The sequence below is a fragment of the Lepeophtheirus salmonis genome, chromosome 4 (assembly GCF_016086655.4).
Source record: "Lepeophtheirus salmonis chromosome 4, UVic_Lsal_1.4, whole genome shotgun sequence".
In the NCBI taxonomy this organism is placed as follows: Eukaryota; Metazoa; Arthropoda; class Copepoda; order Siphonostomatoida; family Caligidae; genus Lepeophtheirus; species Lepeophtheirus salmonis.
In genome coordinates, this window is record NC_052134.2 from 41,972,441 (window position 1) to 42,044,529 (window position 72,089).

The 72,089-nt window shown below is 29.8% G+C and overlaps 1 long non-coding RNA gene across 1 annotated transcript; it reads left to right on the forward strand.

Annotated features, from left to right (window-relative positions):
• The first annotated feature begins 53,931 nt into the window (after positions 1–53,931).
• Positions 53,932–59,271, forward strand: LOC121116919 (uncharacterized). Its single transcript, XR_011779847.1, has 3 exons — positions 53,932–55,638; positions 58,531–58,632; positions 58,698–59,271. It is a non-coding gene; the product is annotated as an uncharacterized lncRNA (long non-coding RNA).
• Positions 59,272–72,089: the final 12,818 nt, after the last annotated feature.

Sequence of the window (72,089 nt, forward strand, 5' to 3'; positions counted from 1 at the left end):
CAAGAAGAAAAATTTATAAATAGATTAGGAAATAATATTTACTACAATAATATTCAAAAGTATGATGTTGTATAAAGAATAATATTAATGCTGGAAAAAAATTAATTTACATAATTGGCTATGTAAAACTTTTCATGTATCCAATCATGATGAAGAAATTCATAATTGTTTTTGTTTTGTTTTTTAATAATATGCAATAGCATAATTTCATATTTTATTTGTTCTTAAATTCATTATCGAATTTCCATTAATCATATTTGTAGAGAGTCATTCTATGATAAATCAGCCAATTTTTTTCAAAATTTACACCAAGGTTTTCTTCATATTTTCTTCATTTTTAGATATGTTTTACCTCTTATTGTAAAAACTCCATTGCCAAAATTTGAGTTCAATACGATGAGGCGTTCCCGAGTTATTGATATTTTCGTAAAAGTCAATTTCCCAAATATAGACTGGTTCACATTTGGAAGTCAAAACTTATTATGCTGATATTTGTAGAAGTACTCGTAGAAAAAAATAAAAATTTCCATGTGTGATCATTTTTTGATGTAAAACTTAAAAAAAAAACACGTTTGAACACTTATAAATGAAGGCATTAGCTTCAAAAATTGATATTGCTTCGTCAGTGACCACACCCTGCTCTGCGGTCTATATCTCAAAAAACTCTTTTCTTTTAACCATCTTTTTTCTATATACTCAAAACTAACTATATGGAAAGTTTGGTGTTTGGAAAATGCATATTAAATGCAAAATTAACCATTTTAGATCAGGTTAAAATCTACTAAAAATTTTAAATTTAATTAAAGTAATTTCTGTAAGATTTTTGATAAAAAATTATTAATTTGAAATTATAGGTTTAAGTAATATACTTAAATAAAAGTCGTTTTTCAAAATACTAAAGTCACAAGCATTAAAACTTTGAATAATATAAACTATATTTTTCAATTATTTTGTTATTAACTTTCTTTGAGATGGAGTAGCTACGTGCAGATGCCTTTCTATCTGGAACGTCAATGATTTTCAATATACAGTCACATCAACACGTTGGGGCCAATGAAATTTTTTTGATAGACCTTTAGAGTGTAAGAACTTGACTTCAATGTCTATGTCTTCATTGTTTTTCTTTAAAATCAACCAGAGCCACCAGCACCTGTCGTACATAATTGCAGCAAACGAGCCAACATTTATCTCTTATTCCAAGAAGAATGTAACTTTAAAATCGTAAATACAGGCAAATTCTTCGTCATCACTACACCGCTTTGCCCAAATTTTATCAAGACTTAGTGGAATGAACTGGTGGTAAGATCTAGTTCCAGGAACAGCATTATCAATTCCGTCGTAAAAATTTGCATGCAGAGTTCACCATTCCTTCATTTCAATCTTAGGTACATACTTAAACACAATACTGATTATTTTATTTGGAAAAATTCAAACATTTCTTCTCCATATTGAATTTCGTTGGTGTATGGACTGGTTAAACTAAGTAAGGGTTTTGACAGTACCATCCAACCCATCGCATGAAGATTTCCCATGAGAAGTTACAAAGAAGTTCCACTGAGCTTCGATACCAAACTCCATTTCAAATTGGAAAAGGTTGTAAAGAATCTTCCTATTTTGATATTGGCCTGCAAAACCATCAGTAAACAAATGCAAGAACTGCAAACCAGGTAATCTCACTTTCAAATCTTTCATGATAACATCGATGACTTTAAAAAAGAATGTACATCATGAGTGTTATCATCAGAAGTAATCGTATAAGAGACATGATTAATAACATTGTCTGACTTAAAGTAGAGGACAACTAGATGCAATGAACACATAGAATTGTTTCAGTGAAAACTCTGAACTTCATCTTGCAAAACATAAGAATAGTTCTCTGCAAAATCACCAAGAAAGATGGCATGTGAATCATCGAGATCACTTTTCAGTTGGTTTCGGTAGTTAGATTGCCCTTTTGAAATGTAGGAGTGAGGCTGAGTTCCTGCAGTGACTCAATAAGCTCCTCGATGAAGCAATGTACGTCTGATACCATTTTGGAGAACGTAGATCTATCAGTGTTTGGCCACTTAGTAAAACTTACTTGGTGATCCTCATTATAATTGCCAAAAAAAGTAAACAAAAAAAAAACAGTTACGACCTGTGATTCTGGACAACTCTCACATCTACCTACACTATTTACTCTCTACTGAGCATACCAGTTGTGCAAGTAGATCTCTATTAAAATTTTTTGAGTTCAATACCTTAACAAGAAGTTTTGTGTTCTGGTGGTAGGTATAAACACAACTGAATGTGCTCCACTAGCTCCTGGTAAATACACCATTTTGGCCTAGATGTGCAAAATTTTTAATAGCCAATTTCAATCTTAGGATGTGTCTTTTTAAAAGACTGAAACAATTATTTCATGTTACTTACAACCAATCGTTTTTCTTTCTGAATATTTTTACTGACCCTAACACAGTTTTTCTTTTCTGGTATTACACTCGAAAATTCGTCATTTTCATAAGATAATGTAACAATGTCTACTATGGAAGATGGTAAAACCTTTCCTTTATATGTTGAAGGCATTGCTAAAAAGTCTTTTTCACTCAATAAGTTCTTTGATTTTTATGCCTGGTTTTTAGGGACATTGAAAGTTGACACAACAGTACTTACAGGCATAGATATGGGTGCAAGGGTTAGTAATTGTGTAACTGTCCTTTTATCAGATGTGGCAATATTTTCCTGTACAGCTGTCACAATCTCATCAAAATGTCTAGCTTTTTCCTATGTTGACTTATCAAGCGTGTTTTCTGTGGTGGCATCTGCTAGTGCAGCCTGTTGAAGATTGTCAATTTTTTTCTTGAGTGATCTTAGGTTTTGTTTCGCTTCAGATTTCTTTTGGTTTTTTTTTACTGTGTTTTTGAAATGATATTTTCATAAAAACTAATAAGGAGGAGAAAGGTGAGAAAATGCCAACAAAATAAGGTACATAATGAAGAGCACTTGCACAATGCACCATAACAGCTGAGCAGAAAAAGAGGTGATTACAAAATCAGACTCTAGACACATATTAATTCTCTTATGTACTTTTTATCGTTTTTTTGTGTTTTCCAAATGGATAACAGCATTTTTTCTGATGAATCTCAAATATTTTAATGAATTTGACAGAGTGTTTCTCACAAATATCAGATTCTAAATTGTTAGGGTGAATTGCACATCTCAGCAAAATTAGTTCTTGCTCCTCCTGACTAAGTAAAGAGACAGCTTCAATTTTATCAGCTTCAGAGCATATTTCACCAAATTTTACAACAACTGAACATTTTTTTCCTTCAGTTATTGTTGTGTGTCAGTTAATATATTGAATATCTCTGTAAATATTTAATTTATTTGAATTTTTGTTTTGGGTAAAGACGCTCACGATGATCGAGATTATAACCTATTTTCATATTTTTAAAATATGAAGTGCTTTCAATATAAATATTTGCAGATCATTAGTCTGCCCAAGAATTTGGAACGGGCTCCCGCTCAGCTAATGATTTTGTGAGTACACTTTCTCTCCCACTCGTTGTATTTAAAGCAGTGAGCGCGCTCCCGCTCAATTGCAAATGAGAGACTTCCGTTCTTTCTTAAGAATTTTGAGAAACGTTCAATACTGCCTGAAGGAAACTAATAACTGGAACTTGATTTTATAGTAAATTTATATTAATTATTATCTGATATATGACTAATTCTGAATGTAATATACATACTATATATACAATATAGTGATTCACTTTACCAGTAATTTATTCATACATATTCTTCCCCGAGTAGATGATTTTACTCCGAACCTTAAGCAGAAATTACTTAATTTTGTCTCAGAAAATAATTTTTTTAGTAGATTTCACATTGATCTAAAATTGTTAATTTTGCATTTAATAGACATTTTCAAAACACCAAATTTTCCATATAGTTAGTTTTGAGTTTAGGAAAAAAATTGTCAAAAAAAAAAGAAAGAAAAAAAAAAAAGGGGTGTTTTGAGATATGGACCGCAGAGCAGGGTGCGGTAACTGACACAGAAATAGTAATTTTTGAAGCTAATGCCTTCATTTATGGGTGTTCTAATGTGGTTTTTTTAAAAATTCTAAAGGGTGATTCAAAACGAGCGGTTTTTTCCAGTAGGGATTTTTTGACAGTTCTGTCAAATTCATACGTCATCTTTACTCAGTATTGTTTTACAATTAATCATGGAAAGATATACGCCACAACAACGTGTACTAATTGTTCAATTGTACTATGAAAATCAGCGTTCTGTTAAAGAAGTTTTTCGCAAATTACGCCCAACTTATGGTCCACATAATCGACCTTCCGAATCCACAATTCGCAGAATAATCGAAAAATTTGAAGGGGCAGCAACTTGCTGGGATGTCCCGTCGTCTGGTATACCAAGTACAGCTCGAAGTGTAGAAAATATTGCGGTCATAGCCGAGAGTGTAGCCGAAGATCGTGAAAAATCGATTCGCACCTTTAACAGACTTTTTGGTACCACAAATTGAAGCACATGGTCTCCACGATATTTGATTCCAACAAGACGGTGCTCTTGCCACACAACGCGCGTAACAATGGACTTATTGGGACATCTTTTTGGTGAGCAATTAATTTCACGTTTTGGCTCGGTGAATTGGCCACCAAGATCGTTTGATTTCACACCTTTGGACTTTTTTCTTTGGGGCTATATAAAAGCAAAAGTATATGTGGATAAACCAGCGACGATTGAAGCATTGGATTCAAGTATTGAGCGAGTTATTCGTGAGATTCCAGTCACAATGCTCGAACGTGTCTTCAAAAATTGGTGCGTAAGAATGGACCATTTAAAGGCCAGTTGTGGCCAACATATGAAGGGGATTATTTTCAAGAAATATTTGTAAAGGATTGTTTTTTCGGTTCATAATAAAGTTTTGACCACAATATAATATTCTATGTGTTTTATTTCTACAATCCAAAAACCGCTCGTTTTGCATCACCCTTTACATCAAAAAATGATCAACATTGCAATTAGCATAAAAACTAGATTAGTTTTCAGATCCTAATGTGAACAACTCAATATTTGGGAAATTGACCTTAACGAAAACATGAATAATTCGCAACGCCTCATCGTAATGTCATCAAATATTGGCAGGGGATTTTTTACAATAAGAGGTCAAACATATTTCAAAATGAAGAAAATCTGATACTTGGTATAAGGCCTTGGCTGATTTGACATGGAATTCTCTAGAACTACATCTGTCTATCTGTAAAAGACGTATTCACTATGTAGGTTTCTCTTCAAAGTTCCCGTTTTCATATGATTTTTAGGTGGTTTACACAAGACGGGGGCTGATATATCGGATCGTCATTACAAAAAACTACATAAACATATATACAATATATAAATTGTATTGGTATCATGGAAAATTCTTAAAAAATTCAAGATTTATTCAGGTATTTTAAATTGATGCAATCAGTTAAAAGAAAGGAATATAATTAAAATCGTTTCTAAATTTTTGTAGTTAGAAAATAATTATAATTAGTGTTATAAATGGTTGGCATTTTTAGTTTGCCGTTTTTTGGGAATTCGTAATCGGAAGAATGAATTTTATTTTCCTTAACTGTTGTAATTGTAATTTAACTCCTGAGTAGCGAACTTCCTTTTTTACTAGATTCAATTATATTCAAGACCTGATTGAATATTCGTGTGTGCTCATAAAAGAGAAAGTAACCTTGAGGATTTGTTGCAAAATTCTTGGACTCAGAGTAGAATTGAGGATCGACATCGGAGAAATTCTTACCAATGTCCTTGATTAATTTTTTATCTGCCTTCTAAAAAATTATTGTAGCCCATCTTATGAGACGTTTTGAAAGCTCAGCTGTTCTCCCCTAAAATATTTTTCAAATTCTCAGGGTTTGCCCAAAATACACAAGATTTTCATTACTAATTATAATACAAAGAGTTATCAAACTTAAATGGATGAATGTATTTTTTATGGCTATGGTAATTAATTATGAAAATTATTTAAAGTTTGCCTTCCTGGGTATTACATTAGGTAAAAAAATCCAAGATAAGATTTATTCATCATCAAGACTTGTCAAGTTTGTCTTCCATGAAAATTACTCTCTTTTTAAACGTTCATCTTGCTAGATTTATTAAACCAGGATCAAATAGATTAACCTGTACGTTAGAACTGAAATATTTTTTTATTTAAATAAATGTGTTTCTCACAAGTAACCAAGATATATCTTGTCACAGAAGACCCATTAATAAATATTTAGGTTAGATTTGAAAGAAATATTTTTTACATTGTCCAGTTAATGCCTTCGGAAAAAGTGTTCATGAATAAATATATTCCTGGGAAATCCAGTATTTAATTATTTCATAGTATAAGCTTCATTTAATTATTTCATAATATAAACTTCATTTATTTATGTAATATATAAACTACCCAAAATAAGATTGTGAATCAATTATTATTTAATTATTTTTTAGGAGGGGGGATCAGGTAATAGAATTTTTAAAAAAGGACGTACAAGTTATTAAAAAAAAACTGTGCACTTTTAGTGATAACGATGAAATGAAGAAAATTAGAGTTTATTATGGTAAGACTAAAATAAAAATTTCTTCTTTATTTATCAAAAGAAATACTTACAATTTAAGCCCTACTCTTTATATACCGGGTGATTAAAAAAACAATTCTTTAATCACCTGGTATATGTGTTCAAATTACAAAAAGAACAACTCACTTAAATGTGACTCAGTTTTATTGTTGATAAAATCAACAACAGAATGAATTTTACACATTTTTCATGCAACACTGAAACCAATATAAATCAATAATTATCAAGAAGCAAATGCTTGTGAGCCTTATTTTATTTTGCAAATTCATTGATTAACTCCTCCATCTTATTAGCCTCAATATTTTTTTTATTTTTTCCCCACGTGTTTTTTCTTCTTTCTTCTCTTTTCCTCACCTTTTCCCCTTTTGAAAATGAGACCGATGCTATTTTAAGACTGACACCATGGACTTCAGGTGAGGTCCCTGGCGTCCCTCCCGGCACGTCTATGGTACTATACAGAGTTGGTAACGTATAGTCCATTGAAATCGGAAGAAATACTAATTCAATAATTAATGCAGGTTGAGTTATTGAAATTAATTCAGAATTCCTTATATTAAAGCATACTCAATTAGTTACAAAACAAAGTCAACTTGACCTATCTAGCTTATCTACAAGTTGAGAAAAACTCTTTTGTACGGGGAGGATGACCTGTAAGCTTATAAATTATCTCATATCAAATATTAGCAGCAAGTGTATGTTTTTAAAGAATACAATATTCGGGACCGTGAAAAATACAACAGCTTTCAGGGAGAACTGAGCAAACTAAATGTAAATTAAGTAAAAAATACAGTATTGTTCATAATTATAAAAATGACAACAAGGCTATATCAGACTTAACCGACTTTATTTCAATATTTTTGACCTCAGCCTCAAATTCTCTCTCTACACGGCTCACAAAAGGATGAAAAGACATGACATCCTCACAGTAACTGATAAATTGGTGTCCATGATCTTTGAGACGTCCTGAGGCTTCATTAAAGTCTATTAGCTTAGCAGCCGATTTTAATTTGTTTATCCCTAAAATTCTACCGAGATATTTGGTCATTAGACAATGTTGGCCTAAAATTGAATTTGCTCATTTTCATACATTAACACCTCTCCCAAATCTTAAGTTCTCAACTTACAACAAATGTAGGAAAAAAATTATTCTTCCTTTTTGCATTTTTATATGAATATGTCTCAATTTGCTTAAATTAGCGTAAGAATTAACTTTCCACATAGCTACTTCTTTACTTCAAACACAAACATCTAAATCAATACTTAACTGATTAATTCTATTTAACTCTTTAATTACTCTCAAAGGATCATATTTTCATAAAGTAAAAAAGTTTAAACACTTAAGTTAATACTTGAATTTCCGAAGAAAATTAATGAATATGTAACAATGACTCATTGTAAAATAAAAAAAGAGTCACAGCTCACGATTGGGTGTACTCATCAAATTCAAATGTTCAAGGCTAATGCAGCAATAGATGGTTTTTCTAGAGCAGAACTTCCATAAAATTACTGGAATAGTAAAATGGGTTACCTTATTTACGTGTCAAATAGTCCCATTTCTCTTACATCGCCATCTGCCTCCTCAATTTTTTAAAAGTATACATATGTATAGCCTCTTAATACGTACCTAATATATTGTTCCATTAAAGATTGCATAAAATACAGCATAGAAATACCTTCTCTCATTCCATTTCCTTGCATTTCTTAAGTCATAGTTTCTAGAAAATAAAAATAATATCTATTATTCCAATTGGATGAAATGGTAAATTACGTGTGCTATAATTAACAATAAGATTTATGACTGTTTCTACCAAATATTATCTAATCCAGACATCTATATATCTACCTCTCATATTTATACTAAATAATTAACATATCTACTTACAAACATAGATACATTTATTTCAAGTAGAACGGGGTTTACTGCTTATCGGATGTATTGTATAATTACTCTTTCGACTAATGAGCTTTGTGATTTACTGAGTAAAGCATGACTTAAACGAAAGGAATATGAAATCTTCTCTTACATAAGTTACATAACTACTGATAGAGCTATTAAGACCAATTACTAGTCTTGATCATAGTTGTCTAGGATAAGAATAATACAAAAAAAATATATAAGGTGGTTTTACCACCCCACAACTCCAAATATAAACTGTTTGAGATCTAGATTAACTCGCTTTTATTACTTTTAATTGGTCGATATACCAAGATTCAATAATAATGATTACTATTAAAAAACCTTTGATCTTGATTGATCTCATAGATCAAACTTTATCTTGATATATCCTTAGATATATCAGTGACTGAACCAAGCACTTTCCATATATGGATCAAAAATGACTTACCTATATTTGAATTATTATTCATTTTTTCTATTTCTTTATCACATTTAAAATATTCAGTACTATACAAATTTAAAATAGCAAAAGAATGATTGCTTCTTCAATATTCTGTATTAGTAGTAGCGTTTCGTTTTCATCCATTGCAAAATAACTATGTTTGTTCTATAAGAATACAAATAGAAGTAAACTAACAGAAAGTAGACATTATTGCATAGTTATAAAGCTAGCATTAATTTGTTATGAATCAGTATAACTTGTAAATAAATAGTATCAACAAAAGTAAGGAGTAATGAGTTCGAAATGTAGATATGAAACGAGCCATTTTTGATTCCCTTCTGTAATAAGGTATAATTTAACAAATCCATTTTTTTTAAATTTACCTGAAATAAGTCAAAACTAAAAATAGCATTTCATCTTGTGAGGAATTCCTTGATATTAGTTATATGTATTTTTATGAAAACATTTGAAGAAAATGATATCCTCAGTTCGGTGAGCGGACATTTGGGAAAAAAAGTTTTTGCCGAAGGAAAATTTGCCAAACAAAAATTTTGCACAAGGCACATTTGCGACATTAGGACGAAAAATAATATTTAATTTTTTAATGAGACGATTAAAAATTTTCATTCAATTTACATGGATAGTATTATAAATAGTTATTGCTCATATACTACGAGTATCTATTGCATTTATGTAAATTAATTAACGTTCTTTTGCCGAAAGATATATATTTTTTTAAAACCATATTCATGAATGATCCTTGTATAAACACAAATAAGTAGTATGTAGTTCGAATCTTTACATTTGACATGATGGATTATTCATAATGGAAAATACTCATGCATTAACGAACAAACATAATATGATGCCATAGTAGTGTTTTCCACTTCGTTGTTATCCATAATGTGTCAAAAGAAGAGGTTGTTGGTTGTAGTGAGGCATCCCCCGAGAAGATTCAGGGAGGCCCTCAAAGTTTGAGTCGTAGGAGCGCACGAGGATATGAGATACTTAATCGAAGAAAACTGAAAAGCTCAGTACAGTTGGAGTAATCTGGTATAGGAAAACAATTGTCTTTGTCTCTTCATAAACTTTGTTATTTAGTACAAAAAAATACAAAAAGTTTGTATTACATAGTTAATTGAGGGACTTGAATCCTCAAAGTTGTATATTTAAGGCTGTAAATTCATACCTTTAATGGATCTGAAGCAAAATTATGAATACCTTAAACGTGACTTATAGACTCCTTCATCGAATTTTTAAGTTTATTTTTCTAATATGATAGAATAACATTTGAATATGTACTTCTCTTATTTAGTAATTATAAAAGAATATAAAAATTACAAGTTTATATATTCATTCTATCCAATTTAGAATGAGAATCCGATTTCTAATTCATTAACCTGTAAAACAAATATTAACGTAAATTCCTTTGCCAATGTTTAATTCCATCAATTTATTTATTTATTGAATAAATGTAAATACATATTTAATGACTACAGAAACGGCTCTAAAAAATCGATGAACTCATTTAATAATCTAACTTGGTTAATTGCATTACGTATGGCTGGTGACAGCTCCCAGGGAAAGTAACTGCTCTTGCCTAATTTTATGATTTTTCATCAATCCATGAGTACTATCCAATAGGATGAATCCATCAAGTCGAATGATATCTAATGGATAACAGAGTAGTGATTAGCACTTATTCCATTCGAGTTGTAATGATTATTATTTTATTTATTTAAGGTACAATAACTGTAAAGATTCGGACTAAATTCGAACAACATAGATCTGTGTTGTGTTTATATTATTAACATTAATTTTAATAAAAAAAAAAATATTTTTTGAAAAAGAAAACTATTCAAATTTACCTTATTTGACAAATATAGCGTATGATCATTACCTATTTATTATACTGCCCTTTTAAATAGAATTAAAATAAGATATAGCATATATCGATATGTTACATATCACTTTTGCCCAAATGTTCCATCAGTGAAATGTACGGTCCCCAAATTGTCCTTCGGCGAGATGTCTGTTCTGCAAATTGTCCTTCGGGGAGATGCCTGTTTTGTAAATTCTCCTTCGGCAAAAAATATGTTCGTGCAACTGTTAATTCAAGAGTTAAATCTGATTAATTTGTAGCTCTGAACGTTATTTGCAAGATATGTAAATATATAAAAGCTTATTTTTGTGTGAAAGGATATATTAAACTCACTATTCTTTTTAAATACCAATGACAATATTAATTTTAATAATTATTACTATGATGTTGTATATACATAATCTTTCATAATTCTTTTCTAATTCAAATCATTATTTTTCCAATATAAAAATCTTTATCCTATTTATATTTATATATATTGTGGATTACATTCGAAGCTTTAAAGATATCCAACATGACCCAAATAAGTTGGATCTATGTGTAAAATTGAAGGTCAGAGACATTTGAGATAATTGCTCTAGAAAGAGTAAATAAGAAAAATATTTGAAGGATTCTGGTTCGTCACTCCCATACCCCCATCCAAAAAAAAACCTACACACTAAGCGACAATATCAAGTTTTCAAATGTAGCTTGAAGAAGTTACTTCTTCTGAGCGAAGGAGTGAAACAGTTTTCTTTGCCGACCGCTAAATACAGGTTTGACTTAATTTGCATGAGTTAAAATTGAGTATTTAGAAAGGATTTTTTTCGTCTACCTAAATAAATACCTTATGACTTATTTTATAGGTGCAAAACAGGTGCATCTAATATTTTTTTAAGTATTTTGAAAGTTATAAAATAATATATAGGACGGCAATGTAAATATACTCATGAAGAAAGTTTTATGAATAGTTGTAATATTATGATTTTACTGCAAAAGCAGGAATATTCATTTTATGGTAGTTCCTTTTTTATATAAAGAGTAACTATGATTTTCCTAAAAAGGTCAAAGATTTTTTGAAAGGGTCATTAATAACCTACATGGTTCTTTTTTTTTTTTTCAATAAATATTATCAAACAAACACCCCCTTCCCCAATTGTTTTTTAAATAACATTTGAAAATGCCTTTTTGAAAGATTTCATTCAATTACTTTAAAAAAATATATTGTTTTATTTCCACACGTTATGTAGTTAGGATATATCTCACTTTCCCTTCTCTTTGGGCACTTTTTTTCCTGAAAAGAATGTCATGCAGCTTTTTAGACAAATATGAGGGTCGTTTGAAAAGTCTGTGCAAAGTCCGAGAGATGAGACTACTGGCGCGTATCGAGGTTATGTTTAGTTAGTAGCATCTCTTGGAAGAACACAATACAACTTTACTCCAGATTGCGGAATTTCTTTCTGTTTGGCATTCGTTTGAATCGAGGAATCACCCAGAAAGATTATTGCGACTGTCTTTTGAATTTCCAAGGAATAATCCTCATAGACTATCTGGAAAAGGGTTAAACTATTATAGGTGTATATTATTCATCGTAATTTGATCTTTTGAAAACCGACCACGATTGGTCCATAAAAAGTCATTTTCCGTCATGACAATGTACCACCTCACATCTCGGTAGTTGTGGTAGCAAAATTAATGGATATAGGGATCTGACTCGAGATGTCCACATCACTAGCCATCTCATGCACCTTCTTCAGTCATTCATAATAATTTCATTAATTTATCAAGGATGTCTGGAGTAATAACCTCAACAGAGCATCCAGATCCGTCAGCATCACTGGTGCCCATATGGTTAATCAGAAAATTTTGAAACCACATATAAACTGTTCTACTCGAAGGTGCAGAGTCCCATTATGTTTTTTTACAAAACTTTTTTTTTAGTACCCTAAGGCGTTTTGCATTTCATAAAGTGATTTTTAACACACGAACTTATTTTTTATTTTTCGTCCATTTTTGAAAATAACTCCACTTGCTCGATTGAAATGAATGCAAAAAGAAAAAAGAAATAGACTGAAAGTTGGTGTATGTTCTTCCAAGAGATACTACTAACTAAACATAAGCTCAATACGCGGCAGTAGCGCCATCTCTTGGAATTTGTATTGAATTTTTAAACGACCCTTGTAAAGCGTTATCTAGGGCTAATGAGACTCTAACGAAAGAAACCTATAAAAGGGATAAAAATATCCCTTTGACTTCTGGTAAATTTAAAATTGTCTTTTGTGCTATGTTCATTTTTTGACCAGCGTTATTCTTAGGGATGGATTATTTTTTTAGAAACAACCCGACAATGCTCTACAAAGAGTCAATTTCAAGTCCTTTTTTGTTTAAGGATGGGTGAATATAGAATAAGCATAATTGGAATAGTTTTTTTTTTTGCTTCATTATTATTTAAACTGTCTAGTCTCCTCTTTCCTAAAACAACAACAACGACAATTCTATAAATAGGACAGTTGATGATTATCAGTTGCTTTCTAAAAATATTAGAAAGCATTGCTAATCGTTGTTTGCATAATTATGAGACTGTTAATGTATTTAAGTTTATATATATATATTTATTTATTTTTCTCCATTAACATCAATTTAAATCATTTAAATTGATGTTAGTGTGTAAAGGATATTCATGAAAATAAACAAATACAAAATTCGAAGTATTTATTCTCAATTTTACTTAAAAGAAATATTAAAAATGCTCACAGTAGCTCATAATTAAATTAACTAAGAAAAGTTTAATCAATTGACAATTTGATTTCTAATATTTGTGTTAATATAACAAAGATTTATCCAACCAATAATAGCCTTTAATATTCTATATGCAAAAATTCCAAATAATTTACAATATAATTCAAAAATTAATCGCAAAAATATTTCCAAAAATATTAGGACTGGTATAATACGAGGTTGTAGAGCGATTAGTTCATTACGCCCCTTACATCTTTACTCTCAGTACAGTATCTACGTATATATCCATATACATATAATCACATATGCTATGTTTAGAAAAAATAAAATTTTGGTTATTATTATTTTTTTAATTAATAGATTTAGATATTGAGGTAAGATTTTAATCGATAAGCATCCTTTTATCCAATAAATAAATTATGTATTTGTTTATTCAAAAAAAGAAAATATTGGTCGATCTTTGGCGAAGCAACAAGCAAAGTAGAACAATGTCTCTTTGATCTATAAATCCTATCCTATTACCCGTATAGTTTGTCTTTGAGTCTTTAGGTCAATTTGTACTCGAAAATTCCCCCAAAGAGTCAAATTAGAACCAATAAATCATACTCCACTAATCCACAAAATTTTTTACAGACAATAGGGATGGGTTCATAAGGCAATGAGGCATAGTTTTATTTTCACTGTTGCTCAACTCAAACTCGAATTATTGACTTACAAAATGATAAACTACATCCCAGTTTACGACACCCTAGGGATAAGGTGGAGGGATAGTTTAAATAAATTTTCCAATGTTTTCAAGTTAGCTTTTCGATACCTCGCAACTACAAGTACATTTGTATCAAGCAATATAATTTTTTCGACAACTGGCGATATTATAACTACTTATCTGACTTGTTTATTAACAAAAAATGTAGATAATCTTATGCTATATTTTTTTTTGCTATAAATTCATTAATAATAATATTATATAACCTATGCATATTTTGTATGAACCTTCTTTTTTTTTTTTAAAGTTATGTATATTTGTTAGAATTATTTATTTTTACCGAAAATAAAGATAGAAAAAATTTGAAAGACTACTAGGTATGCGCTTATGAAATGAAAATTTCGGCATATTGGTCCCTAGGTGTCGCCAGTTAGACATTATAGACTGGTCAAAAAATCTAAATACTTATTTCGACATGTGTCAACAATATTTAATTAATTGTTTGTATAGTTTCATTCAACAACGCACTTTTTTCGCTCATAAAATTGTGTAATTTTATGTCACAAACTACGATGTACGGACATCCTTGATTTTCTGTTACCAATTAAAGAACAACGCTTCTCAAGCCTATCAAATGCTTTGGAAGCTTATGGTGGGCATGTTCTAAGCAGAGCACAGTGTTTCAGGTGGTTTAAAAAATTCCAAAGTGGTGATTTTGACGGAAGGCAATGCTGTGTGTGTTCTGGGACCAGTGTGGTGTCATATGATATAACCTTCTACTATCTGATCAAAACATTAATGGTGATCGATACCAACAATAATTAGACGATTTGACCCAGGCTATACCTCAAATACGCCCAAAAGATGAAGCCAGGCAACACAAGGTAATTTTCCTTGATGACAAGGTACCACTGCATCACTCAATAGCCACCTGCCAGCTTGTTGAATCGTACAACTGGGAACCTCTTGCTCATGCAGCTTACTCACCAGACCTGGTGCCCTCCGATTATTGCTTGTTTGCATCGATGGGCTACGCATTCCATGATTTACGCTTCGATTCTCGCCCTGAAGAACATTTTTTTGATAGGCATCCATAAATTGCCTGAAAGATGGGGAAATGATTGGCTAACGAAGGTGCATACTTTGAAAATTAAATTTGTAACTATTTTTCACTAAACGTTCTAAATTTAAAAAAAAGTCTTATTTCATAGGTGCATACCAGGTACATAAATACTATTTTTTTAAATAATAAATATACCGTCCCGAACAGCATACCGTGAAGGGAGACCCGCAGTTTGTACCAAATTGTGGGTTTAAGGTACCGTCCCAGCTCTAAAAAATGGCTCTTGATATTGATGTATTTTTGACTTTACTAAGATTGAAGATATACTAAGATCAGAAGAAAAAAGAAATTAAACTGTTAAATATAGCATACAAATTTTTGCTAAAGGACTTACACTCAAACAGTCCTTTTCAATAGGCTAAACTTTCTTTGTGAATTTACGAGTAGGAACAAAAAGTTTTCAAAAATTGGATTATGGAGTATAAAAACAACTATAAGTTATGTTTATTGTATATTAGTTATGCGATATAAATTATAGTTGTAATTCTGTAGGTTTTTGCATATCCCAAATGGTTGCTTGTGGTACAAAATTAATTTCCGCTTCTTTTCATCATGTATACATATATTACACCATTATAAACATACATAAATATGTATTAATAATGAGAAATGTATTAAATAAGCCATAAATTTGAATTTTCACTAGTTATCCAACTATATTTGAAAAAATAGATATGGTAAAAAAATTGGGTGAGGAGAGAATTAAAATTTTAAAATATGGCTATTTCATTATGGTAAAGCATAACTCTACAACGAATACTTTACCATTTACATATATAGGTAAATGAAATTATTTTTAATACCTATGTAAGGTATGGAGTAGAGTTTTTGTCAGGCTTGGAGAATGAACGGAGTTCACGCTTTCTATTCATTTTTGAACAAATGAACGGGGAAAAAAATCAACGTCGTTCAATTTTAATGTTTCCAATTATTATTTTTCCCACAAATTAATATATTTTTTTTAATTTTGTGAATAATTATTATTATTTTTGTGGGGGCTTAAAATTAAATTGATCTAAATTGAAATTTTTTGGAACTAATTTTGTGTGTAAAATTGTCAATTTCTATGTAAATTTCTCACAACACCTCATTCGCAAATAACTTGACTATGAAAGTGTCGTGTATGAAATAGGTATTCTAGATTAGATTAAAGTTCAATTCTCTACATACCCATTTATTTCTTATTTTTATTTGTTAATACTTTAATACAATTTTATTTAAAATACGATGGTGAATGTAGTGTTAATATCAAATACATTCATTGGAGTACTTGTAAATATAGGGGGGGGGCCCCCCCCCAAGGTAGCAATTTTTCGGTGCCCGAAATGATTGGTATTTGATTATGTATCACGAAGGCAGTGATGTTAGAGCCATGTAGGACGTAATAAATAAGGTCTCAAAATGTTCAAATAATATCATAGATTTTTTATTGTTCCTTTAAATTCGACATTATTTAACTGTCTGATAAAAAACGGATTTTTTTAAACAAGGGAACACGAATCTATAAAAAAGTTGAGGTTACAACAAAGTTTCCTCTTCAGTAATTATAATCCCTTGTATTTACAGAAGTGGTTTATTATCAGGCATTTCGAGAACATATATAAATTCAAACTATCAAGTCTTACTCATTTTGAACAGGACCCTCACCTTCAGAGGCCCCAGAACGCAAATATATATATTTTTTGGGAAAACCTATAACAAGGGATTTATCTTTAATTTAACTACAATCTATATTAAAACTAAGTAAAGTCTGTCAATTTTTCTGACTGTGGAAAACACATTTGGTGAACGTGTATTGCTAAAACTCAGTGCATCATGTTAAAAGAAAAGGGTACACATTTGGTGCGTTAACATCAAAATAATCTTGAACAATAATCGAGAAAAAAAATAACAATTTATTTTTTACATCGTATATACATCCAGCCCAATATTTAATAGACATATATGATTAAATATTAGAAATTATATTTAAATTTGTGGGCTGACTTAAAATACCCAGGAATATGAGCTATAGTTAAAAACCTTTGTTTGATTTAAAAGATTTATATTGGGCCCATATGGTCTTTCAAATAAAATCAATCAGTTTAGACTACTTTTAGTACATTTTGAGGCACACCCAAAGAGTTAATGAGAATAATTTATTGATAAAATGGACGATAATTTGTCGATGAATATAAATGTATTATGTTATTACTCAATTATGAGAAAATTCATTTTAGCTTGCTTTTGTTTTAAATATATAAAATTGAATAAATAATTAATGTGACTTAACCTACATTAATATTGTTTCCACAAAACCTTATTGTTCCATGTTTTTGAATTTTTTAAATGAACGGGGAAAAAGTGAAGGTAGAAACAACGAATGCAAACTTATCAGAAAATGAACAGAAGAACTGAAAAAGGGTAAACGGATCCAGTATTGGTTTTAGTGGTGGCAATATTTGTATGAACTTTTCCGATGGATGAGGCAAGCTGTGAGAGTAGTAATTATACATATCAGCTTGATTCGTGATCAGCACAATCTCGAATCTGAAATACATTTTCTTATATGAAATCGGATTTTGAGTATTTTTGGTGTGAATTTCTAGAATATTTTTACATTTTTGTATAGGTTTGAGCCAACTTTTAATTTAGATAAAATAGTCCGTAATTCAATTAAAAATAAACCAAATCTGTACAAAGTTGAATGTTCATTTCTAATTTTACAAGGGTAATTCAATCTTTAAAAAATTTAACTTGAATGTAAAATAACTACATTTTTTAGAGGTTCTTGTTTTGAAAGAAATGTTGCCTCAATTTTTCATTTCTTTGAAACTTAAATGATTTTGAAAAAAAGAAACAATTAGTTTTCTTTTACAGAAGAAAATTTTGCTTGAACAGCTTTAGTTCAGCAGGAATATTGATTTAATCTTAATTTTAAAGAGACAGAAATATATGGAGCTGACAAAATATTCTCGTTTTCACAATATGGAATGGTTCACAGCTTCATAAAAGCTAATTTGAGCTTTAAATTTTATAAGTTTGCCTGTACATCATACTTTTTGTAGATATTCGGATAATGAGCACATAGGAGGATCATGAAAGTAAATGGAAGGTCTCATTATGTGAAAGGTATTGTAAGTTCATCTCTTATGAAGTATACTGGGGAAGAGGTCTTGGAGCTGATTCGTCGACTGAGCACTACAACTTTTTCTTGTATCCACCATGAACCATCACAGTTTAATAACATGATGAAGGTAATATGTATCATAGAGAAGATGTCATAGAATCCTTTAATTCCTGAAACAGGAATTTTCTATAAACATATATAAATTGACATATTCTGTACAAACTTCTATGATTATCTAATTCTACGTGGAAACTCTTTTCAGCAATTGTTATCGATGGAGCCCAGATCCTTTTTTTCTCATACCCCAATAATACAGGGAGCAGGGATCAAATTGTTGCCTACTTTAAACCTTGATAACTTGAAGACGACATTATCAAATAAAAAACCGGTTACCAAATAGGAAAGCTATTCTCGTTAGCTAACGATACGTAGTTCAGTTAGCATCATGCCGTCATCATATGAGGAGATAAAGAGCTATAAGTGGAACGAGGAGCTTTCGAGGCCCGCAGTAGTCATGGCATTGGTTAAAAATGGAGGTGAAATCTCCAATTCAACGATTGCTTCAACCTTAGGAATGAATTTACGGACTGTTCCGCGTTCTGTAAGAAGCTAGAGGACACCTGGGATGTTGATGCCACCATAAAGAGGGCACCCAAGGAGGAGGGCGCCGACAGGAAGGTCAAAGACACCGACTTTGTCGACAAGGTGAAGAAGATGGTTGAGGATGCCCCTACCAAGTCCATCAAGGCCATGGCGAGGGATCTGGGCTGCCATGAGAAAACAATAAGGGACTGTGTATCTGAGGATTTAAGTTGCAGGAGCTACAAGATGCAGGTGGGCCAGATCTTGACCCAGAAGGCAACGGACAACCGGCTGATGAAGTCGACAAAATTTGCTCAACAAGCTCAAGCACCCAAAGCAGCCCGGAATGCTGTGGTTTTTCCCTGATGAAAATAATTTCTGTCAAGATTAGAAGGTCAACAAACAGAACAACAGGTGGATAGCCACCTGCAACAGCCATGTGAGGAAGGTAATGAAGACCAAGTTCCCTGCAACGGTCATGGTATTCGGGGTGGTCAGCAGTGAAGGTCATGTTATGCCTCCCCACATATTTGAAACGGGTCTAAAGGTCAATACAGAGGTCTACCTGGATATTATGGAGAAGGTGGTTCTGCCCTGGATCCAAGGGGTGGCCGGAGACAGGCCCTGGGCGTGGCAACAGGACTCAGCACCCCGCCATGTGTCCAAAATCTCCATGCAGTGGTTAACCGATAACTGTTATGACGTCGTAACCAAGGATTTGTGGCCTCCTAACTCTCCCGACCTTAATCCTTTCGACTATTTTGTCTGGGGCTATGTCAAGAGACATACCAAAAGACATCCCCATAGCACCAAGGCCAGCCTGATGGACTCAATCAAGGAGGTATTCGGCAACATGGACAATGAGATGGTGAGAAGAGCCTGTGGCCGGTTCAGAGGCCGTATTGAGGCCGTATTTGATGCCAACGGTGATTATATCGAATGAATGGCTACTCTATACCTATATGCTCGTCATAGTCTTGATTTTCAATAAAAAAGTTAAAGTTTTGTGTTGTTTTTTGTAGAAAAATATTTTGCCGACAATTTGATCCCCGCTCCCTGTATATCCTTCGCTTTGCAAAGTTATTTAATTATTATTAAAAGGCTGTGATAATTGAATAGTTACTATCTGCTGTCGCTATCTCCAATTTAGAGATAGAAAGAAAAAGTAGGATGTGTGGTCAAACTCATACAATTTCCTTAATTTGAACCAAACAGTTGGACACATTAGGTCTCCCAAGGGTTGATTTCAATACAACAATATTATTTAAAACCCCTTTTACTTCATCAAAGCAAAAATAACTCCACTACAGAATCGCTACCTCATCAATTTATACAAATAAGTCGAACAACAATGATGAGAGTATGAACTGTATATTCTGTAGCGAGAAAATAGGATCGTCAGTACATATTTTCTATGAGTGTCGAATAGGGTGAGTCCTTTGGTAAGAATTTGTGCAGTAAAATTTTTAAAAAACTACGAGTCTCGACGTCAGAAACTGATAGGGTAGTGGTCACGTATCCGAATCTTCCCCGGGCTTTTAAGGTGCAGGCCATCATCAGTAAAGTGCAGGTTATAATATATTCTTGCAGATGTAACAATAAACCCATACCAACAAATTTGGAAGGTGCTATAGAGAAAAAAACTCGACATTTTAGCTAATTTTTTCGACGGTGTCCAAAACAAATAAGGAGGCAAAGTTTGTTTTTCATCCATTATTTTTCAAACCCCAACTATAAATCTATATAAATTTGGTATCAAATTGATAACAATAGTTTCGTGTGCTATTTTAAGATTTACATAATATGAATAACCGAATATGTATAATGTATACAAAATACATGATTATTACATACTTTCTTCGAAATGAGAAATGTGATTTATATAAATAACATTTCTTATACCTACATATTACCTATGTATATTGTACCTACATTTGCATAAAATATACCTTCATTTGTACAATGTAGGTGTATTAGACTGTCCCGTCTTAGGGAGATATTACGGAACATCAAGGATGCCATAAATTATTTGAAACAAAATATACAATATTTTTGTCTGATAAAACAAATACTAAAAATAATAGGTGTAAAAATGAATCTATTATTTTTAATGTATTTTTTTCATTAATGTTTATCTCCTTTGAAATCAAAACAATGCTTATACATGATAGCCGGACAACACGATTTGCATTATTACATCCACATTTTGCACTATTAGCCTTGCATCTTTGAGATCAAAATTATAAGAACAAAATTGATGAAATCAAAATTGCGCGTGATTGACTGTTACAATATCATTTTTCCTGCCACCAGGTTTGCGGTTTTACCTCAATCGACGAAAGATTGTAAAATATGGCGTATTTTCCCTTTGCTGGTGCCCATCTTTGAGGGATGCTCAAACAATACTGAGTCTAACAATCACAACACTGTCTAGAAGTTTTTTTAGTACAAAATCTTATATTTCTCACAACGTATAGTGTAAACCCATCACATTTATACCACATAAAATGTACATTACTTAAGCCATCTCCTTGAAAAATCATTCATTTTATTTTTACACTGATTATTTAAAGTACATAGTATCATATTTGGAATGATAAAAGAGGCCCATAAATGGCCAATATCAACTATTTAAAAAAATATATTTTTGGATTAAAATTAAAATAGTCTATACAACAAGAAAAAAAAAAATAGGTTGAAAGACCTTTGACAAAGTCAGTTTTTGTTTGTTCGCTGCAGGAAATATTTTTGTGCGTTTGTAAAAAAATATTTAGCACAATAGGGGACAATCTAAATAGTACATGTACCTATAGTATATATTCTCCTTTATACTGCTTGGGATTGAGAATGATTTGACGATTTTTATGTATATTTTCTGGAGACTAAGTTAGAGTAAAGTAATAAATAATTTATCTTTACATTTATATTTTAGGACAAATAATATAGATGAAAAAATGGTAGCCCACATTGAAATTTCCTTGTATTTTCACATATTATGCTTCAAATATGCCTCAATTTTCAAAAAAATTGCCAAAAATGTTCATTATGAGTAAAACTTTGAACTTTCACCTTAATATATAAAATGACCGTAAACTAATTATATCATACATTAAATTTAAAACTACCTTCTACAAAGTAATTACGTCCTCTAAATACCAGGATTGAAGTTTAAAACTTCCAACTGTCATCTCTTAGTAGAGGAACTCCTTTTTGAAGTAGCATCTTGTATCCTATGGTACCACAAGCAATTCGTAGCTAAGTGCTTTTTTTATGGGACAAGGAGACCAAGCGGCGATATTTTTGTATTATTGGACAGATAACGTAGCTGTTCATCATGAAATATATGATGAATTGCCTCATTTATATCTATAATATATACATATGTATGTATAGCCATAACCAAAAAAAAAAAAAGAATTTGAGTCAGTTCTACCTAAAAAATGAACAGTAAGTGTTACACACTCTCCTGAATTAGGCTGGAATTTGTCAGTTTGTGTGGAACACTCTCGTGCATCAAGCTTGTATTCAATAGTTTAAGTAGACGTCATTTTAGAAACTGGTTCAACTATTAAACATAAAATTCAGTTTTATTAATACAAATTAAATTGATGAAAACAATTCATACATTTTATAAGATCATATGATGTCAATACAGTACCTGTTGAATTGGTATAGGAGTTTATAAGGAGTACAGAAAGTCCTAGTTCTATTTTATTTCCAAATGAAGTATCTCCAAGTTCTCTGACTTGAAAAAATTGTACTCTGTCCTTATTTAGGAATGAAGACTAAAATCTTTTCAAATTCAGTCTCGGTTCTGTCCATTTCAGTCCTAAAAACTTAAAAAGTATTTTAACTTTGTATTTACATGAATAAAATCTCATCAAAAAATTAATAATTTCTAGTTTAACTGCTATTGTTTGTAATCATTATAGAAGAAATGTGTATGTAGTTTAATTTTATATCTGGAACACTCACATTTGGCATTTTCCTTAGACATGGGACATTTGCTACGTCTTAAATGAGGGATAGACCTGATAAACTGTTTACCATTGTCGTCTCTCAACCTTTGTTAGCTGTTACCCTCTAATAATAGATGGAGGATAGGACTTTGTCTCTGTTCTCCATAATTGATTAGGATCAATTATACATTATGACAAAGGAATAATAAATATAGCAGATATACATTTGATCAAACTTTCAGGGGTCGCAAGGTTTGGACATTAAATGCACCACTTACCAATTAAATATTGGCCACTACCTTATCCTAAATATAATTATCCCTTCAAAGACATTTGCTACTGCATCCAAGAGATCAAATCCTCCTCCACCCTCCTTATATTTTGAAATACTATCAGGAATTGTCATGTTTACATGATTATTTTCAACTCTACTCTACCATCTTGTTTTAGAAAATGGAATATCTTTGAAATTGTCGCTGATTAATTAATAGGGCATATTATTTTACCATTCAACACTTTCAACAACATTCTTATTACATGGAGGATATATAATAATTAGAATTTCTTCCCTATTGTTTGTTGTACTTTCCATTGGGTCAGAATAACTTTCATGGAATTGCTGTAAAATTTTGTTAAAAATAAGATACTTTTTATGAAATCAATATCTTCTTATTTACAAATGACGTTAATTTTAAGATAAATACAAAAGAAGAATAATTGATGTTGTGATGCAGTGGATTGTAACTTGTTTTCCTTAATTACTTTTTTTCAATATAATTAGATGCAAAACACATTTTTTATCAGGCCAAACATACTTTTTTAAACTATTATAATTTTCTTAATATTTTTTGCAACTTTGTATTGGACAAAAACAAAAAAAAAAATCCAATTATTTCTTTAAAAAATAACGAATTTCAATAATTATAATTATTGATCCATGAATTAATTTTGAATATGTAAACAGGGGTCAATGTTTTTGCTCCAATTCCAAATATTCTCTAATTTTTAAAATTTAGTTAAAGTATCCTGTAATTTTATTTTTTTGTCAATTAATCTAAAAATATATATTTTTTATGTTATTAAGTAAATATAAGCATAAAGGAGGGTTACCACATCTATTGTGCGTGTAAACGTCTTTGTGTATTTATAAATAATATTGGGAGAAGAGTTAAATATAGCATATATATACATTTAGACGTGTACACACACGATAGATGTGCAGATCGATTTTATTAGCAAATCTACTTGGCAAGTCAATTATTTTTGTATTTTACAATACAAAATACTTTAGTGATGGGTAGAATCATCCCATAAAACATATCGACTAAATTTAATAACCTAAAAAGTTGTGAATTCATTTAGTGTAAGAAAAAAATATAATATCTTTTTTTTAACCAGTATCAATTTATTTTGGTGCTCAATTAATAACAATACAAAAACAGTAAAAGTATCTAGGTACATAGAAAAATAAATAGACCATATAAATTTTCCAAGAATATTAAAACGACACAAAAAAATAAGTAAAAACCCTAGTTCATTAAAATTTTGAAATAATTTCTTGCAATGTTTTTAAATACGGCTTGAATTGTACGTAAAAATGTTGAAAAAGAGCTCATTTGATGTATTTACCTCCAACATCAATTAAAGCTTGGATCCGGTCCCAGAAAGAAGAGCAGGTATTGCCTATGTAGTTATTTGGCGTATTGGTCATTTTCTCCTTGATGGAGGCAATCAGAGAGTCCTTGATGGCATACAATGTTCAATTTGTTTTACATTTAACGTAACTCTAAGCAAAATAATCCATCACATGAAGATCTGGACCACTGGGAGCCATATTTCCTTCCTAAGGAAGTCATACCAGTGACCACGTCAGTAACCTGTCTATGACATGACAAGGTGATAAATCTTGTTACCAGATCAAAGGCTGATCTCCAGTGATTAGCTGGATCCAAGACAGCACAATTTCCTTCAAAAAACATCAAAAATAATAGTTAAAGTGTAACGCCGTTAGTTCACGGTAAATTCAATCTTATTTACATCATTTAAATAATGTTTTACTATTATAGTTTATACTTGTGACTTCATAATCTGAAAAAATAATTGAAGAAAAGATTATTAAATTTTGTAAATTGTAGAGAATATAGTATTTTTAAATTAATACATTATTAAACAACAAGACATCCCTCTCATCTTCCTTTTCATAATTCATTATTATACTAAATAAATAATAACAATGCATAAATAACAGTCTTTGAAACTTCGATAATTAGTTACAAAATTTGATGATAACTCACAAACTACAGAGTGCGACAGAGAAATTTTCTTGGTCATTAATGTTTTTTGTTTTTTTTGTACAAATTCAGGATTCAGGTATCATTTAGAGCAATATTCTTATATTTGTGTACGTGTTTTTTTTTTGTTTTTTTGCGCATTTTTTTAATTTGATCAAAATCGGACAAAAAATGAATTAACAGGAATCAAAAGGGCAAAGGGTTTCGGATCATCTCAACGTGGATGTTTATCCAAAAATAGTTTCAGAAATTGTTGGCGTGATATTGAGGACAGTAGGGAAATTAGGGTGGCCAAAGAGATTGGAAAAAGAGTCGAAAGGAAGGTAGGAAGTGGAGGAAATGGTTTGAAGGGAGATGAAACATTTCTCAAGACCCTCCAGGCCAGTATCAAGGAAGATCTAATAGTATTAATGCGCCACTTGGCTGACTAGTTCAACGTGGACGAGATCCCCATCCGGAGGGTAGTTCATGAAGACCTCTGCCTTAAGAGTTTTGTCAAGACTCCAAGACATCTCCTCACCGACAGGATGAAGGCCTTAAGGGTAGAGAAGATTTGGAATCCCGGTTGCTCTTAGAAAAATAAATATACACTTTTTATGTCTGTAAATTGACTTAAAGATATTTACCAGGCCAGATAGAGCAATTGGTTGAAAGAGGAAAGTTTACCTTCCTCTTACAACACAAGGAAAATTCATTCGTAGACAAGTTCATCCTGAATTAAGTTCATATCGAAAAAAGTTCATCCCAAGCAAGTTCATCAGTAATGCAAGTTCATCCCGAGGGGAAAACATATTTTTATTAAATATAATATATTCCTGGGCCTTAACCCCATTGTTTTGGAACAATTTTATCACAATTTCGGCCTTATGTATTGGATCTTTGTCTTGCTAGAGTAACCAATGTGGACCAAGTCTAAGTTTAGTTGCACTCTATTTGTAGATTGTTGGCTATAATTTGTATGTAATTCTCCTTTTTCATGATCACATTTACTCCAAAGAGGTTGCCAGGACCATTAGCAGGAAACTTTGCCATAGCATAATGCTACCACCCCATGCTTTAGAGTGGGCAAAGTGTTCTTTAATTTAATTGCTAGATTATTTTGACCCAAATAAAGGCTACATCATGATGACGAAACGGTCTCATCTGACCAAAGAATCGATTTCCAGAAGTCAATATCCTTGTTTATCTGTTCCTTGGTATACTTCACGTGATTGGATAACGCAATTAAAAAAAGCTGCACCCTCTTCATGTGATGTCAGGTTCTTAAGCAATCAAATTTTATATTAATAAAAAATTTAAGATAAAGGAAAATGAAGAATTACTCCCGTGTGTTTGAGTCTCAAAAATAAGTATGACAAATAAATATAATTAAACCTTTAGTGTCTGTTAAAAATCTACCTTTCTAAAATCTAAAATAATTATCATATATCTGACTCCATTATGCATTAAAAACATGTTATCACATCACTATACATTCTTATTTAGAATTAAATAGTGTTGCCTATAAATTAATTATTATATTTGTATGATTTAGACATTTGTATTATTTCCTAAGAATTGCGCAATACCTATTTTTTGGATTTAATTCAAACATCCCAGTTTTTCCATTGACATCAAGTCAAGTATTCAATCCAAGTGATTATTTTAAAATCTGTTTTAAGCCCCTTTTTTTAATTCACTTTTTTGGATTGAAATTTTTTTAAAGATGTTTTAGAAAATTTGTATCCTTCATATTTAAGGAATATATTAACTATAGACCCCAAATACAGCGTTGCTTTCGGTTTAGGACATTGTATTTTTAACGTCAGTTAAAACCCATTTATGGAAATTGATGTTTTATCTTCAGGTACAGCAAAATGTCTAAATAATTATTAAAAAATGATTTTTATAGTATCCTTCAACTCTTTAATCTAAGGATGAAAAAATAAAGGCTCTAAAGTAGTTGATAGTTAGCCAATGGCGTTATACTCTGTCCAAATATTGAATTATTCTTTATTGCAGAGTAAGGGTTTTTAACTACTCAATACACCAAAATTAGTATGAGATAAGAGTGTTCAACTGCTCACAAAAGAATTCATTGTAATTTTTTAAACGTCAGAATAAATTATATGTTAATAAACATTATATGCAGTATTGAATACCTAAAAATAAAAAATTTGAAATTTGCAGTTAAAGAAAAAATAATTCCGACATGTATGAATAACTAAAAAATTTTGTGTCTTAAGCATGAAATCAAAAATGTTTATATTTTTCGAGAGAATTGACTATAGGTAAAGTAATAGGTAACTAAATAAAGGCTAAGCCTTTATATAGTTACTTACTATTGTTGTCACGATACCAATGTTTTGTATCCGTTCCTGTACGAAAATAGTTATCTGTACTTTTCGATATTCTTTTGAATCAAAATATTTTAAAAAAATGTTCAGGATTTTTGTTGGATGAAAGCTAGCTCATAAATTTGACAGCTTTTTATAAAGAATAAATTTCCTCCTTCTTGATTGATCAGTCACAATTTTGTTTAGAGTGTGGGTTAGGCTTAGAAATTTGAGGAATTATGGTATCGGGGCTCAAATTTTTATGACCAAATAGTGTTGTAAGTACCATATTAAATTCGTCAGTAGCTCCGTACCAAACAGCATTACTACTAACTCAAATAACATTTATTATGAAATGTTAACAAGACCATAAGATGAAGAAACCTTCATAGTATCAATGTCTCAAAATTATTTCCAAGGTCTAGGAAATGCTCAACGCGGCAAGGCACACAAACGGGATTATGGAATCCAAAACTGCTTGTCCACCTTTATTAAAATCATGGACTCCTTCTCAGCTTGAGGCACAAAACTAGCATATTTTTTTATGACACACTACTGAAGTATTTATTTAAAAAAAATAATATATATATATATGCTTTTTTGACTGTTTAAATGTCAATAGTTCATGAAATTGTTATTTTAAAAAGTAAATAATTATATGGCTAATAAGATTAAATAAATACATTTAATCTTATTTTAAAAAGACTGATCGGATTTATGTTCGACGTCATCCTCAACACTATCAATTATCGTCTGAGTCAACAAAACATTTGAGAATCAACGTATTTTATTTTTACGATATGTGACGAATCTATTTGTAAAAAAAAATATGAGGCTTTATGAAATTTTATCGAATATGAAAGATATTTGGAGACAAAATTAAAGAGTCATAATTTGACAAATATTTATAATAGCAGCAATGAGGTAATAAAATGAAGTTAAAAACGATTAAGAAAAAAATAAATGGGCTTTTATTCCTACTTTGATCTGTCTTAATTTAATATGAAATGGATATTCAAATGTCATACTATAGTCATTTGCAAATGTGGATTAGACACGGTTAATATTGTTCCCCTTGCACAAATACCTTTTCTTGTAAGAACAATCAAATATTTAACTATGGTAATGTTAGATATCTTTTAGTTCATTTTAATGTGAGATCGAAATTGACAATTTTTATATTTCTTGGACCATCCCAATTTTTTTAGAGTTAGGTTTATCATTAATAACTAACATTCTCTATGTTATAAAATAAAAAAGAAATCACAAATCATCGAGCACATTTTAGAGCCCTCAAATGATTAAAAACAAGATTTTTAATATTTTAATGTTATACTAAACATTACAAGATGCCAAAGATGACCAATTTTGACCCAATAATTCTATTTTTTCCCACAAACTAAATTGGTCTGTAGCACGCCAAAATGACTTGAGAGGCCCTAAACTTTGGAAAATTTAGTGGGTTCACTGAATAAGTTTGCTTGCACGTCATACTTTCTATCTCAAGCGAGAAGTTGTAAATCAAATATCACAACCTTTTAAAAATAATGAAATAAATAGAAAAAAAAGTCCACATATGAGGTATTAAGGGCGGAGTGGAGAGGAGGAACTCAGAGTCGATCCGTGGACTGAAAGATGCAACCAAGATACAAGAAAAAATTACAGTGTCTTGCATAATGAGATTTGATCTCCTTTGGCCTCATTCCTCCAATTCCCTTTCTCTCTACGAATACTCCATAAGAGACACACTTTCTCCACATAATGCGACCTTCCCTCTACTTCCATGATGCTCTAAAGTGTTAATTGTCAAAAAATATAGAAACAGTCGAAATCACTCTCTTCCTACTATATTAATATATTTTTCTAGGGAAGTTATATTTGCTTATTATTATAAGGTTACAATAATTGAATTTTGACTTTCTACTGTCGTCTTATTCAAAATTGGATATATCTAATTTTGATAAAAATAGTGCGGACAAACTTATACAATCTACACAATTTATCTTGTTGATTTTCACTCACAGAATAGGTTTGTGTGCCTGGAAGAAAATTATTTATGCATAACTAGAAGCATATAATGAGATTGTAAATATTTCAAGTATTTGATAACTCACTAATAAGAATGTATGCATGTATAGCTTTGGTTATTGTACAAACCACTCCTTATCTACTTATTGATACCTCTGCAAAATGAGGAATATGTATTGTACATGTAAAAAACAGTAGTTTATTTCATATTATTTATTTGGGGGAAGGAAAATGCGATTTGAATGTTTGAGTGTAGAGCTATAAAGATATTTATAAATTACCTTTATTATCTTTCAGCAAGGATAATTTCCCGTTATATATAAGTATATGTTTATTTCTATATTATTAATAGTAGTTTGTATGCAAGCCATGGGTTCTCTTCAAAAAATGTAATAATAAATTAACATAACTGTTATCACGAAAAACATCATACATTTAGGCATTGCATTTTTTCCTCTCTCTATATTTTTTTTTGGCTTCATGTCTTGCCAAATTATTAAAATAAAATCAACAAAGATAAGGCTTCATTTAAATAAAAAAATATCGTTGTTAAGGGACGCATATATTAAAATATGGAAGTTTAATGGACATTATAGGGATATAGTTTTAATCACAATTAGAGCATACGTAATTGTGGTAAGTAAGTAATTAACTAATTATCCTATGTAATTTTTCATCATTTATCAGAAAAATATTTTAACCATAAACAATCTATTTTTTTTGTTTTGAGAAATTATTTTGATGATTTTATCATTTCTGGAATATAATAATCAATTAATCATGCAGGGTTGTAAAGTGTAATTAAAAGACAAATGATTAACATATAGTTTGTAATTACATGTTTCTAGAAAATACTTGACTACTTGAGATATTTAAAATGAGATTTTCTCTTCATATTTGCATCGAAAGATTTTTTTATCCTTATTAAAGCTCCTCTGAACTCGTACTTGATGAAAAAATTAATGTGTGTCCTCGACTTTGACATCGCTATCATCAGGACCTCTAGTCTATCTCAGACTTTTCTTCTATCAGCTACTGTAATAGTGAGTGGCATATGGCCTTTATTTGTTCGAGAGCTTTGACAATTGAATAACCTTTCTACTCCTTATGACTAACACATTCTATGATAATTCTCTCTATATCTGTGCATGTCTTATTGTCCTCAAGACGGGAGACAATTAACTTCCAAAATGGCTTTTTGACTCTTGATGGAGTACAAAAGAGCATCTGAGAGGTATGGATTACCTACCAATAGTTTATTAATGAGCGCTACTATCCTTGGAGAGGCTAGTATGTAATCCAGTCTACTCGCTATTTTACTGAGTTTTACTAAGTTCTTTGTTATTGAAAAGTAAAACAATTTTGAATTAGCTGGAAACTGTTTGATTGAATATATCCAAATAAACTATCAAACAATATCCCAGAGGATCTGTGACTCTCTGAGTTTAATTCATGGATTTGTCAAAGGACATAATTACACCCCTGGAAGGTTAATAAGCCAGACGTTGTGCTTTTGTACTTCGTGTCAGGGAGGGAACATACCTCTAATGTTATCTGAATCTTCCACTCTAGTGTCCTACAATGTTATAGTATCAAACTTTTCTAGGACTTAGATATAATTAATGATTATCTTATTTATGCCTAGGTCTACATTCGAATTAATATTGCAAGAGAGGATGGACAGCATACTTAAAATTTCATTATTGAAGTGCTCGAAATATATTTAAATTCATCTATTTTTTGAGCTTGTATAAAAAATATAATCTCATATTTGTTTCTAATATACCCAATATATTTGCGTCGTCTTTCAAAGTTCTATCGCTGCGTTCATCATTCATTACTTTTTAATGCGAATTAATTATTCTCTTCCTCAATTGTTATTTAATGGAGAAATTATTTATTAGTTATTTTCAAGGCTCTATTAAGGAGGTTTTGTGGGTTGTGTCAATCCAGAGGTTAAGTAATCTATGGCCTTCCCTACATTGGTTTGTTTAGTTATATTTATTTTTCTTACTATGTCCGCCTATTAATATATTCAGGAAATATTATTTTTGTTTGATTGCATTTTTCTATTCTTTCAGGCATTTTTAACCTAGATGCATATTCTAGAGGGAAAATTGTGGGGAACTAAAGTAATTTTACTACCAATATTATCAGTTATTGTACATTGTACGTGCATGCCTTCCAAACTATAGAATGAATATTCGTTATTCTCTTGATAAATTTTCAGTGTATTTTTTTAACTCTAAAGATCTTAAACTTGGTATTTCTCTATCAATGGGTGAACAAAAAAAAATTACAAAACATGGACAAAAGATAACTACAATATTGAAAAAAGGGAATGTTGTCATTGATGTAATTGTATTAAAGCAATTCATATTTCAATGGAATAGCAAAAAAAGTTACTCATTTGAAAACATTATTCCTCAATATGTATGTAGAATTTAAATGGTCATATATATTACATAGACTGTAGTTGAAGAACAATCCAATCAACTTAAAACATAAGTTGAGTTTGTGATTTTTTGGTTGAGTGAAGTCCGTCTTCTTCAAAGTTCAAAACACAAAGTAAAAAAAATTGTCCATTGGTTTTAACTATATCTTTTTACTTAACATTTTACGTAATTTAAACCTTTAAAAAAATGGACAATCAAAAGTTTCATACTTTGGTTTTGAATATAATTGTAATAATTGTCGCTAATTTATCTATTTTTACCCATGTATGTTATTATAACTTTATTACATGAACAAAATGACACGATAATTCATTGAATGAAAATTCATTGTTCATTCATGATAGTAATAAAACGATACAAAAAAAATTGTTATTTTTAAAACTTTTAAAAAAAAAATAATGAATCAGAAATGTAATAAAGATATATTTTTTTTGGGGACAAGGGGACGGGACGTAGAAATTTGTTGGTTACGTCATAGATAGGCCAATTTTGTATGGTTTAAAGGGGGAGGGGGTCCTTCATACCTCCTGAAAGTGCGATATTTAATTATCAAAACACTGATTTCCAACTAAAAACAAGGATCAAATATGAAATTTGAGTCCCCAAGATGGTGTTTCATGATACAGCAGAGTAAAATAACTGAAAGCTGTTCCAATACCAATTCATTATTTTACTGTTAATATGCGTCATAACTTTAGTATAATTACTCTACCGGTGTATTCAACAACATTAACAATCCGTATTTTCAAATATCTCAAAGTTAAAAAAAACGTGGTAAAGAAACTCTGAGCGTACCTTAAAAAATGTTATCACCTAATAATGGATTAAAAAATGATATTTTCTAGTTTTTGCAGTTCTTCTATAGATAATCTGTAAAAGAAATGGCAAAATGTAGCAATTATTTCTCCTTTATCTTTTTTGTCACACTAATATATAGGTATTGTATATATTTAGATACAAAAAGCTATGTCCTACAATTTCACAAGAAGTTCTTGTTCATGAGCAAGCAACTTTAATAATGATTTTTTTCTTTGACAAATTGTAGAAATCAAATCTACATTTTTTTTTTAAAGTTTCAATCTCTAAAGTCTGATTTAACAAAACATGAGGCATAGTTAAATCTGTATTAAAATTATAATTTATAAAAATTATTGTTTGGAAATTATGCATAGGTCAATCAAATACTTAAACATTCAAATTTAATGATTAAAGTAGGTATATTTTATTGGTAATATAATAGATTATTAATCAACTGACCTACTTTACGACTATAAAGGGCTGATTCTTACATAAAATATCTTTTTAAAGACAATGATCAGAAATATATGTATGTTATCTGGTCTTTGAAACAAGAAAGGAGGATTCTCTATTTGGAAAATAACTTTTTCAAATGTAAGACTATAAAGTGTTACATATTAGGCGTAGAATAGACGGGTTTTCATTTTTTCAGGCGTTAGATGTTGCATTATAATTCTTGGAACAAAAAAACTTTTTATTTACAGTTGTTTAAAAAAAAATAATACAGTGTGCACTAGTTCGTAGAGTGCAAGAAGAAGTCTGGAGAGAAACTTATGATAATACTGAATTCACACCTTTGTTAACACAAGCTATATGTTATTTGATTTTGAAGTGAGAAAATGTATTACTGCTATACATAGAGAGGAGAATTTCAGTATTTATATTAATAATAGTCCAGGGAAAGTATTGTCAAATTATATTCAAACTAATATATTACTAGCGGTAATACCCAGCATTGCCCGGAGCTCTTAGGTGTAAGCTAAAATACAAACTTTACTTTAATAAAATAAAAGATTATAATTATAATTTAAAAAAATCACCCCTTGTTATCATACGCAGACTCACACCTACCTACTCACTCAATACTTAGACATTATCTCCTTAAGAACAAAAAACTAATACTAAGAAATTGAGAAATAAAAACTAATATGATTTCATCAAAAGTTAAATTATTTTTTTTTTTTTTTAATAAAGTACTTCCCATTTTTTTTTTAATATGAGTTGAACTCAACCCCTGTAAGATTTCATTTAGTGCTTTTTGTATATCATACTCCCTTTTTTTCTTTTAGGCTGTATTGGTATATGAATCAAGGAGCATATATGGCTAGATGGCTCTTAAGTTGAACAATTTTTCTTTTTAAAGACTTTTTCAAGACAGTTAGCAAGATTTTTCGCAGAAAAACAAATGTTCCACTTAATTCAGTCCAATTGTATCAACTCACTGATTACTCAAATTGTATCTCATACTCGCACAATGAAATAGCCTAATTCCTTTATGGAACATTCTTTTAGATTAAAGGATGCAAGATTTGATGTTTTATAAATACCCATGACTAGAACTTCGATTTATTAATAGGGATTATTTTATCATGCATTCTAAGAAAAATGAAACAAAAGTTGGGAGAATTCATAAACATTATTATTGAATGAACAAGAAAAAAAAAAGAACTATATGCACTAATCAATTTTCCTTTCCAAATTTTAAAACTATTATTTTTCTCAACTTTCTCCATCTCTACTAATCAACGATATCCTTGAATAGTTTTACAAAACTTTAAAAGCTCATTCTTAAAAACTTAATTTAATTTGTCTCAATCCTAAAAGCTCAACCTGTAATGTTAAAAAAAATCAAAATAATAAAGCTGAATTATACATTGGATACTCAAAATTTGATTGACCAAAAGATTTATATATCTTACAGTACGACGGAAGTTCCAATAATTGTGTATAAATAAGTACATCTGTAATTGCAAGTATTGCATAATTTGTTATAATCAAATAATAAATATTTTTTGAAATATAGCTTTTAATACGTACCTAAACTTAAATTTGGAAATTAATATTGCTAAATATGTCTGTCTCTAAATCTATTTTTCTGTAGGGACCTCACTTTTGAGTGTGCATTTATTATCTTAAAACTGTAAGACTACTCTTTAAAATATAACAATGTAGCAACGAGTATGTGTAATAAAGTACAGGGCGTCTTTGTAGTAAAAGAAAAGATAAAGGGGAGCACACACTTATATATTCTTTCTATAAATATTTGCATAGATATGAATGATTTATTATTACATGCAAAAGTGTGTGAAAAGATAAAAAATATGTAATTAAATTTAATATATAATTTACAATGAAATTAACATCTAATTGTATGTACCTTTAATTTATTCATTATTCTATTTTTCCAATATGCATAAATAATTCTTTTTAAATTTCATGTTTCCAAATTGATTTTTTTGACAAAGAAAATTGCGTCAAATATATATACATATTTTTTTTCAAATATATTATTTTAAAACAAATAAATAAATGCAAATGTTATATCAGGTTGGGTCTTTATTTCAATCCTTTAACAGAAATATTACAATTATCCCAATTAAGCCATGTATGCCCGATTCTGTTTAATAACTTTTTCCCGACGAGAATCCAACTTCATCATTCCCTTTTTGTAAAAGGCCTTGTCCTTATTGACCAAAAAACTGGGATAACCAACTTTCACAGGCCTCTATTGTAAAAACTAAAAGTTTTTTAAAAGAATAATTATTTGTTCATATTGTTTAGTACATTTATTCTGTTGCTTTTTGGTTTCATATATAATCTTTATCATCACCTTCTTATTAAGGTTATCATTTTATATGTACAAAACACATAAAAAATAAATGTGTCACATAAAAAAAATTAACATAAATAAGAACTTTAGTTTATAATTAATTACCTCTCTTTTAAAAACCGGTGTAATCAATATACCACAAGGTAAAAAAAATACAAAACAACAACATTATAGGTATTTGTATTGATTAACAATTTGAGCATTTTAGCAAATTTGTATTGATTCATTAATAACATAAAATATTAATTAGCTAACTAAATACCTAAGAAATATTTAAATTTTATTTACCTTGAATTTAATCAACCCAAAAAAAATTTATTTCAAGAAATTCTTAATTTATGAAGAGGTTTTGTGTTAAATAACACATTTGCGTATATAATACTTTTTTTCCTACCTTTTTTATTTGATTCCATTATTGTGAGTCAATTACGAATTTAAATGTCCACTATTTTTTTATTACTATTATTCACTCGTCGACACAGCTATAGTTATATAAGATCAAAAATTTTAAAATTACTGTAATTATAAATATACTAATAGGTAGAAACTTTACTTGATGGAATGCATCTTTATGAACTGAGTGAAAAGGTAAGAATAAATATTTTTTGTTCTTTTCAGGGGGGTGAGGATAAAATATCACTAAAAAAAGTAACACGTATAAACATAATTTAAACTATTAGTAACAATCCGTTATCGGATAAAGAACAGGTTAAGAATTCAAATCGACGTGCTCAGTACTAAATGATTATATATATATATATAAACAGGACAACCTTATTATTATTAAATAAAAACAAAAGAAATACTCCACTTAGCATTGGATTTGTATATTATATAAACTCGTAGGATTTCAGATTATGTTTTTATTTTTATTTCTGTCAGTGGTAGTTTTACAATACCAGTGTTTATCAAGGTTTTGTTTGCTACTCCCTGAATCACCATCGTTTGGAATTTAATTATTTTAATGCCTGCAATTTCTTATTTACAAAACCTTGATCAGAAAGAACCCAAAACCATGAGTAATGGAAAATTGTTCCTATAATACCCACAAATGAAGATGAATTAGCTATTTACGTCGAAGGAGAGAGAAAAAACCGTTGATAAGAAGATAATTAACAGGTTTTAAACAAAACTTGGTGTTTTTTTTATAAAAAAAAAGTAACGGTAGATTAAAAAGGAGTAACAGGTAGATTTTAGTTGAAAAAGTAATCTAATGAGAAATTTTATTTTTTCAGTTCATATATATATTTTTAAGTATTCCTTTTTCTTTCTAGTAATTTCCAGTGGATGTAAATAACTGATTGCACGATGTAACGACACTTTTGTGCTCGGGGTTTAAAAGTTATTTTACATAATATGTCAAATAAAATGGATACAAAACTTTTGCGGTATACAGATTATTATTATTTTATTGAGCATACTGAATATTAAAACTCATTATAATGAGAATAAGTATATGAAAGAAAAAAAAACAAGTGAAAACTATAGAACAATGTCTGTAGTTATTAAAAACTATGTATTTTGTTCTTCACTTGAGAAAATCCTGTGCAACTAAGAAAATGGAATGGCGCCAGATTGGTTATTTATATATTTCGAAAAGCAAATCGTTGAATTTCTCTGTCATTTTCTTCCACTTTTGTGAGATTATCTTGATCCATTTTTACACGAATGTGTTATGATAGCAATGGAATAACACTTTGTAGAATTTATTGAAGATCGTTAGAGGTAAGTAGATTAATACAATAACGTATCGTCCCAAAATACAGAGTCCATGGACCTTGCCTGATGTCTGTTGTATCTTCAGACCCTTAGATAGTATTTCTCCCTTTCCACTTGCATTATATATATTTTTTTTTTTTTGTCTGTTGTGATGAATCCATGTTCTATTCATTGTTATATATCTATAAAAAAAATCATTTTTGTCTATTATTTACAAATTTAAACAACACTCTGAATAATTTCTTTTTTTTTTGTTCTGCTCTGAACAAATGCTGCAGTCAGCTGCAATTTTTTTTTTCATACTAACAGTTTTAAACTGCATACAACTTTTGAACGTTTTTAATGCATTTTTCAAAACTGTTCTAAGGGCGAACATAGCAATTTTCATAATTGTTTGGTTGTTTTCAGAATGGCCTTGGTGCTTTGCGTCATTGTTGGTTCTTTTATGGCAGGGGTCACCAATCTATGGCCTGGGAACCAGTGATGGCACGTGGGGGCATATTCACTGGTACACGCAAATTATAACATATTCATGTAGTTTGTGTATTTCTTTTTACCATTATTGTTGATAGTGGCCCACTCATTCATTCAAAATGTTGAAGTTGGCACTCCATGTCTCAAAGGTTGACTATCCCTATTCATTAGGATTAAATATCCAGAAAAAGGGTTGTTTTTTATGTTTTTTTCAGTAAAGTATACATAACATAAAAAAAAAAGTATAATAACAAAGCATGGAGTCAATATTATTTACATTAAAAAAATTTATTAAAAAAGAAATCTGACAAAATTATACAATTTTTTTAACATCTTTTTTTATGAGTGAAATCCTTCACAAATGCAATAATGTAATACATATAAGGATGGTGAAAGCAAAAGGGAGGGGGCACACATACATTAATGTATTTTTCAAAATATCAAGTTGTTTATCTTTTTGTATCTATTATTCGTATGAATATATTCATATTTTTCCTTTAATATAAATACAACATTATATTTGAATATAAATGGATATATAAAAGAGAGAGAAAAAGATGAATTTTTTGGAAGAGAGTATAAACCATCAGTACTTATGATGAAATCCATTTTACTTGTATGTAAATTCATATGTACCAAAAATATGATTATTTGCTTATTTTATAATAATGTCAGTTTGAGAAATTTTCTGTAATATGAGTTGTGAATAGTGATGTAAATTGGGTTTTTTTTTTTTGATTTTTTATCATATCTTTATTTCAATTATTCAATCGTATCTACAAGTTATTTGTTATAATTTCCCCCATCAAATAAATATTAACTATTACAAGGAAATATCAACCTATTAGCGTTGTATGTAAAAAGAGGGAAACCAACAATATTTCTCAATATTAATATCTAAAAAAAATCAAAAACACCAACGGAAGCGATCGTGCATCGTCATTGAGAATCTTTTAATTAATAGATATTATATGGGTGAGTATCGTTCTAAAAACTAAAGTATTATGTAAAAACTATAATATTGTTTTCTTGTTCAATAAAATTAGGTTATGGTGTTTTGTCATTGCATCAAGTTGAAATCAAATCATTGGAAGCAATCTCTTGGAGCTCCTTCGTCACAGCCGTCACAAATCCTTTGTTTTTATTCATACTCTTCACCATCGCTGCAACTACCATCATATAGAATTTTACAATGAATTTCTTAGCTGATGCATACCTCTCATTATCCCTTACTTAATTTCCAGAATAATTGAACAAATTTTCTTCCGGCGTTCCTAAGTTTCCAACATAGAATGATCCTGATGCAATTTTATATCTGTTCAGTATTTGGCTCGAAGTTACAATATCCTTGTCATAGCTTCTCATTTACCGTGATCAGACTTTTTGCTATCCTTTGGCAAAAAAAAAAAAAAAAAATCCCTGAAGAAAAATTTTCCGAATTGACTTATTGGCAAAGGACCATTTGGCCGAAAATTTATATAAAATTTATTAATTTATACGATAGTATATTTTAATTCCATTTAAAATTTCCTTCGATATGTTTATTTTTATATATTTTTTACTTTTCTGTGCCGATATATATAAATAAATAAAGATCTTGCTGTAGAGAAAATAAAAAATTGATAGTATGATAAATAGTTATTTTTCATATACTATATATGTCATATATGTATGTCAATTATTGAGTGTTCTTTTGAAGAAAAATATTTTACATTCATCAATAAACATTATATAAGAACGAATTCTACCTATGACATATAGTTTATCAACCATACCTATTTATCATATTATGACTTTAAATGGAATTAAAATACGTAATCGTATATATCAATAAATTTCATTTCATTTTTTTGACCAAATGTCCCAAATAGTACTTTGGTAAAATGTAGATTCGGCAAATTGTCCATCGGCAAAAATGTTTTCATCGAATTGTCCTAGAACCAGAATTTACCTATTTAGCTCATCGGTATCAATGAAGTTGATCTATTTTCAACCTATGTTGGTGAACTTGGATTTTCTGTACTCCGAATTTTATAAAATCTCTATACAATAGATTTTATTGCTGGAACTTTTAGAATGTGGCGAAACTTAATTTAGAATATATGAAACTCTTTGCGGTTATAAAAATATATTTTCTTGTAATAATTTGTAAATTTTACCATTTTTAATACTTTGATAAATTTATACTCTTTTAAGTTGTTATTTGCTTTTTTTACTTCCTTTTTTTAATTTAAGGTGTATGAGTATCTACAAATGTAACATCAGCTACTATTCAATATATGACACTCAACTTCATCAAAATTGATTAATACATTTTTGCTAACTAAAATTTGTTAAAAATTAATAATATTTCATAAATATTTGTATTGAAAACAAAATTATATTATTAAAAAATCAATTAATCAAATGTTTGAACAATAAAAATTGCAAATTATATTTTGTTGTTCAGAGTAAATTATTAAAAGAATATTATGTATGCATTTAAATTGATATTTACGAGTGCAAAAGGGATGAATAGTTTGGAAAATCTTGACATATTTAAATAGTAATGTAATTTGTGTCAATCAACAAGGTATCTGTTACCATTTTTACTTGGATATAACTATTGTATATATTTATTTTCCATGTAACTTCTCGTATATAATATAATCAGATACATATACACCATCCAACATGGTGCTGGAGCGGAAAAGAATCTATTAATAAGGATTTGAGTGTTAAGTGTTGAAAGAGGATATCATTGATAAAGGACAACTACACTCTTTCTATGAACACTTCTAGAATTATATTTAGTGCAGTTAAATTTAAATTACAAAGACATCATAATCACCAAAGTAATTCCAGGATTTCCTTCTTCAATACTCTTTACAGATAACTAGACCTACATTGAAATCCTTCTTTCTTCATACATTTCTACTCGTGAACTTTACTTTACACTCATCTACTACATTCATTGTATATATATATATATTTTATTTATTATCTTTCATCCCAATGTTTCAGCCATTTTTATAAAAAAATTTAAAATATAACAAAAGAAAAAAAAAACCAATTAATAATTAATAGGACATAAGATAGGTTTAACTAATATAAAAGGATATTACACACAAATAATTTGTTTATATTTAGAGAAACTTGTCAAAAGATAATTTAACACTCCTCTACAGATAAAATTCTTATGAAAGAAGTTACCAATGACTTGACTACATGCTTGAATAATTTAATATATGTAATTAAGCTTGTTATTACTCTAAATCTAGGTCCAGAACCTAATACAAGTCTCCAGAACCTCAATACAAATCCCCAAAACCTCAATTCAAAACTCCTGGAATAAACAGTTACATATCTCCTGAACCACATTCACATATAAATATAGATGTGATACATTATTGGGAAACTTCAGTAATATTACATATTCTTCATGGGAAACTTCAACTCCTAATTCACTCAAAAGGTACAAGTGCCAAATTTACAAATTCAAGGAAACTCCATCTCATCTACTATATGATTAGGAAACTTCAGTAAAGTTAAATATTTTTCATGGGAAACTTTAACTCCCAATTCACTCAAAAAATAAGAGTGCCTAATTTATGTATTCCAGAAAAACTCCATCTCAACTTATATTTTACTTATATAATTTGAAAGCAATTAAGGATCCTTTGTTGAAAATACAACTTAAGGATGGACAAGTCTTCAAATGTTAACGCCCCTCAAGATTCCAATATACTATGAGGACAGTCGAAACAAACGATGGGATAGGGATATATTCTGTACTCTTAAGCACTCCTACGAAGTCATTATTAATGGAAGAAACTACTGCGAAACCCAAGACATAATGAATAATATTTTCTTCAATTATTGCGGTTTATCTGTATTTATATAAAAGAGAGAAAGTGTTTGTGTGTAAATGTCTTCTATACTTTCCCATACTTTTTCTATTTTTTGTTCTATTTCTTTTTTTATTGGGAGGCTGAAATTTTGCGAGGATAAGACTTTGTAGATTACAAGAGAATTACAATTATCAGGATCTTTTTCGACAACAATGAAACATTGATATTGTAATTATTAGTATATATAGAGGTATTTCCTTAATACTTTTTTTAATTTTCTCAACTAATTTGACCATTTTCAATGTGATTTCCCTCTCCCTCCTTAGCCCGAGCAACGCTGGCTAACCCATACCCTTAGTTAGTATATATATAAATGTTATTAATATATATTGAGGAGGATATATTGACAGTTTATTGACTGGTATATATTTCTTTTATTTGTACCTTCTCGTTTAATATATAAAACGTTTTAACCTAGTTCACTAACGAAGGGTTACACAAGCGTTAGGTCTCAAATTCAAACTCCTAAATTTGTCCAATTTATAAATAAAAACTTTAATGTTTTGAATTTTATGACTTCAAAGCTGACTTAGTCAGCTAATTTCAGTTTCGTCTTACCTTCGTCTCGTCTTTTCATTGTCAGCCAATAGGCTTCGTCGGTTATTAGTCTTCATCAGCTTCCGTCTTCTTCATTGTTTCGTCTGCGTTATAAATTGTCTTGGTCAGACATCGCCATTATTTCGTCATAGTTATCTTTTATTTCGTCTTTTTCTCGTCTTCGTCAGAGTTTCGTCTTCGTCAAAGTTTTGTCTTTGTCAGAATTTTGTGTTCGTCACCGTTTCGCTTTCGTCATGATTTTTGTCTTCGTCAAAGTTTCGTCTTTGTCAGAGTTTCCTATGCATTGGAAACGATTTTTCTAGTTTTATTTTTATTTTCTTAGTAATAAATAACATTTAAAAAAAAATATTTTTAAAGTACAATTGAATTATTTTATTTATTTACTTTTTTTGTCCACAAGTTGGGCTCATAACCCAACCCCAATTCATTATTTTTTTATGACTTCTAGAGTATAAACAATTTTTTATTTTAATTATATGATCCATTCGACTTCCTACTGGGTTTGCAAAGGTGCAAGGGGTGGACTGGAGGGTATGTAGCCCTCCCCAAATTTAGGATTTTTTGTCTTTTATTAAAAGTTTGTTTTCGTTATTCTGGTAAATTATGCAGCATACTAAATAAATTTAACACTTACGATTGTTTTCCAAAAATTGATTTCTTTCTGTGTAGCTATAGATTTAAAAAAAAATTTTAATATCTGAAATTTAACTTTTTAAATTTTCTTCCTGAAATTGAAATATTATGTGAGTAGGGCTTTGGATTATTTTTTCCCAAAAATTTATTTTTCCGTTAATAGCTTTGGATTTTTGAAATTTTTTCAAAAAAAAATAATTATTTTTGGTTAGCTTTGGGTTTTTGATTATTTTCTAAGAAAAAAAAAATTGTGAATAGCTTTATATTTTTAAAATATGTTCAAAAATTTTTAATTTTTTTCAAAAAATTCCAGAAATCAAGCCACCCTCAAAATATAATCCTGCAGACGCCCCTGGGTCTTCATCAAGAATTGGGGCTCTGGCCTAAAAACGTTTAAAGGCCAAATAGCATTGAATGAATAGCATGTTGAAGTTAAAAAGTTAAATATTCAAAATCCATTAAATTTTAGTTAACTTTGTTAATTATTCACGAATCTGTGACAAAAATTTTTTTTTACATACATTCTCATTCTTCGTGGCAAGTGTTTCTTTTTATTTGTATTCGTAGTCGTAATAGACGAATAATTACGTATTTAATTTATTTGGTGTTCCATAATTTATTAATTACACTGTCCAACATCAAAAATGGTACAAAAACAATATATACTCAATTTAATAGAGTTTGATCCCTTGACGCCAAATATGCCCTTATTTTTTCTTTCAAAGCCTCGTAGCCTTCGGGGAAAAGCCAAATGCTTATATATTTTTTTTATTGGGGGGCTATTTTTAAGGTTCAAAGCTGTTTTAAGCCCTCGGGATTGAAGATAATGATATGTTATGTTGATATATTGTAAAATCAAATATTAAAAAAAACCAAGTGTTAAAAATTTTTAAAACCATTTCTTAAATGGCTTATATAACTCTAACTATCATGGTTAAAAGTGGAAAATATAAACTTTTTATTCAAAGGATCATTGCTTCAAGAGATATAGATTCAAAAAGTTTAAAAGCCTCTCATTGGATAGTTGAAAGTATGAACTTTAATTGAAAAAAAAGAGCACTCCAATAACGCTCTATATCGTTGTCAATTTGAAATAAGGCTACGACAATCTTTCAAAGATAAACATCATTTTTGAATCTTCATAATAAATTCCATATTTATTGGTATGCCCCAGCTAAATGAGATAGAAACAAAGAGAGAAAAAAAGAAAATACAATTTGTTATAAGATATATCTCAATGTGTATAAATAAATTTGTTTCTATCTTTTCTAGCTGGGGGCTTATCTCAAATTGACAACAATATAGAGGGTTTTTGGGAGGCTCTTTTTAAAAAGTTTAATCATAATTGATTATTGTTATATTCGTGGCTTTTTCCTGAGATCGCCCCCCCCCCCTCTCTTCCAAAATAAGAAAAACATTGAAGGGGTATTTAATGAAAGATACCTGATGTAGACTCATTACCAAATATTATCTAGTGAGTAAATCAGCATTTTATGAGGTCCTAATAACAATATTGCATAACACCTGGGCCTTCAATGAATTAATTCAAATGAATTAAACACGTAAATATTCGCGTACTACGACCATGAATACAAAGAAAAGAGGACACGGATACCAAAGAATGAGAATGTCTGTAAGAAAAATAATATTTTTTCTCACAAAATCATGAATGATTCACGAGGGACTAAAATTTATCAGATTTTGTATATTTTACTTTACAAATATCAGAAATGTGATTTTGCTATTTATATTTATGCCTCTTAAACATTTCTAAGTCTGAGCTCCCCATTCTTGATGCTGACCACCTTTGCAAGCACAATAGGAAGTGAAATTGATCATATAAGCAAAATTTTTAGATAAACTCTAGAGGTCATATCTCAAAACAGTAAATTAGCTTTGGGTTATGAGCTCACTACCTGCTCCTCAGAAAAAGTAAATAGAGTCTCACATTAGGAGTTCACTCGCTAATTAAAACAATTTGACGGTGGGTTATGAACTTACGTCGAGCCATACTAATATATTGCACAACTTCTGGGCTGATAAAATTAAATATGTTGCGGGCAATGTGGAAAATCGGGCATTTTGCAAAATGCTGGTCCAAAAGTTGGATCGTTACCCACCACCACCGCTTCCCTGAGCATCAATGAGCCCTTTTGATATCCTATAATGCACCCCAGCCCAGGGATTGTGCCAGTGAATCGCTAGTCCAAAAGGTCGATCATTAGCCACCACCACCGCTTCATTGAGCATTAAGAATCCCTTCAAATAGTTTATTATAGCCCTAGAACCACAGATTGTGTAAGTGAACTTGTGTATGGAAATCCCCATCACTCACAATCTCAGAAGTCATATAAGAGAGCAAATGGAGACATTCAAAACATTCTTTTGATGTGGCAACAAGACAAGTAAGTTGGGTTATGTATAGTGGTTTGTTCAGTATGACATGTTCCTAGTGTTGACCTTGGAAAAGCAGATTCCCACTACGTCATGGCTGTTGTGATCCATGTAGTAGTTAACATGTATTAAAGATTATGGACAAAAAATGATGTATTAAAACAGCTCAATGTAAGAAAGCAGTCTGAGCCTTGCAAAGAGTCATTCCTCAGTGTTGATTGAAGTTACAGAAAGAAGGAAGTTACATTTCGACTGACCACATCAATTCTGTCTGATAAAAATGAATAAGGCTTCAAATGGTGCAATTGTACAGAATCCAAACAAATAAGTTCATCTGCCAAAAAAGGACACGTTTGTAAATGCAAATGCCATAATTAAACAACATGTAGGAAGAGTAGTTTATTTCGGTGATTGTATTTATGTTTAAGATATATTTAGGTAAAATTAGTTATGTAAGGGGATCTTTTAAATTATTACAATTGATGTTTAGAAGTATATTTAAATAAGTTTTTTGTTTATGTCTATTTTGACAAAATAATAATATTTATAAGAAATATATGACTGGGTAGTTCGAATATTATGAAATAGAATCAATAATTCTAATGTAAATTTGTATTAAATCTTTACTTGTTGCTGTAGTCATCCTGATATCCCCAAATTATATCACGTCCATTCAAATTGCTCACCTTTTTGGGTTAAATTTTAGTATTAAAAAAAACTTAACCAATCTTTGGATGCAGAGGAGCTGCATCCCGGTGTAAACTACTACCAAATTTAAACATACCCTTACGGAAACCACTAAGTATAATACCAAAAAAAGTTCTGCGAATAACAACCCACCTTTTCGACCAGGATTCACTTGTACAACCCTTGAGCGGGGGTGTATTATAGGGATAATGCTTAATACTCAAGGAACCGGTGGTGATGGATAATGATCAACTTTTGAACCTGCGATTATTTTGTACAACCCGTATGTGGGGTGTATTAAAGGATATCAAAAGGGGTCTTTCATACTCAGGGAAGTGGAATAGTGTGGGTAAGGATCCACTGTTTGGACCAGTGGTTCACTTGTAAAACCGAGTTGTTTGATAATATATTAGAAAAGGGTTCTTGATACTAAGGATAGTGATGGATATAGGTTTGGATCCCTCTTAGTGACCAGCTGTCCACCTGCATAACATATTGGCCTAGGTACATTTTAGAAAATAGAGTTGAGACTCTCGTGACATTTTCTTATCATATAATAGTTTGACTAAGTGAACACCATATCTATTTCAATGGAAATATACAAGAGTATCAAATTGATAGCAATCAAATTGTATCATATTCAAATCCTTAACGAACAAATTGCTTAGCATTGAATTGTTTAATAATCAAATTACCCACAATCGTTTCATCTGACAATCTAAATGAAGTTAAAATTACTATTGACTACTCGATTGGAAAATTTATAATTTGATCGGTCATTTTGCACATTGCACATTGTCGGTAACACATTACATAGACACTTAATTATTAATTAAATTTAATAGTTTTTAATAAAAAAATTTGTGTTATGAGTTTGTTGTAAGACCATGGGGTAATGTTGCACGAACCATCAGTATCAGTAATTGCATTGATATTTTTTGGTTCGTAATCATAAGTCATTAGTTTTTTTCAGAGTTTTGTCAGTGTCATAATAAAATCTTCCTCAAACATCGTCATTGTTACGTCGTAGTTATCTTTTATTTCGTCTTCGTCAGAGTTTCGTCTTTGCTTCGTCTTCTTCATGATTTTTGGTAGATTTTGTCTTTATCTCGTCTTCGCTATGAAAAAAAAGTTTGGTTAAACAAAAGATTTCGTCCTGTCAGGCTTGACGATGTTAACAATGCTTCAATGGTATACATAAATGTACATTGTACGTCTATAATATAAAATACAAAATCTATGGAAATAAAAATATTTTACAATGTTTATACTTTGTTTCCACATCATAAAATTGCTTCCAATCTCAAACTATCCAAATTACTTTACATTGGTTTTATGAGGGAGGGTGGAACTCGTAGTCACTGATTTTTTTTCAGATTAATTCCTGAAAACCATATTTGTTATTTTCTTCAAGTATTAATTTTTACAATATGTGATGGAATAACAAAATTCTGATATTTAAATGAGGCTTTAATTTGCACTTATTTTTAGGGTCTAAAAGTTTTTTTAAGTGGAAAAACTGGCATTATTAAAAAAAAAGAGCTACTTCACAACTTCCATATTTATAAAGTTTCATTAATTAAAAAAAAGGACGTCTTTTCTTTTTCACATCACTAATAATTTGTAAGCTCTGACTGATTTATAATTTTCATATTATCTATGATCAGTAAATTTAATTTGCTTGGTGAAATATTATTATTTGCTTATCACAAATATTTAGTTTCAACTGTTTCGTTCTATTAGTGCATAATCACATTTTTAAAAAAAATTGGTTTCTTTACTTCTTTTCTTCTCCGTACTACAGGTAATTAATTATTTTTTTGAAATATTACATTATTTGTTTTTCTTTTTATTAATTTATATTATGGATCTCCATTTTTGTATTTAAAAAAACCTAATTAGAGTATAATTTGTAATGGATTAGAAATTTGAAAACACCAAGTTCTTAAATTTCTTCCATTTACATTATTTCAAATTTTTCTCTGAGTGTTAGAGCTATTTTTAACCATTTTGAGTTTTGTTTATTCAAACGCCATAAAAGTATTTCATATTACAGTTTTGCTATAAGAAATCAACCCGAAAATGTAATTATATTATACAAAGGGAGGAAATACTTTGACCAAACTAAGATATTTGACACAGAAGTTAACTTTACTTAAATATTTAATTTAGTATCAAAATCTTCCTTTTTTTCTTATATAAAAACTAACTTATTTAATTTATTCATTTTTACGATAAATGAATAATTTAACCCCTCCAAGGTACAGATTTTGAAAAAAAAAAAATTATGTTTAGAAAATTTAATAAAATTTCATCTTTTAGATATTAATATTTTCATTTATTTTAAACCATGTTTAATTTGTATCAATTTAATAGATATTTTCATAAATTTTATTCATTGTATAGCAACAGCACAATCACTTATTATTTTATTTGGAAACAGGTAATTGATGTCCCAAACGTTCATTTATCAAGATACTGGTAATTTTTTATGTGTGTGATAGCTTAAAGTTATTCATTAAATGCTAATTCGACTCTGATATAAGAAATAATTACATTTATTTAGTTTAAGCCATTAATTAAAACAACTAGTTAATTATTTGTTTATTGAAAAAGACTTACTATACACAATTTATCTACATTTATATCATATATTTGACCACTTACCCGTCAGCTTAAATAATCAAAGATTGCAAGTTTTGAGACAAAATTAACATTAATTTTATACTCTCTGCAAAAGTAAATATCTTTACAGGAACAAACATTTACAAAAAGAAGGAACGCAAAAAAAATGATTTTTATATTTTCTTTTTTTTACAAAAAAATGGTACGAAGAATATTCGGCTTTATATGATCGAATTACAAAAAACACAAAAAAATATTTGACCTATAATAAATTAGAATTTTATTCTAATTTTAATTAATTTCTTTTACATGGGACAAAGTCGTCGTTGTTTTCTTCTATGATACAATTATAAAATTACCACTTTTCATCTTTTTAAATTTAACAGCAACAAGACAATCTTCTTCGACAAGAGTGTTTTACTTTCTTAATTAAGACGACCAAGCTTTTTCACTACGCCTAAGTTTTACATAGTTAAATAGTCATAACTTTTTCATTGAGCATTATATCAGGCAGACGCTTAACTGTTAGCCGTGTTCAGGTCAAATGTTGCATTTTGGAATATTGCTGACGATTCAACGTAGAAATCGAACCAGATATAAAGACACTACACACAGTTTTATTTCCTTTGGCGCGAATACATCAATTCTTCTGAAATTTCCCTAATTAAACCAAAATAATCCTTTATAGATTCTTTTTGCTTTTCTGGTCTCGTAGTTAGAAAATAAGGAGTAAAAATTGGATTAAGAATTTTAACATACATTACAACTACATAAATTCGTATCGTCAGAGTCTTCAATCAACTCATAAATCAACAAACTTAATAACTTTTCAATGTCTCTACTCCTTCGTAGCTTCGGTCAAATTGAGATCAAGGTCCACTTCTCTTGTTCCCCATGCACCCTCCATTATGTAATTTATTCGTAATATTAATTTACTTATTGTACATAGGGACAATAGTAATTCCAAAGCTTTAAATAATATACATCAGAATGGCCGTACAACAAAAAGTAACAATCATAATATCATATTATAATAGGCTTATATTTATTTTAAATCTCCTATTTGAGGTACAGTATGGCTTTAGATATGACAATCAATCAATATTTCATTAACTTCTACTATCAGAAGATTTTCATGATTAATAATGTATCAGTTAAAGGTATTTATAATAACCTTAATCATCGAGGTCTTAATAGTTTCATCCAAACATGTGTCTAACTAGAATAAGAAATTTATTTAATAAAAAAAAGATACTTATTTGAGTTATATATCTCAATTTGTTCCAAAGTGATGGTCAACGATGAGTTTTTAACGTTATCTGTACCTTGAACTTTCAAAATGTAACTGACTCTTAGTGGTTATACATACTATCTTCCTTCAAAATTTTACTTAAATCAGTCGGTAACTTTTTCCGTAACCCTGCTTACAAAAAAACAAAAATCTCCCTTGAACTTCATTGGTAGAGGTAATTACATTTAATGAACAATAGGTAAAGTTTAAGAATCCGGAGGTAATTCCATTTTGAAAAAATGAAAAAGCTACAAACTTATATTTGTTGACTATTGTTATGTCCAAGGGCGTTGATCACTTTTATCATTTGGGGGCTTATCCCCAAAAAATACCGACAAACGTCCAATACTATTTCGTATAAAAATTGATTTATTATATATGAATATATGTTTTGTTTTTTTAGTGCCTCCAAAAAGAGCCTAGCTACGCTAATGGTTATGTCAATCTACATTTTACACAGTCTCATTTTCGGATTATTTTTTTTTTTTTTTTCCAGGAATCATCAATTTTAGGCGCTGTACAAACCACCTTTTTATTTAATAAATATGTTTTTCAACGAGGAAAATTGTCAATCACAGTTTTGTAAATATCTGTAGCAGAAAATATATTTTATATATTAACTCGTAAAAGTACGATCTAATGTACATATACATTAAGTAATTCACTGAAATAAAATGAAACAAAAAGACAGAAAAAGTTGTATTCAAGGGACACGGAAGGAGAAACAAAATGAAAGGAACCTTTTTACCTCGATAAAAGGAAAAGTTCCTGTAAAATGTTTGTAAAGTTCAACACGTTACTTACTTTAAAGAAAAGTAAAAGATTCACAAAGAAACAAATAGAGAGATAGACCCTGGCTTATCGATTAAATGAACAGCTACAAGTGAATGTACGAGTAAATTCAAAAGTAGAATTATTTAAAATTTTGTGTTGACATATTTTAATAATAATTGTATGCATACACTTTGTATAGTTTGTTGTGAAGCATGTCAATTAAGTCTAGATGGCAGAAGAAAAGTATTTAAAAAATAGTTTCATTATTTTCGTATTGTTTTTACCCATGTCATTTTCAAGTATAATGGATATTATAGTTAAATGGGGATTAATTCCTTGCTATTTTATTGTACTGTCTTCTTCTTAATCCGGTTACCCTCCGTCACCTCTTTATGATAAATATAATTATTATATATATAACAAATATGTTAATCTCATCTCAGCTGATATGCTATAAGATCTTTACTAAGGGGGAAAATGAGAAAGCCATCATCATTTAGTTAGTTTTTTTATCTAATTGGGGGGGATGTAGGCTAAATTTAGGCTTTCCCCCGAAATGAAACTTGAAAATTAGTTCAAAATAAATTCAACAATTCATAATTTAATAGGATTACTTAAGAGGCTGATGGGACCAATTTCTTTCACAACAAATTTTGATACATAAATACAACGCTACAGCTTATTTTTCATTCCGAAACATTTATTTAAATAGCAAAGAGAAAGAAATACAAAACTATTTAGTTGACAAAAAATAAAATAAAAATATGGCGTCACATTTGTTTTGTTTTTTTCATTTTCACATTAATAATCGGCTTCCAAGTAGAAAAATGATATTCAACTCTGAGGGTGTAATGAAAAGTTAACGAATCTACTTATTCCATTTAGTTTTCACTGAAATGATAATACAATTCCACTCACAGAGTTAAAAAAATATAAAGTAGTACCTTTAAATACGAGTTTAATTCGTTATATAAGTCAAAGCAATTAATCCTAAAATAAATAACTAAAAAAATAAACTTAACGTGGTTGTCGTGTTCTATCATATAAGATCAGCTCATATCTTAATACAAATATGTATATTGTGACACTCGTATCTGAAGGTAGTGCTGTATCTTTGTTTCTACCCTTTTTCATAACTAATGTTCATTACTGCAGACTAAAGATTTAAATTTTTTTCCTTGCATCCTCACTATGCCGAATTGAAAATAGAAATCCCTTTGTCATCTTTATTTATATTCTTTTAAAAAAAAAAAAGGATGACAGCTTGCAAACTTGTAAAAATATAATTTTTATTGCTACTAGACTGCTAATTCTCTCCTAAAGGCGCTGATGATACTATGAATTACTCTATATCTAAATATGCAACCTCCTTGAATTAACCTTTATCATTGAGCCAATTAGAGGAATTCTGTGAAAAATTGCCTACGTCATGAAGAAAGGGGATAAAATGATGTCATTTAAGTTATTAAAGTATCTCAAATATATGTATTTAAAAATCTAAGCTTTACAAATAAAAGTTTTATCGTAGCCAAAGAAATATCCAAAGCTCAGCTGGCACATTTTGACACATTTTTCTAGTTCTGACATTGTAATGACATTGGATCCCAATGCCGTCTTAACAAGTGTTGCGTTAATCCTAATTTATTCGGTCTGAGGAGCAGTCCTATCAATCCTTGTGACCGTTCCTTAAGACTGAGGATCATATGGGCTGTCAGTAATATAACTGATTTAAAAAAAAAGAAATTTTAGTGACGTCATTAAAGACCAAGGCATATAAGTTTTTATGACTGATATGCATGACTGAACTTGACCTAACTGCCACTCAATTAGATGGGACTCCAGTCTTCAGTCCTTTATAAAGACTGCCACAACCCCAGACTTACCTACTATTTGATATCTAATTTACAATTAACTTATTAACAATGGATAAACTATCTTACTATAAAACTCATATAAAAGGGTTTTCCAATATGAAGTGTTATTTTGATTATATAATTTTTTTTTTGCGATAAAGAATTGCATGTTTATTTCAATGTAAATGTATGCTATTAATAATGGAAAACAGCTACTTTTACAAGACCTAATCCTTTTTATGAAATTTCCCATAACCAAATGACAAAGTTGCTGTTGTATGGCCTCAATAGCTTCACAAATTTCATCTTTGAGTTCCTGAATCGATGCTGGGCTATTGGCGTAGACCTTATCTTTCACGTGGCTCCAAAAGAAGAAGTCGCAAGGTTCTAAATCACAAGATCTCGGTGGCCAATTGTGAGCACCTCTTCGAGAGATAACAACGTCGTAAACTGTTCCGTAAAAGAACGATGGTTTCGTTACTTTTGTGCACGTAGCACCATCTTGTTGAAAGAAAACGTTGCCCAGATCAATGTTATCCAATTCCGGCCATAAGACATCATTAATCATATCTCGATAGCAAAATCTATTCACCGTCACTGTTGTTCCAGTTTTATTTTCGAAAATGTAAACCGTCTCATCCTGGGCTCGGAAACCCCAAGATGTATTGATGAAAAAACTCTCCATCCTCAACATGTAACTGTTTGGTCCAGTTTATGGTCCAACAGGGTCCTTGGACCTTACTCATTGAAGATAATTCCCCAACAAATCATCAGTGATAGTCTATCTTTTTTATAAAGACACTCACATGCAGTTACTCAATAATTAGGTGTTCTCTCCTCAAGATTGAAAGAATAAATAGAACAACAGCTTCAAAAAATCAAATAAAAATATTTCCATGTGACCAACATTAAGAAAAAATTAGATTTACAACCCTTGTATATATATGTACTACCTTTTTCGTTCTTTTTAACATGGCATGCAAGTTCTATGCAGCATTATTATTTCTTAGATCAAGTTTTTCTAAGGTACACCCAAAAATGAGGGATCAGTACACATCCAGAGGGGCAAACAAAAGATAAAATAGATTAACATTTACAAATTGACTTTTTATGTTATATTAGTGACGCCAATCATCATATTTACGCTCGCATTAATCACTTATCTTCATGACTACAAAAATATGACTTAAACGACGACAATTTTTTTACTAGTTGGAAATCAGCAGAGTTTTTTTCCTAAGGATGTTAGTTATCATTATTCTCGAAGGAAAAAAAAATCTTATTATAAAGTAATCCCAAGTGAGTGTGCTCACTCATTAAAAATAGAGAGTAATCCTTATGATTTGTTGGCGAGTTATAACTAAGTGTAAGCCTGTGTTGAACTAGAAGTTGATTGGAGGATCGACATCAAAATAATTCCTGCATATGTCCTTGATAGATAAGAATTGGAATTTGTTCTTACATTTTTTCTGCCTCTCATAGCTGTTTGTCACTAATTTAATTTAATGCTATTACAGCTAAAATGTTCTTCTATCAAACATTCTGAAAATTGACAAAGTTACAGAAGTTCATATCTTTTTATGTATGATATTGGATATGATTAATAGGACAATATTCCAAGTTTTAAAAGTGCTTACATAAAAAGCTCATTACCTTTTCTTGCTGATAAGTCATTTATTTTTAAACAAATGTAAATAAAATTTTATTTGAAAGCCTCTTAAGTTAATACTTTCCCCTCAGGGTTATCGTTAAATATTCCTGGGAGATACTTATAACTAAAAAAAGTGTGGTATATTTATATTTAATTTGATCAATAATTTATAACTATTAATATAGAAATATCTATTTGTTTGAAACTAAGTAAACTCGTAGGAAAAAAAGAATAAATTTACGAATGAACATATTTTTTTTAATATAATATTTTTTATGCACTCTCAAAAGTTATTTTCAAATTACTTTGTCTTTTTATGAATACATGTGTATTCTTTGATAAGAATCTACAATGTCTGTATTTACATAAAATAGCAAATATTGTCAGATTATGCTTCAATATAATTCAATTACATTGTCATATTCTAATAAATTGTTCACTTTGAATTTCTAGGTAATTATTTTATTTGAGATTCTATATTTGGTTTATGTAGAGGATAGTTTTTATAAAGTTAAATTAATTGATCATATAGATTGGCACTGATAAAGTATAAGTAAACATTATAGTATTGTAATTACTCCATCTGACCCGGGAATGGTCTTTTAAGTCCAAATATCTTTGTCTAGGAACGACCAAGTATCAAATTCATTAAGTTTCAAGAGAATCATTCTTCCTGTCGCCGTTGTCCATTGAGCTAAGTCTTACTATATGTATAATCTTAGTTGAAATTAATAATAAAAAGTTTGTCTATATGTATGTACCGGTTGTTGCATAAATACGCGGATTAATTTTTAAACGCTTATATCTCGAGGTTCCGTGACCGGAAATAAAAAATTTCTGCACAAGTAAGTCGGTAAATCTTTTGGCTTTGTTTTTGTTTTTCTTACTTGCATCAAACAAAGTCGTTTACGATGAAGGACGAGGCCAAACGTCATATAGTTGCCACTCTCCTTCGTGCCGGTAGGTCTGTCAAGGAGATAATCAAGGACACTGGACTATCCGGGACTACTGTGTTCAAGGTCCAGAAGCTTGTCAAGGAGGGAAAAGATCTGAAAGACCTACCCATACCTCTGGATTGACTCAGGATTGGCTCGCTGCCAACATGCCATTATGGAACAAAAACATTTGGCCACCTCAATCACCTGATTTGAATCCCCTTGACTACAGTGTGTGGTTGCAAATTGAGAAGAAGGCCTGTGCTACCCGCCATCCGAATTAGGACTCATTGAAGGCCAGCGTCAATGAGCAATGGGCTGCCATGGAAGACCATTACATCATCAATGTGTGCAAAGCCTACTGCGGGCGCTTGGAGGGTGTCATAGCAGCTGATGGCGGTTATATTCAGTAATTATATTAAATTTTATACCAAAATAAATTCTCTATTATATAATTCCCAAAAAGATACGTCATACGAATTTTATTACACATTTAATTATTTGCCACAAATAGTCCGCGTATTTATACAACTACCGGTATATAGGAAAACGAATCACCACTGGGGAGTCCGATAGATTATAAATGTCGATATCTTTTTCTTTTTCATTGTTAATTCTAATATTAAATTCTTAGAAAAAAATCTCAAATATTTTGAGACTTTGGAAAAATTGACAAACTCATAGCTTTACACAAAAAAAAAAATCAGGTCTATCTTCAAACATTTTATTTTTTTAAAACAAAAACTCAAAAATCTATAGCTCTGTCAGAAAATAAAAAAATTTCAAAAAAAGAAGTTGTAATATATAATTTTTTGGAAAAAAAAAAAATTACAAAATATAATTTAAAAAAAAAAAATTGAAAAACATAATTGAAAAATATAATTTTTTCAAAAATAAAAGTGTTTAAAATGAAATTTCAAATTTTAAATGATTATTCCATCAATAATTTAATTTTTCGGATAAAAATTTTAATATTAATTTTATAGGAAAAATTTTCAAACATCAATTTGCTATTCCCAAAAAATTAAATTTTTTGCTCTGTTGCTCTCTTTGCCCGAACTACTTTTTTTATAGAATTTTTTTATTTATTATTTTTTATTATATTTGTTATTATTTTTCTACAACTATTTTTCATCTGACAACATACTCTTCTCCCATTAACATAGAAATGAATCGTGTATTTTTTTGTCAGTTGTTAACTTTTCTTCTTCTTTTCCTCATTTAAGTGTTCTGAACGTTGATTGATTATACCAGAATTTTCTTTTAATACCCTGCTATTTTGCACAATAATTTAAGTAGTACTAGTGAGTAATTGGTCATCTACTAAATCATTTTTCGGGTTTTTATTTTTCTCTTATTTTGATAAAATGGTTCCAAAATACAAGACAAATAATGGCATGTCAAAAAATATATTTATGCATATAAATAATTGCAAAAATGAGACAATAATCAATTTTTTAAAACATTACGTTATTTAAACTTTCCGTTATTTTTTCTCACAAATCAGCTTTTAATTTTAATTTTTGAAGTATCTCCTTTCATTGGTTTCAGGAAACTTTTGAGTAGAAAAAAAAATCCGAAAATTAATTTGCAAAATTTTATGTTCATATCGATTGTGTCCATATATTTTAAATGTTCAGTCATCCATTTCTTCAAAAGTGCAATTGTTAACTGTTCATAAACAAGCGCTTCTAGGGAAGGGGCTGAAACACCTTTAAAAATTTACAGAATCTCCCAAAAACTTATATCATATCTTTTATATATGTTGTGTACAAGATACAATTTTGTATAAGAAAATTGTACAAGTGGCAACCTTACAATAAATGAAAGATTAGCAGTTTTTGGGATGAGGGTCATGCGGATTATCGATATATTTAAGGGCTTTGTTTGAAATAGGACTAACGCATCGAGTTTCTCATTTCTTTTATTCCAAAGGAGTTCCATTGAACTGTAAATTATTAAGGTTTCATTTTTTTTTTCTAAAGGTCTAACTCTAATTGGTTTGTTTTCATTTTTATTGGTGTAAAAATCAATAAGAGTATAGTAAAATAATATATAAAAATTCCATTGTTTCCTTTAAGTATATTTGGATTTCCTTTTTTAGACAATATAAACAATAATCTTAGAATATTAAATATTCCAACAAAAAACTTTTAGAAATTTCTGCTTCAAAAAATATATTTACGCTTATACCGGGCCAACCGTTATTATTTTTTCATATTTTGAAATGTAATATTTTCTGTCAGTTGGCGTTTTTTACCGTCAAATTTTTGTCCATTCGATGTTTTGTCCATTCATCATTTTGTCAGTCGATTAGAAATATGTATTATTTTTAAAATTTAGATAAGATAGATAGTTTCATTTTGGAAAACAACCGCTATCACCCGAAGTCAGGAGCATCTCTTCACAAAACACTAATAAATTATCTCCTTTGAGAACCACTGCGCTATATGAATAGAAGAATCAAATGATTAATTTAATTAATTAAAAGTTTTATTATCTATAAATACTTTTGACCCATTTCTCTTTCAATAATGTAATTATATATCACTTAGTTTGTGAATAAAATGCAAAAAGTTTTGTAATTAATGGCGAGGGAAGTATGAGCTTATTAATTTAATGAAAATAGTATGTATTTATAAAAAATACACAGGAATCAAAACAAAATTGAAAGTTCTAAATAAAATTAATATTACAATGTAAAAAATATTATAATAAGGTTAGATTCTACGTATATTTTATTAGACATAATACGAATAGGAAATCTCTGTTCCATTAACTTTATTAATATTCTTTTTCTTCTGAGTTTCTCCTTCTTGGATAATAACAGTATTTATATTTACTTTGTTCTAAGAAAGTCCATAACAATAAACAAGGCTCTAATATATTTTTTCTGCCAAATAACATAATGCCTAATAGCAACTATGTAGGTAAAAAAATATATTTACCTCTCAGAGGAAATTACTTATACGTTATGTCTATATTAAAAATATATACTTATATACCTGTATATAAAATGGGGTTTTGTAATTTATAACAAGAAATGAAAGATTTCTTAAATTGATAGCAGTACTGTTACTTTAATTATAATTTACAAAAACACACCTATTCTAAATTGGGACTTAGAGAGGATTTTCAGCATATTGAGAGCCATTAATACAAAAATAAGATCCTGTTTATTAGGAAAATGTATCAAGGACAACCTAATTATAAAATAGAATATTGAAATATTAGATTCGTAAGAGTAACTATTTATCGAATAACTTTTTAAAAAATAAACTACATTTATTCCTAAACACAGTAATATGGTCAAGAACAACAGAATGAATGGCCTCTAAAGGTCTTAGTTTCAAATGACGGCAAATAGTTTTTCTAACATGAGTTTCTTTGTATTAAGACTTGGGTAAGTTATTATTTATGTATTTAAATATTTAGAAATTAATTAAACAAATACCTGTTCAAATTTAGGATTAGCACATAGCTAAATGTTCATAATAAGGTGTTAGAGAACAACAGTAATATTGTCAAGAACAACAGTATGAATGGTGTCAAAGGGGATCTCAGCTTCAAATGGCGTGCAAATAGTTTGTCTGACATCATTTTCTTCGGGTCAAGAATTGGTTATGCTCCATGGATTCCATGTTAAAGTACAATATAATTAAGATAAGTATAAGTCGTTTAAATACTGAACATATTAATTTACTTTTTCTTTTCTTATCTTTACAAATTACTTAGGTGACGAAAAATGAGGATTCTACATGAAATTTGAAGTATGATAGGAAAAAGACAGATGTTATTTCTACTCATAATTAGTATATTTTTTTCTGTATAAAAATGTCTCATTATTTTTGTTTATTTATAATTTACATTGTCCCTAATAATTTGTTTGAATCCATTTGAAATATTATATTTTAATAACTTCAATTTTCTTTCATTTGTCCCTGATAATTTGTTGAATCCATTTGTAATATTTAAGATAGTTTGTTGTCATTAATTTTTTTCACTTTCTATGTATAGCTACCATTAAAATGTCTAATTAATATCTTTTGTTTTAATTAATCGTTTTTTATTTTATCTTTACTACTTTAACTTAATATCACAAATATACGTTATAATGCCTTAATTTATAAACTTACGAGTAACTTACTGCTACGGGTTAAGTGATAATCATAAGTTTTTGACTACTCATTGTATGACATATGATATTAGGGACTTTTATTATATTTGTTAATAAATCTATAATATAGAAATATGGAAGTTTTTTCAAGATTTTCAGAAAGTAAATTAAGTATTCCTGAATTTGAAAATTTCAACTACTTTTTATATTCAGTCTTCTTGTGATTTAAAAAATATAAAAGATTTTGATTTTTATATCTTCATCACGTGATATTCCATCCTCCAAAACCATATTTTAATCAATCAACAGTACCATATGTCTCGCTCCCGCTTTTACTCACACTCGCTCGATGCCCAGCCCTACATAAAACTAAATAAGGGATTTGTTTTTTGAAAAAAAACCACTATGTTTAGTCATTAGAAAAGAAAACCGGGGTCTTTCTTCTTTCTTGCTCATTCTTTGATAGGTCGTAGATCTGATAACTTTTCCATGTAAAAGAAGAATTATCACTTATGTTTGGTGTAAATTTATTTAAAAATACATAATAAAATATTTCTTGCTCTAGCCTTCTCCTCCAGCTCTACAAAAGTCCCATCTTTATTTATAAATAAAGCTTCAATTCAAGTAGCAAAATGGGAACACACGTAATCAATAGCTGAAAAATATATGTACTGGTGCACATAAACCATTTTTGTTTGCTAGAGGTAATGTTTAGTTATTATTTGGTGCTATAATTAGGAGTTGTGATGTTATCCAATATATTTTACTTTTTAGAAGAAGCTAATCCAAGGTTTGGGAGATAAAAATAGAACTGTGGATCATAAGCAGAAAGATATCATTGCTTCAATTGTACTTTTTCAGATGAATGAGAAATTAACTTCATTTTTGGGGAGATCATGCTGAATTTTGACTCAAACTTTTAAGAATTTCGTGATAAGAATAAAGGAAACTTCGAGTATACCACTAATCAAATTCAATGGGAAGACTTGGTACAGGAAAGAAAGATCAAAATATATATTGGGATAGAATGGGATGGAGTAGACTACTTCAAGGAAACAAGGTTGTCATAATTCACTTATATAAGAAGATACGAAGGAATTGGGACCTTTAATGATATATTGAACTACTTACCCTTCAAAAGCAATTTTTTCATCTCTCGTTCAACATAACCAAAAGATCTAAGTCAATTAATGTGATTATGAATTTTCCAAATCATTTTATCAAAAGTAAATTGCGTATGCAATATCCAAATCCAAATAAGCTCATATTTTTCTGAAGGCTACAAAGAAATAGGAAAAGACAGAAGATTATATTATGACAATAAATTAATTATTTATGTTAGTAAGAAAAATAACTGAGTGACGTCATAATAAAAGCGACATCTGGATAAAGAATATTAAAATACTTCAACATTGTATCTTTTCAAGCTCATAGTGGTGTGTTGTTATTTTACTTTAGTGCTTTACTTATAAAATAAATCAAAATATGTTCTAAAAATAAATCAATAAATAAAGGAAATTGAGTTCTAGTTCAAAATGGTTACTGAGGCTGATATTCATATTTATTCTCATAATAGAAAGTGGATATTGTATGTATAAGGGGGCAAATTACATGCTGTAGGCTAATGAGTTCAAATAGGTTGTTTAACAAGAATGATATATCTAACTTTGTTAATTTTGTAACAAAAATACTATAAAGATTTATATTTTTCTCAAAAACTTTTACTTTTTCTTAAAGACATAATGGTTTTAAAGAAATCACGAAACCCCTCTCAGTTTTTCCGGCTTAATTTTAAGTTTAAATGCATGAAGTTTAATATTATTTGGCATAAATTTTAATGGTACATTCGAAGTATTTTGACAAAATGATGTCTTTTAAGATAGTGAAACACTTAAATAAGCGAATAAATTTATTATTTATTTTGTATATAATGTGAAAGTTGTCTAAATCCCCGTGAGCATAAATTAAAAAGTAATATTATAGTTCGGGATCTTTGATATACCACATATCTGCTGAAAAGATCATTATTAAATCAATAGTGCTCCATGTTTGCTAATACGTTTGAATTTTTAAAATATAGAGAAAAAATCTATAAGAGAGTTTATATTTTGGAGGCTACAAATTATTTTAAATATAATCAATACTTTTACGGGCCTATCAATGAGGCCCTCAATCTCCATTTCTAATCACATAATTAATTAAAACCTGCAAAAATTATAATTGTAATTGACTTTAGTTATTATCTCATTAAAAGTAATTGACTTTAGTTATTATCTCTGTATTTTAAATAAGAATAGGTATGATATATTTTAGGAATGTTAAATAAAAATATTCAGAAAAGAACACAATTAAAATTTCATGAAAAAAAAAATGTAATATGGTTATTATTATTTGAGACAATTATGGAAGCAATATATATAGATGTAGCCCAATATTGCATCCTGGGCACTCAAGTTTTGCATATTTTTTTGCAACGTCTTGTCTAATAAATCAGATACCACTGGTTACCTTTTGTCAACTTTAGCTAGCTGTACTTCTCAAAAACAGATGGATACTGGGTCTTTGTCTCACAGCTTCATGAATAATTAGCGTCTTTTATATTATTCTAGCTAAGGATTATCCGGCGTTGCTTGAGCTAAGGAGGGAGAGGGAAATCACAATGAAAATGGTCAAATTAAAAAAATATTCAGAAAATGCTTATATTAACTACAAATACTAATTAAAATGTGAATATTTCGTTGTTTGTCGAAGAAGATCCTTGTAGTTCTAATTCTCTTGGATTCTTCACACTATATCAATCCGCTTTAGTAAGGTAATATATATATATATTATCTATTATTATTGCCTCTTGTATTGTAAGAACAATTCATTTTGAAAATATTGCAAAAATTATATAATAAAATGTTCTGGAAATTGAAAATACTGCATTGATAATTTAGATATCAAAATTTAATGTCCAAAATGTATTTGTGAGTTGCTTTTTTTTCTTCAAATTGAAATTTGATGTTTGACAAAAAAATGAGAAAAAAAATTGAAATTTTTTTCAGAACATATTTCAGTTAAAGATCTTCTTTTTTTTAGTCAAATTTATATCCAAACGAATCTCTAAACAAATTTACTGATCCAATATTTTATTGGAAGTTCTTTTTTTTTTTTTTGCACCTGAAAAAAATGAAATTGGAATTTTCTTCAATTTCTTTTTTTTTTAGCCATAACTTTTTGGATTTTGAATAAAGTTAGAAAACGTAGTTATTCGTATAGTTGTTTTTTGAAACGCGAATCATTTTTTAATTTATAATTCAGCCCCCTATGTAATCTTCTTGAGCTGCAAAAAATGATTTATGTGTTTTGGATACAGCTAAGTCTTAGCCTGACACCTAGTCTTAGCCTGACTAGGTTCAAAAGAGGGGCCCATGTATAATTTCAGCCTCCTGGGTTAAATGGTGAGGGCACCTATAAAGGACTAACACAAACACACATTCTCTTTTATATATATATACAGAAGATGAAGAAGGAATTATAAATAAGGGGGATATAATTTTGTGCTTACTTTCATGGATCGCAAGGTTTGATCATCAGAAGCACTATTTGAACAGTTAAATATAGGCCACTGCCCTTTCCTTCATATAAGTACCCATCCATACATAGCTGTTAATGCCTCCAAGAGATCAACTCCTCCTCTTCCTTTTTTATCATTCGAAACACAATTAGGAAATGTCTGGTTACTACTTCTATTCTACTGTTTTCTACCTTCTTACTTTAGTTTCTCTAAAGTAAGAAGGTAGAATAATGTATAAAAGAAATATGAAAACCTCACATTTCCGAATTTTTTTCAAGCTGGCACCCCATGCCCACCAATATAAACTTCAAGCATATGTCCCCCACCCCATAAACACATATAAGTTTTTCAACTATCCCTTGTCGTTGTCTACAATTTTAAGATAGAAACAGGAATGTATGACATAGGGAAAAACTTATACAATGTACCCACAATCTACATTGAGCTAAGTCCAAAGCTCAAAATATCATACCAATATTTGTATTCCTATGGGATAACTGTTTGTAAAAAATATAAGATATACAAACAAAAATTATCTGCCATAAAAAGGCCCCAAAAAAAGTATATACAATTTACGTACTAAACACTACATGGGTTAAAATCAAATTTGTGAAAGACCGATGCTGTTGCTGTAAATGTAGAGTTTGCTCACTTAAAAGCGAGAAATTGGTTAGAAAATGTCAAGAATCCCAGTTTTAGATTGAGATGTTAACACGCATCCCATTTTAATCAGTAAACTAAGTTTTTTCTTTCGACAGATCCTTTCTTTAATAATGTGTTGATATAAGTTATCACGTGTTCGACACGGAGGATTCGTTGAGGGGTTATAATAGTAAGTCTTTTTAGAAACTCAGAGTAAAATTAAAGATCGACATAGTATTAATTCTTACAAAGCTTGGATCAGTTCATCCTTTTCCTGTTCGTTTGTTAATTCGTTCATTTTTTGAAAAGTTTTCGGTCGTTGTTTTGACGAAGAAAGTTTTGTGGAGATAATACAGATTAATGTTCCCACGACTACATAGCAAAAATCTAGTAAATTTGAAGCTTTTATAAATGTACCTTATTAATGCTCATAACAAAACTTAAAATATCTAAAAAAGTTATATCTGTATGATGCAACTTTTCTAGATGAATAAAAAAAAGAAAACAAAACTCATAACAAAGGAAACTACAGCTCCATAAAAGTTTTAATTAATCGGATTGACTCGGTACAGGAATGGATGAAAGAATGTATCCAACTAAGTTGCCATTAGTTAGTGTTGCTTTTAAATGACTAGGACTCCCCTAGAGGGCACAACTGTAATTATAATTACTAAAGGAGAGAGTTTAGCGTATTTAACTGATTTTGGCTCTGTAATTGTTTTTATAAAGAAAAAAAATTGCCCATTATATGTTACCACTGATGCTAAATCATTATCAATTTAAAAATGAAGTTATTAAAATTCATTATATAACTTAAACCTTTTGATCTATTTATACTATCACTAAAAACTTGAATTAAATCAGCCAACCAACGATTAAAATTAAGGAATTTTGGAAATAGAGTTCTTTGTTGATTTGCATTATGTTTATGATTCTCTAATCTAACTACTTATCATATATATATATATTTTTTAAATCATTAATATTATAAATTGGAAACTGTAGCAAATAATTATTTTTTAGTAGAATTCTTGAACTGATTGGTTACGTCCAGAGCTGATACCTCATAACGTAAAATAGAAAGATCTATCGTTCAGATTTCAGAGGTAGATGGGAAATAGAGGAACCCAAAATATTTTATTACATTATATAGAATTCTTAAACGTTATTTATCACGCCCTCCTTGGTCATAACAGCATAGCAATGAAAATACAAAATCTGCGATAAATCACTTCAGGGCACGAAAAAATGCTAACTTACATATTAGTTATAAGTATCTTCCTTAATGAGTTTGACTTTACACTAAATTGACCACCATATTTTAAATTGTATTCAAATTTTAATAAACTATTTAGCATTAAGAATAAGAAATAAATGGATATGTAGAAAATTGCACTCTTACCTAACCCAGAATACCTATTTCCTATACGACCATTCCATAGTCAAGTGATTTGCAATTGGTGTGATTTGAGATATTTCATTGAAGTAATCAATGTACACACAAAATCAGGTTCATAATTTTTTAATATACATAAATAAATTTTATTTTAGAGACCCCCAAAGACAATAATAATTATATTCATAATGAAGAAAAAAAAGTAGTATCTTTGTAAAATAATAGTTACATAACGACCCCTTAGAAACAATAATAATGAACGACCAAATGAACCCTGTTCATTTTTTTTCTCCGTTCATCGTTTTTTTTCCCCTTCATCGTTCATTCGTTCAAAAATGAAGGGAAAGCGTGAACGCCGTTCATTTTACGTTCAATATCCAAGCCTGATTCCTACATGTATGGTTTTCCTATATACAGAATGGGATTTGTGTTTAGAACCTTGCTCTAATAGCTACTTGCAGCCAATCAAATGAAAATTTAGGACAGCTAAGCTTCTCGTCTCCTTAATATTATTCATGTTTTCAAGGTTACCATGTTATTTTTCCGTCTCTTTTCTTTACATAGAGGCATGACATATTTTTAAAACTCTAAACTTCATCTTTCTTTAGTTTATAAGAAAATTTCTTAATAACATCTATCCGAACAAAAAATAATCACGTTTGTAACACAACCCACCTACTAATATCTTTTTTCACCAAATATAAACTCATAATAAATGTAAGCAATTTTCTAGATATAATTATAGATACTATCTATAGCTTGATTATATATAAATATTCTCGAAAATGCATACCTATGCTCCTTTGCCTAATAAACATTGTATATTATTTTATTTAAACCTCTAGGGATATGCAGGGCTATGCATATTAGAATTTTTGGTTTATATGCTCATATGGCAACATAATATAGTCGTGCATAGTTATCTACCTCATTTTAACACTAAATTTGAAATAATTTATGTTTTTGTCTAAAAAGTTGTAGTTTGATTTTGTATACCTATACCTACCTTCATTATTTTATCAAATCATATACATAGGTATATAAATAAAGTGACAAAAAAGGTTATGATATAAAATAATGTCCTAAAAAATTAATCTTGTCTGAAATAATGATAAAATTTAATAAGAAACGAAAGTATACTATTCAGTTTTGGTAGTCATATTTAGTTGGATATGGGGTTAGTAATTTTAAGTTTAGCAATTTTTTAGGCAATCAGAGATCATTTCAATACTTGACTATAATTTCAAGGCAAATACATATGTAAATCGGTTTGAAATACATTACAGCCCATACAGCTAAAAATAACCCAAACTTCGGTAGCAAACATTTGGTTGAATTCTGGCCTGTCTCCATGTTGCCCTCCTCCAGCCTTGACCTCAACCTCATGGATTTTTTAGTTTGAGGTGTCTTGGAGAATAATGTCTGCCGCACCTCGCATCTAAATTAGGATTTGCTCTGATTTGCCTGACATTGCTACCGTTGAATGCATCAAATCAGTTCGCCCTTGTGGCGAGGCTGTTATTGCTTGTAAAAGAGGATAAAAAAATATAGTATTTTAACATATCACATTTTTTTTTTTTTTTTTTTGATTCTATAAAAATCACGTTTTTCTTGATTTAGTCATGCTACTGAAATTTGTGTGTATCATACTGTATCCATTCATAGACAACTTTTTTCTAATAACTTTCCAAATTATAATCTGCAAACTTCAGTAACTATCTTTATTAAAATGATGAGGTTTTGTCATTTAAAATGTATCTTGTTTGTATTAGTGAAAACAAAATGATAAATGAATTTTTGGGAGGACGAAAATTACTAAATTAGCATTTTGTCTCCTCAGAACCAAAAACGTTTTAATTCACACAACCTCTTTGGAGGAGAGAGTTTTTTTAGGCTGAAAGATTATAATATACAAAGTTTTTATAAATAAAGCTGCGTGTACAGGCATTATTGATGTGGTAATCCACCTTTAGTGATGATTATAAATAGTTATAGGGATTTGTCTTTGTATATATGATACAAGGTTGAAAATAGATCAAAGTGATGTTCGAAACACAAACTTAATAATGAGAAATCCTTTTTAAAATGGTGTTAAATGACTATTTACATTGGAGTGATACAAAAACCAAAATCCAAAAGAAAAAAGGGGACCTCTGCGGTCTTGGATCTAAAATTTTTGTACCATTAAAGTACTTAGTGTAGAGAACCACAGTTCACATATCCCCCCGCTACTGGTTAGTTTATGGCTGATATACTTACGTCGATGAGCTATGAAGTCAGTATTTTATGGAAGTCCAAATGGTGAGGTGATAGTCAAAAAAAGAAAAAAAATTTAAAGCTATATTAATGAATATTTATAAATGAGTATTGAGCAGACATATTGTTGTCACTTCAATCAAATATTGTTCTTTATTTATATAATTGCGGATTTTTAGTTGTTTATTTGATGTTATGGGATACATATTTAGACTGTAATAAGATAGGACAATGTATGTAAGTGAAAAAAGTATTTGGATGTTGTAAGTGTAATTTATTATTATACATATTTTATACATCTAATACATCATTAAAAAAATATGAAAATAAAAATTCATTTATTTTGAAGTATATCTTATATCTAAACGCAAATAGTAATCGTAAATTTTTATTTTTGTTTATAAATCAAATCATTTTAAATGATGTATAATATTAAAAGATTATAATATACAAAGTTCTTATAAATAAAGCTGCGTGTACAGGCATTATAGATGTGATAATCTACCTTTAGTGATGATTATAATAGTTATAGGGATTTGTCTCTATATATATGATACAAGGTTGAAAATATTTGATGTATTAATCAATAACTCATAATTTTTTATTTCCATTAAATTAACTTAATCTATGTATGTATATTATGAATTGTTTTGTTGTTTTTTTCGAAAAACATTGATGCAGCAATAGCATTGTCAATCTTGAAAAAAAAAATTCAACATTTCATTAAAAATTAGTATGCTTAAATTATTCAAAAACATTTTTTGCTCAGACAGCAGTCAAATTTATGTTTTAAATTAGGCCACTAAGGAATGTTATTTATTATCTTTATCAGACTCTTTACAGTCTGTACCATCAAAGAAAATATTGTATACATTTCCCAATACTATTTTTAAGACCAAGTATTGAATATCATAGTTTGATAATCACTCATATATTGACTTAATTTGAATAATGTGAGTCTACCTAATTGTCTCGGATATGACATTTTAAATATAAGCCATCGTATTTTTTCATTGTTAATCTTATTTTCTTAGATACATTTATGTCTTATTCGCGAAGTCTCCGATGAAGTACACGTAATAATTTATCCTAAAATTGAAGACAATTGCTGTTGAAGAATATGTATAATTATACATAATTTATTTTGAAAAAAGTCGTTTTAGCTTGCTTTTACATTAACGGTCATTGATTGGTTTGTAACTTTAGTTAGCTCAGATTTTTATCAAATATTGTTATTGTCTGAGTTGTCATAGTGATTAACATGATAAATTAAGAAAAAGTTATCTAACATTAAGGAGTTTATTATTAAAATAGAAAGTCTATTTTCTAGTCAAGGCGCATGTCAAAGTAGCAAAATATTAGGATATCACATTGCAAGAGGTACCCAAGTAAATTGAGAGCTCATCTTAATTAGGCCTATCATTAAACGTATATTAGTGAAATATTTTCTTTACAATACAATAATATCCATCTTTCATACTAACTTTTTAACATAAATTAGCCTAATCCTAGAAAAAACCTTTGAAGAGAAAAGGAAATTCATTTGAGAAAATTTTGATCCATAATTCCATAATATATAAATGTGATAGATAATTATAAGAATTATTAAAAGCTTCTATCAAAAGTTATGACCATAATAATAATAGTTGAACATTGTGTACCAATAGTTGGGAAGAGATATAATTCTTTGTAGGACCTGATTGCCATGATGATAGGAAAGTTAACAACGAGAAATGTTGACTGTTTACCGGGGGATACCGCAGAAATATCATCTACCATTTACTGTTTCCGTGCAACACTGTACAGAAGAATGAAGCGTTGTATTTTCAAATGCAATATAGTATGTTCAAATTCAATATAGTATGAACAAAGCCAATAAAGTTACAAAATACAGTGGTATGAGCTAAGGAGATTATTGAAAGGCTGGATGATTCTCCCAGCCCAAGTACTTTAGTTTCCCTATTTACCATGGATCATAGGAACGTATGGGGATTATTGTGGCTGCAACAAAATAGTGTAAGGCCCAAACAGTCGCCTTTACTCAAGATTTACTCAGAGAAGTAACTCCCAGCTGGAAGTCGTGATTGCCAATGATGGTTGCTATGTTGAATTATTTGTAGTATTTTATATTTATTTCATTATTTGTAACTGTTTTTAAAAAAACACATATAAAATAACATAAATCAATGTGAATTGCTTTAGGTGTATACAAGTATTGTATGATAATTCTTCTTGAGAAGAATGGATATTTAGAAAATGTTTTAGAAATCAAACTTATACAGGGTGTCCACCATAAATTGGAACTACTTTAAACTTCATCCAGATCCATAATGTGGATATTCGGGGTTAAATCATAATAATATAAAAGGTTGCGTGAACAATACACTATAACTTCCCCCACAATTGTTTTGACAACAAACAATAGTCATCATGAAAAAAGCAAGGTGAGACGCCATCCTCGAATTGGCTTGCACGGGACACAAGCCCTCTGCTATCTACAAGCTTCTTAACTACCCCAAAACCGCGGTGTACCGGATCTTCAATGCCTGGGAGGTTGAGGGGAAGGTCTGCCGCAAGGCCCACAACATGAGAAGTGACCGAATCCGCACTCCCCACTTCCTTGAAGGCCTCCAGTAGTCCATCAAGGCTTCGCCGGGCACTTCCTTGTCCAGGTTGGCCAAGAACCGTAGAATGAGCAAACAGCTGGTCTCCAAGGCTGTGAATGAGGACCTCGGTTACAGGTCATACCAAATGGCCCAACAACACATCCTCACGGTATCCATGAAGGCCACCAGGATCACTAACGTTAAGCGTCTCCTCAATGACCTGAAGATCCATGGAGGAAGAATCCTCTTCTTCTCCGACTAGAAGAACTGGACTGTCGACAGAAGCTACAACGTCCAGAATGACAGGTGGCTTGCCAAGGAGAGAGAAGAGGTCCCTACAGTCTTCACCACAATGTTTTCGGCCTCCGTGATGACCCTGGGTGTCATCTGCAGCACCGGTGAGGTGAGGCCTCCTTTCTTCTTCAATCCCAAAGAAAGGATTAACGCGATAAGGTACTGCAAAGTCATGGAAGAGTTCGTCATCCCCTGGATGAAGGATACGGCCGCTGGGAGGGAGTTCATATTCCAACAAGAATCAGCGCCCGCACACATCGCCATGAGGACCACTAACCTCTTCAACTCCCACGACATCACTTTCTGGGATCGCAACACCTGGCCCTCCAACTCACCCGACCTTTATCCGTGTGATTACTACTGGTGTGGGAAGTTGGAGAGGGAGGTGTGCAAGGTCAGCCACAAGAGCATCGCGGCCCCGAAGGGCTCCATTACGAAGGAGTGGAATGCTGTCGATTCCGCGGAAGTCATCAAGGCATGCAAATCCTTTTGGGGTGGATGGAGAAGATAGTGGCTGCTGAGGGAGGACATGTTGAATAAATTTATTGTTTAATATCATGTCTAACTTTTTCATATTAACAAATACACTCCAAATTCCATTTTTATCATGCAGGTTGAATTTTAAGATAGTTCCAATTTATCGTGGACACCCTGTATAGTACCTCTTCAGATTACCTCAATAAGTTAGAGTAGAAAAAATACCTACTTTGCTAAAACAGAGGATTAAGTACTCACTACAAAAATGTTAAGTTTAATCATACACATTGTTTAATAGTATTGTTAATTACATCTGGTTCTAGGTAAGAAGTTGTATAAATACATAAAAACCTAATGAATTACTTCTTTATTGGTGTAGGTAAATTTAAAACAAGCTACAGCCTAAAAAAAAGTGAATATAATTTTTTTATAAGTAGATAAACTAATTAATTATTGCTAAACCCATAATTAATTAGCTTAGAAAATTACGCCAGGGAAAAGATACAAGAATTCTCCGTTTGCAATAGATTTATTATTATAGAAATGTGAAAATTGTTGGAACCCTGGCGAGCGTAAATATGAATAAAAAAATAATTTTTGGAATCCTGAATTTTTGTTTGTTTGTATAATGTTTTATATTTTTCATAATATAGATATAAAATGTTTCTTAAATCACCTGATTTATATGGTTTTTAAGGAAAAGCGGCTAAACAGAAATTATAAAATCAATTTATTCAATTACTATAGAGCTATGTATAGAAAGAAAAGAATAGAAAGAAAAGGGTAAAAAGAGGGAGAAAGAAGTGGTGGTAGAACTCAAAAAGTGTCAGAGTAAATATCGAATCTGGGATCGGTGTTTATCAAGAGATGAGTTTGCATATAAAAATTCAACTAATGTTTATATAAAGCAATGGGGGTGATTTCAACATAAAGCTCAAAGTGTATTGAGATAACGAAGTTATTTATATTATCCAGAGGATATATAACTCCATTGATGCACACAAGACCATATTTACTCTAGTTCCAAGCATGCTCTTATAAATCAAAAACCTATAAAGAAGAAAGAGAGAGCTATGAAAGCTGTTAAAACCTGGCGAGATATTGCTAGACTTGAAGAAATTACGAGGATGGAATTAAGCCCGATATAAAAAAGATATATGGCAAACCAATTTTTTAGAGAAACAGACCTTTTAAATACAGCCAAATTCAAAATGAAATCTATTTTTATCTCATTCACGGCTACGATGTCTTGAGGAGGATCAAAGAAAGAACAAAAAAGACAAATCTATCTCTGTTTAGATCGATTGGTGAAATATCTGACTATCCAAAATACATCTACCAAGAAGTTAAAGAATATTTTACTCAAATTAACAAATGCTTTGATTGCACTAACATTCAAAATCGCTTTCATTTTCTGAGAATGATATTGATACTTTGGAGCAGCATGTTACGGAAAAATAAATCTGGGATTCTATAATCTGGTTATATATTTGAATTTTATAAAAAGTATCCT